The 72,089-nt window shown below is 37.0% G+C and overlaps 3 protein-coding genes across 4 annotated transcripts; all 3 read left to right on the forward strand.

Moving 5' to 3' along the window:
* The first annotated feature begins 9,765 nt into the window (after positions 1-9,765).
* On the forward strand, positions 9,766-21,946 carry Spink6 (serine peptidase inhibitor, Kazal type 6). Of its 2 annotated transcripts, NM_001395746.1 has the most exons (5): positions 9,766-9,900; positions 12,536-12,558; positions 18,264-18,338; positions 20,585-20,700; positions 21,710-21,946. In NM_001395746.1, the coding sequence occupies exons 1-5, from the start codon at positions 9,843-9,845 to the stop codon at positions 21,753-21,755; spliced, it is 318 nt and encodes a 105-aa protein (NP_001382675.1). In that variant the 5' UTR covers positions 9,766-9,842; the 3' UTR covers positions 21,756-21,946. The 2 variants fall into 2 exon arrangements, with proteins under 2 accessions (NP_001382675.1, NP_001382676.1); NM_001395747.1 differs by lacking the exon at positions 18,264-18,338.
* Positions 21,947-38,978: 17,032 nt separating this feature from the next.
* On the forward strand, positions 38,979-42,209 carry Spink9 (serine peptidase inhibitor, Kazal type 9). Its single transcript, XM_087593723.1, has 4 exons — positions 38,979-39,039; positions 40,603-40,628; positions 41,795-41,922; positions 42,161-42,209. Exons 1-4 carry the CDS (start codon positions 38,979-38,981, stop codon positions 42,207-42,209), a joined length of 264 nt encoding a protein of 87 aa, XP_087449849.1.
* Positions 42,210-62,053: 19,844 nt separating this feature from the next.
* On the forward strand, positions 62,054-67,313 carry Marcol (MARCO like). Its single transcript, XM_087593724.1, has 3 exons — positions 62,054-63,936; positions 65,741-65,860; positions 67,101-67,313. The coding sequence occupies exons 1-3, from the start codon at positions 63,391-63,393 to the stop codon at positions 67,107-67,109; spliced, it is 675 nt and encodes a 224-aa protein (XP_087449850.1). The 5' UTR covers positions 62,054-63,390; the 3' UTR covers positions 67,110-67,313.
* Positions 67,314-72,089: the final 4,776 nt, after the last annotated feature.

Below are 72,089 nucleotides of genomic sequence, written 5' to 3' on the forward strand. Positions count from 1 at the left end.
CAGGTTTCCCCTCAGGAAACCCCTCCCCTTGCTTCTATTTGGGTGCTCCCACCACCGACCCACCCATTGCTGCCTTCCTGCCCTGCCTTTTCCCTATGTTGGGGCATTGAGCATTCCCAGAACCAAGGGCCTCTCCTCCAATTGATGCCAGACAGGACCATTCTCAGCTACATATGCAGCTGGAGCCATGGATCCCTCCAGGTGTACTCTTTGGTTCTTGATTTAGTCCCTGGGATCCCTGGTGGGCAGGGTCTGGTTGTTTGATATTATTGTTCTTCCTATGGGGTTGCAAACCTCTTCAGCTCCTTCAGTCCTTTCTCTAACTCCTCCATTAGGGACCCCATTCTCAATCCAATGGTAAGCTACGAGCATCCACATCTTATTTGTCAGGCTCTGGTAGAGCCTCTCAGGAGACAGATATATCAGGCTCCTGTCTGCAACAACTTCTAGGCATCTGCAATAGTGTCTGGGTTTGGTGTCTATATATGAGATGGATCCCCAGGTAGGGCAGTCTCTGGATGGCCTTTCCTTCACTCTCTGCTCCACAATTTGTTTCTGTATTTCCTTTAGACAGGAGCAATTCTGGGTTAAAAATTTGGAGATGAGTGGAGGGCCCATCCCCAAACCTGGGGGGCGTGGGCTTGCCTAACCTCTGGATATGATCTCTACAGGTTCTCCCCTTTATTGCGCATTTCACCTAATCTCATCCCTCTTCGGTCCTGGGAGCCTCTTGATTTCCTGGCATCTGGGACTTGCTGATGGCTACTCCCAGTTCCCCATTCCTGATTGCTACACATCTCTTTTCAAGTTCCTGACCCTGCGTATATTATTTCTGTCTCTTCCCATACCTGATCCTGTCTGCTCTTTTCTCCCCACAAGTCCCTCCCATTCTCTATCTCCTATGAATATTTTGCTCCCCTTTCTAAGAAGGACTGAAGCATCCACATTTTGGACTTCCTTCTTCTTGAGCTTCAGATGGTCTGTGAATTAAATCTTAGGTATTCCAAAATTTTGGGCTAATATCAATTTATCAGGGAGTGCATACTATGTGTGTTCTTTTGTGATTGGGTTACCTCACTCAGAGTGATATTTTGTAGTTCCATCAATTTCTCTAAAAATTTCATGAAGTCATATTTTTTAAGCTGAGTAGTATTCCATTGTATTAATATACCACAATTTCTTTCTCCACATTTTCACCAGCATCGGTTGTCACCTGAGTGTTTGATCTTAGCCATTCTGACTGACATAAGGTGGAATCTCAGGATTGTTTTGATTTGCATTTCCCTGATGACTAAAGATGTTGAATATTTCTTCAGGTGCTTCTTGGCCATTCAATGTTCCTCAGTTGAGAATTTATTGTTTAGCTCTGTATCCCATTTTTTTTCTTTTTTTTTTTTTTTTATTAACTTGAGTATTTCTTATATACATTTCGAGTGTTATTCCCTTTCCCGGTTTCCGGGCAAACATCCCCCTCCCCCTCCCCTTCCTTATGGGTGTTCCCCTCCCAACCCTCCCCCCATTGCCGCCCTCCCCCCATAGACTAGTTCACTGTGGGTTCAGTCTTAGCAGGACCCAGGGCTTCCCCTTCCACTGGTGCTCTTACTAGGATATTCATTGCTACCTATGGGGTCAGAGTCCAGGGTCAGTCCATGTATAGTCTTTAGGTAGTGGCTTAGTCCCTGGAAGCTCTGGTTGCTTGGCATTGTTGTACTTTTGGGGTCTCGAGCCCCTTCAAGCTCTTCCAGTTCTTTCTCTGATTCCTTCAATAGGGGACCTATTCTCAGTTCAGTGGTTTGCTGCTGGCATTCGCCTCTATATTTGCTGTATTCTGGCTGTGTCTCTCAGGAGCGATCTACATCCGGCTCCTGTCGGTCTGCACTTCTTTGCTTCATCCATCTTGTCTAATTGGGTGGCTGTATATGTATGGGCCACATGTGGGGCAGGCTCTGAATGGGTGTTCCTTCAGTCTCTGTTTTAATCTTTGCCTCTCCCTTCCCTGCCAAGGGTATTCTTTTTCCTCATTTAAAGAAGGAGTGAAGCATTCACATTTTGATCATCCGTCTTGAGTTTCGTTTGTTCTAGGGATCTAGGGTAATTCAAGCATTTGGGCTAATAGCCACTTATCAATGAGTGCATACCATGTATGTCTTTCTGTGATTGGGTTAGCTCACTCAGGATGATATTTTCCAGTTCCAACCATTTGCCTACGAATTTCATAAACTCGTTGTTTTTGATAGCTGAGTAATATTCCATTGTGTAGATGTACCACATTTTCTGTATCCATTCCTCTGTTGAAGGGCATCTGGGTTCTTTCCAGCTTCTGGCTATTATAAATAAGGCTGCGATGAACATAGTGGAGCACGTGTCTCTTTTATATGTTAAGGCATCTTTTGGGTATATGCCCAAGAGAGGTATAGCTGGATCATCAGGCAGTTCAATGTCCAATTTTCTGAGGAACCTCCAGACTGATTTCCAGAATGGTTTTACCAGTCTGCAATCCCACCAACAATGGAGGAGTGTTCCTCTTTCTCCACATCCTCGCCAGCATCTGCTGTCATCTGAGTTTTTGATCTTAGCCAATCGCACTGGTGTGAGGTGAAATCTCAGGGTTGTTTTGATTTGCATTTCCCTTATGACTAAAGATGTTGAACATTTCTTTAGGTGTTTCTCAGCCATTCGGCATTCCTCAGCTGTGAATTCTTTGTTTAGCTCTGAACCCCATTTTTTAATAGGGTTATTTGTTTCCCTGCGGTCTAACTTCTTGAGTTCTTTGTATATTTTGGAAATAAGGCCTCTATCTGTTGTAGGATTGGTAAAGATCTTTTCCCAATCTGTTGGTTGCCGTTTTGTCCTAACCACAGTGTCCTTTGCCTTACAGAAGCTTTGCAGTTTTATGAGATCCCATTTGTCGATTCTTGATCTTAGAGCATAAGCCATTGGTGTTTTGTTCAGGAAATTTTTTCCAGTGCCCATGTGTTCCAGATGCTTCCCTAGTTTTGCTTCTATTAGTTTGAGTGTGTCTGGTTTGATGTGGAGGTCCTTGATCCACTTGGACTTAAGCTTTGTACAGGGTGATAAGGATGGATCGATCTGCATTCTTCTACATGTTGCCCTCCAGTTGAACCAGCACCATTTGCTGAAAATACTATCTTTTTTCCATTGGATGGTTTTGGCTCCTTTGTCAAAAATCAAGTGACCATAGGTGTGTGGGTTCATTTCTGGGTCTTCAATTCTATTCCATTGGTCTATCTGTCTGTCTCTGTACCAATACCATGCAGTTTTTATCACTATTGCTCTGTAATACTGCTTGAGTTCAGGGATAGTGATTCCCCCTGAAGTCCTTTTATTGTTGAGGATAGCTTTAGCTATCCTGGGTTTTTTGTTATTCCAGATGAATTTGCAAATTGTTCTGTCTAACTCTTTGAAGAATTGGGTTGGTATTTTGATGGGGATTGCATTGAATCTGTAGATTGCTTTTGGTAAAATGGCCATTTTTACCATATTAATCCTGCCAATCCATGAGCATGGGAGATCTTTCCATCTTCTGAGGTCTTCTTCAATTTCTTTCCTCAGTGTCTTGAAGTTCTTATTGTACAGATCTTTTACTTGCTTGGTTAAAGTCACACCGAGGTACTTTATATTATTTGGGTCTATTATGAAGGGTGTCGTTTCCCTAATTTCTTTCTCGGCTTGTTTCTCTTTTGTATAGAGGAAGGCAACTGATTTATTTGAGTTAATTTTATACCCAGCCACTTTGCTGAAGTTGTTTATCAGCTTTAGTAGTTCTCTGGTGGAACTTTTGGGATCACTTAAATATACTATCATGTCATCTGCAAATAGTGATATTTTGACCTCTTCTTTTCCGATCTGTATCCCTTTGATCTCCTTTTGTTGTCTGATTGCTCTGGCTAGAACTTCAAGAACTATATTGAATAAGTAGGGAGAGAGTGGGCAGCCTTGTCTAGTCCCTGATTTTAGTGGGATTGCTTCAAGTTTCTCTCCATTTAGTTTAATGTTAGCAACTGGTTTGCTGTATATGGCTTTTACTATGTTTAGGTATGGGCCTTGAATTCCTATTCTTTCCAGGACTTTTATCATGAAGGGGTGTTGAATTTTGTCAAATGCTTTCTCAGCATCTAATGAAATGATCATGTGGTTCTGTTCTTTCAGTTCGTTTATATAATGGATCACGTTGATGGTTTTCCGTATATTAAACCATCCCTGCATGCCTGGGATGAAGCCTACTTGATCATGGTGGATGATTGTTTTGATGTGCTCTTGAATTCGGTTTGCCAGAATTTTATTGAGTATTTTTGCGTCGATATTCATAAGGGAAATTGGTCTGAAGTTCTCTTTCTTTGTTGTGTCTTTGTGTGGTTTAGGTATAAGAGTAATTGTGGCTTCGTAGAAGGAATTCGGTAGGGCTCCATCTGTTTCAATTTTGTGGAATAGTTTGGATAATATTGGTATGAGGTCTTCTATGAAGGTTTGATAGAATTCTGCACTAAACCCGTCTGGACCTGGGCTCTTTTTGGTTGGGAGACCTTTAATGACTGCTTCTATTTCCTTAGGAGTTATGGGGTTGTTTAACTGGTTTATCTGTTCCTGATTTAACTTCGATACCTGGTATCTGTCTAGGAAATTGTCCATTTCCTGAAGATTTTCAAATTTTGTTGAATATAGGTTTTTATAGTAAGATCTGATGATTTTTTGAATTTCCTCCGAATCTGTAGTTATGTCTCCCTTTTCATTTCTGATTTTGTTAATTTGGACACACTCTCTGTGTCCTCTCGTTAGTCTGGCTAAGGGTTTATCTATCTTGTTGATTTTCTCAAAGAACCAACTTTTGGTTCTGTTGATTCTTTCTATGGTCCTTTTTGTTTCTACTTGGTTGATTTCAGCTCTGAGTTTGATTATTTCCTGCCTTCTACTCCTCCTGGGTGTATTTGCTTCTTTTTGTTCTAGAGCTTTTAGGTGTGCTGTCAAGCTGCTGACATATGCTCTTTCCTGTTTCTTTCTGCAGGCACTCAGCGCTATGAGTTTTCCTCTTAGCACAGCTTTCATTGTGTCCCATAAGTTTGAGTATGTTGTATCTTCATTTTCATTAAATTCTAAAAAGTTTTTAATTTCTTTCTTTATTTCTTCCTTGACCAGGTTATCATTGAGTAGAGCATTGTTCAATTTCCACGTATATGTGGGCATTCTTCCCTTATTGTTATTGAAGACCAGTTTTAGGCCGTGGTGGTCCGATAGCACACATGGGATTATTTCTATCTTTCTGTACCTGTTGAGGCCCGTTTTTTGACCAACTATATGGTCAATTTTGGAGAAAGTACCATGAGGAGCTGAGAAGAAGGTATATCCTTTTGCTTTAGGATAGAATGTTCTATAAATATCCGTTAAGTCCATTTGGCTCATGACTTCTCTTAGTCTGTCTACATCACTGTTTAATTTCTGTTTCCATGATCTGTCCATTGATGAGAGTGGGGTGTTGAAATCTCCCACTATTATTGTGTGAGGTGCAATGTGTGTTTTGAGCTTTAGTAAGGTTTCTTTTACATATGTAGGTGCCCTTGTATTTGGGGCATAGATATTTAGGATTGAGAGTTCATCTTGGTTGATTTTTCCTTTGATGAATATGAAGTGTCCTTCCTTATCTTTTTTGATGACTTTTAGTTGGAAATTGATTTTATTTGATATTAGAATGGCTACTCCAGCTTGCTTCTTCTGACCATTTGCTTGGAAAGTTGTTTTCCAGCCTTTCACTCTGAGGTAGTGTCTGTCTTTGTCTCTGAGGTGTGTTTCCTGTAGGCAGCAGAATGCAGGGTCCTCGTTGCGTATCCAGTTTGTTAATCTATGTCTTTTTATTGGGGAGTTGAGGCCATTGATATTGAGAGATATTAAGGAATAGTGATTATTGCTTCCCGTTATATTCATATTTGATGTGAGGTTATGTTTGTGTGCTTTCATTCTCTTTGTTTTGTTGCCAAGACGATTAGTTTCTTGCTTCTTCTAGGGTATAGCTTGCCTCCTTATGTTGGGCTTTACCATTTATTATCCTTTGTAGTGCTGGATTTGTAGAAAGATATTGTGTAAATTTGGTTTTGTCATGGAATATCTTGGTTTCTCCATCAATGTTAATTGAGAGTTTTGCTGGATACAGTAATCTGGGCTGGCATTTGTGTTCTCTTAGGGTCTGTATAACATCAGTCCAGGATCTTCTGGCCTTCATAGTTTCTGGCGAGAAGTCTGGTGTGATTCTGATAGGTCTCCCTTTATATGTTACTTGACCTTTTTCCCTTACTGCTTTTAATATTCTTTCTTTATTTTGTGCGTTTGGTGTTTTGACAATTATGTGACGGTAGGTGTTTCTTTTCTGGTCCAATCTATTTGGAGTTCTGTAGGCTTCCTGTATGTCTATGGGTATCTCTTTTTTTAGGTTAGGGAAGTTTTCTTCTATGATTTTGTTGAAGATATTTACTGGTCCTTTGAGCTGGGAGTCTTCACTCTCTTCTATACCTATTATCCTTAGGTTTGATCTTCTCATTGAGTCCTGGATTTCCTGTATGTTTTGGACCAGTAGCTTTTTCCGCTTTACATTATCTTTGACAGTTGAGTCAATGATTTCTATGGAATCTTCTGCTCCTGAGATTCTCTCTTCCATCTCTTGTATTCTGTTGGTGAAGCTTGTATCTACAGCTCCTTGTCTCTTCTTTTGGTTTTCTATATCCAGGGTTGTTTCCATGTGTTCTTTCTTGATTGCTTCTATTTCCATTTTTAATTCCTTCAACTGTTTGATTGTGTTTTCCTGGAATTCTTTCAGGGATTTTTGCGATTCCTCTCTGTAGGCTTTTACTTGTTTATTAATGTTTTCCTGTGCTTCCCTAAGTGTGTTCAGGTCTTTCCTGAAGTCCTCCAGCATCATGATCAAATATGATTTTGAAACTAGATCTTGCTTTTCTGGTGTGTTTGGATATTCCATGTTTGTTTTGGTGGGAGATTTGGGCTCCGATGATGGCATGTAGTCTTGGTTTCTGTTGCTTGGGTTCCTGCGCTTGCCTCTCGCCATCAGATTATCTCTAGTGTTACTTTGTTCTGCTATTTCTGACAGTGGCTAGACTGTCCTATAAGCCTGTGTCAGGAGTGCTGTATACCTGTTTTCCTCTCTTTCAGTCAGTTATGGGGACAGAGTGTTCTGCTTTCGGGCGTGTAGTTTTTCCTCTCTACAGGTCTTCAGCTGTTCCTGTGGGCCTGTGTCTTGAGTTCACCAGGCAGCTTTCTTGCAGCAGAAAATTTGGTCTTACCTGTGGTCCCGAGGCTCAGGTTTGCTCTGGGGTGCTGTCCAGGGGCTCTCTGCAGCGGCAGCAACCAGGAAGACCTGTGCCGCCCCTTCCGGGAGCTTCAGTGCACCAGGGTTCCAGATGGTCTTTGGCTTTTTCCTCTGGCGTCCGAGATGTGTGTGCAGGGAGCAGTCTCTTCTGGTTTCCCAGGCCTGTCTGCCTCTCTGAAGGTTTAGCTCTCCCTCCCACGGGATTTGGGTGCAGAGAACTGTTTATCCGGTCTGTTTCCTTCAGGGTCCGGCGGTGTCTGTGGCAGGGGTCCTGCCGCTCCTGGGCCCTCCCCCACGGGAGCCCAGAGGCCTTATACAGTTTCCTCTTGGGCTAGGGATGTGGGCAGGGGTGAGCAGTGTTGGTGGTCTCTTCCGCTCTGCAGCCTCAGGAGTGCCCACCTGACCAGGCGGTTGGGTCTCTCTCTCACCGGGTCTTCTGTATCCCATTTTTAAGTGACATTTATGATAATCAAGATGTTGTGTTTATAGATAATTCATACATAGGCAGGAAAGATCATTTCATGTGATCAAGTCTAAACAAACTGAGAGACAAAGTGAAAAGTAGAGAACAAAACACCTACAGGCACTTATGATGTATGTCAAAAGGCAGCATAAGATACCTGAATGTGACTCAGAAATTCACTGATTAATACTATGACTAGGTGTTATAATGTACACTGGGGGCTTAGAACTCAGGAGAATGAGGCAAGTAGATCATGAATTTGAGCCCTATCTGTGCTATACACCAAGATTTTTCTTCAAAGAAAGATGAAGACTATTTAATGAATTTTCCTCAAGATGTATAGTAGGTGCTAAAAAAGCAATGCATGTCACAGGTTAATCTAGAACCAAAGCTTTTGCCTCCTCTCTATACCAAAAAGTCATTAAGCATAAAAACACTGTGTAGTTGTGTTGAGTGGGAAACTGAGAAAATAAAGTGTCTGATAATCTTGCCAGACACAGGAGTAGATGTCTTTAGTCTTACTACTAATAAAGCAGAGGCAGCTGAATTTCTGTGAGTTCAAGGTGATCCTGTGCTACAAAGTGAGTTCCAGGCCAGACAACACTAGATAGAATTATTATAGAAATAATTCAAGCAGCTTTATTTCATTTTATGAAATATAAATACATTAACTTAAATCAAATTTTATATAAGTTGACATTTATGTGACAAAATTAATTTTTCCATTCCGATTTTCTTCTCTTCTAATTGACAGAAAAGGTATGAAAATATATACCCTTGCCATATTTATGATTCATTTTAATTAAAATGATGACATTTGATTATCAAATTTGATATAGTCTATCGACTATTTTGAAAGTCATTAATCCATCCTAACTCCTGAAGTAAATTAAATAAAAGTTTCACGTAATTTCCAAAAGGAATTCAAGTGTCTTGAGATAAATGAAACATGTGGCATATGCATTATTAAATGATGAGGAAAAAATTATTTGGCAAATAACATATAGTTTACTTATGAAGAGTTTGCACTAATCCCTTGTATTTCAATCAGGCACATTTTCCACAATTTTTCTACGCTTTAACTAGCTATATTTACTTTGGTGTATTTTAAATAACATATTATGTTTTGAGGCACAATTTCCTAGTATGACTTTCTCATTTTCCTAATTTCTCTTCTCTGTAAAGTGATATTGTGTCTTATCTTATGGTGTGCCTTACATTTAAACTGCTTGTGATACTTACTAGCTTCATTTATATATTCCCAAATGTTTAGAACTTAGGCTATCTACTATAGCTTCCATTTTTAGCTTGTAGCATAAGGAAATATTCAATATGTCATAGTTCAAATTCTCAATTCAGTAACTTTTCACTTTTTAACAAAATAACAATAACACATTAACCTAGTTTTTATGTAAAAATTAGAAATCATTGTCATTTGGCTGTGGTGGTGATTCTTAAACTAATAAGCTTATCCCTGTTCTGAAATATTCATTCCGATGAAGCTCTGGTGACAACGAATACCTCTGTCCTTTAGGTACATCTTGACAACTTGGAAAATTCAAGTTACACCCAGGAATTCCCTTCACCTGTGCTTACTCATCTGGACCACAGCCAATTAGAGACATTTGAAGAAGTGGAACTCAGCCTGTGACTCATCCCTTTAATTTAGTGGAGCGTTAGAGAGAAAAGGCAGGGGGATGTGTTGGTTGCTAGGAAAATGTAGGTTACTAGAAGAAAATAACATCCTCCATTAATAAGATCTAAGGTGCGACTCACATAATTGTTTTCCTTCTTAAGGCTGATGAGGCTCATGAGGCATTTCTTTAAGCTGGTGACAGATCCTCATAAATGCCTAAAGTGTATAGGACTGCACATGGTTTTAGAGGGAGACTTTTATAAAGAAGGTGGAGATCCCAACTCCCTTCATGCTACTCTCACTCTTTCTCTATATATATGTCTGAGTTTGTAATCTAGGGTTTCTGGGAAGTATCTTGACAGAGAACCTAAGCTGAGCAAAGCAGCCTTGATCTGAGTGAGCTAACTGGCACCATGAAAGTAGCAGGTGTCTTTCTGCTCCTCTCTCTGGCTCTTCTCTGCTTTTTCTCAGGTGAGTTTTTTTTTTTTTTTACAATTAACATCACATAGTTTCATCAAAGCAAAAAGGAGAAGAGGAGTTCTTCCTCACATTTCAAAATCCTAATGATTTTTATGTGAAAGAGCAGTTAAGAAATAATATAATGATGAAGACAGTAACAATAGTGATGACAGGGACACTGGTAAGGATGATAAGAAGTGTCATTCACCAAGCGTAGGTGTTGTAAGCTTGTACTAAAGGCTGCTGTAGATCATCTCTGATTATTTTGTAAGAAGTTTGTATCCCTGTTCTTTATGTAGGAAACTGAGACACAGAGAAGGAAGTTGCTAACCTACTTATAACAATGTGGAATTTATTATTTGTATTGAGGTTTTAAAGACATCACAGATGATATTTATTTGTAAGAACAAGTCTAGAAGACAGATAATTGGCATTAAAACTAATCTTGGCTTTTCAGAAAAAAACTTTGCCGTTTGTTATTATTATTATTATTATTATTATTATTATTATTATCAGAGAGACTCAAGTAATTGACAATAAAACAGGAAGGGAGACAGAAACTCAATATGAAGCTTTGAAAAGAAATTATTGAGCCTTAGAATGAAGAAGTATATATAGCAAGACGAGTAAATTATTCTTCAAAAGAGCAATATCTTAGAGAACTTAAATGACCAATAGGCATGCATTTTGTCAACTGACATGGCTCAGAAACACAGTATAAAGATATTCATCTTGAAAAGACAGAAAGAGCTGCATATGTAGGTCAAAGGAAACCCTTGATAAACACAGTCTTTTCTATTTACTGCCTCTTCTTTTAGTCTGTTGGCTAGTGGTCAGAGTGTCCATTGAGGTAAATAGACCATCTTTCCCACTAAAATCCTGTGTCAACTAAAGAAATTTCTCAGTCTTCTTAAATACTTTTCCCTGTGTCCATGCTGAGAGATGAGACTAAACTTGGAGGAGGGGGTGCTTCCATGGGGGATGTATCATTTTCTGGGACAGGAGATAATAAACATCATGGCTTCAAGGTTTGAAGTTACTGAAGAATTTGAAAAAAATTTAAGTAGATAAAGTCGATACATATTTGTGAACCAAATACTTGTACAATATATATTAAAATTAGATGAAAGTCTACTGAAATTTTTGTCTGTTATAATCAAACTATTCCAAAAATGTTTTCCTGAGGTAGCAGAAAGTTAGACCTATGTTAAAATTTAGTCCCTTAAACCAGTTGTCATCCTTGGTAGGCTTACCTTTATAAAGATGAATTTACTCTAACAAGATCTAATTGTCTGAATTCTTCAGAGCATGAATACTTCACAAATATACCAAACATCTTTCATGGTGGTAGCATGCTCAAGGAAGCTAAATGTTGAAATTGTGAAATGAATTTAAGTCCTAGTTTTTCAGTCATTCAGCTTCAAAACCTTTCTGAGTTTTGTTTTTGTGTAATTTGAAAATATATAATAAGCACTCCTATATGGGGAGTTACATCAGAAAATGCACATAAAGAGCTTGATATAGTAGAAGGGGCAAAGAAATATCCAATGTATATATTATGTTAATGCTATAACTAAGATGCAATATGTATGAATTTAGTTTCTGCCTTGCTGTTTCCTAAATATGAAACATGGGCAAATCCTTTTAGAAGTATAGGTTTTTTCAAAGTGAAACATTGATTGGAAATTATAATAATTAAATTTCTGAACATAAAAATCACTAACAGAATTTACAAAACTTCAGACTCCCCAGCACTATCTAGTTGCATAATGCATGACTTCCAAGGAAGGTGGTGGAAAACTCTGTGTCCCTAACAATCACCCATTCTCCCAGTTATGACTCATGACTGTTGGGAAAGCCTCAGGAAGAGATGATGAGGCCCCATAAAATTTAAGAGCTGTGGATTTTTCTACATCTATTAATACATTGCACTTGAACATATGTCTGCTCAACCAATCGTGAGTGTTGCCCCATGTTGGAGGCAGCATTAATCTGTACTTCTTGGTTTTACATGCATGAACACTTTTGATGTATTCATACCTGCTAAGAAAGCACCACACATCTAAAACCACAAATATTAATATTAAGAGGGAAAAAGAGGATGAGAAGAAGACTACATAATAACCCATCTTCAGGAATTCAGAGAAATAAAGAAGGCACAGAAAATGTGAGATCAGAAAAAGGTGGGGTCAGTCTTTAAGAATGTATAGATGGGTCATAATTTTAAAATTGAGTTTCAGTAGAAAGCACAGAGGAGTAGTCCTGAGTGCAGCAAATAGCAAACTTTTCTACTCCCCATGGCACACGTTTTGATAGAAGAAAAGGGCGCTGCTCTTTGGGATGCTGGCCAGAGCATTCTTTCCAAGACCACTTCTGTGAAGTGAGGTCAAGGATGATAAAGTCTTTCCCATCATGGATGAAAAGTAAGACGCCAAGTCTGGGTCATGAATCTCCAGATCTTAAACATCTATCTTTCACTTAACCCTAACCCACAACAAAATAAGTGAGCAGACTTGAAAATAAGACCTACGGGTATTTAGGAAATGGCCAAAAGCTGCCAAAATGAATGCATATTACTGCCAAATTTGCAGACCTCACTTTTGCACATTCAGAAATTACAGTGTTTGGAATTGTGCTTTTTTCCCAGGTGCCTTCAGTCAAGGAGGACAGGTTAGTACCTATTTGTCTCTATTTTTCTAACCTAGGTAATGTATGGCTGCTTTTCTCTGGCTAAAGCGAGATATATCTATGCTGTGAAAGAAGTTAGGGAGGGTGGAGAGAAATGCCTAATTTAGAAATCACATGTAACAGTGAGCTTTTAAACGACAGTTTCTCATCTTACACAATTTTAAGTTTAAAGAAGCTCAAATGTACATTTTTATACATTGACAAGGTGCTGTATTATTGCACAAACAGGATGGGCATGAAATAAAGTTCATGTCCAAGCCCTAACTTAATCAGGCTATTGAGCTAAAAAGTTCTCAGTTCTCCAAGCTGGAAATGCCACAGCTATTAAACTAGACACTAATAATCACTCTGCAGAATTACAGTTATTATAAAGCTTCACAACATGGCAAAATCATTTGGAAAACTATAAACACTATATGTGAGTTAGTTACTAATATTTGATTGACCCCCTTTCACAGAATTTGAAGAGAAGTCTTTTTTTTACAGAAATAAGAAATGAACATTTGTTGTGTATGAAGCATACACAGTCTGCAATACCCAAATTTAATGCAAGTGGGGGGTTAAAACTCAGACTGGGTACAAATTTATTCATTAAGCTATTTTTTCTTTGTTGTATTTTTTGGGTTTTTTGTCTTACTTTTATTAAACAGCATTTTTATTGTGCTTTTTAAAATCTAACTATTGAAAACATGTACAAACAAATGATGTTTGATCTAATGACCCTGCTAATTCTATTGGACATTTCAATTTGATTTGGGTACTAGCTTTTTAGATTTTAGAGTATCCAAGGACTCTTGGCATCAAAACTTTCAGGCAGTATTGCCAGCTGATAGGCATGCAAAGAAGTTTAAAAAATTACTTTTCATCTCTGTTGTAAGCATCATATTCATAAGTTAATCTCATTAATTTAATATCTCATGAATTAAGATGCATCTTAAGTTTGATTGTGTCTTCTAATTCGTCCACATGTGCATGGGTTTATATAACAAACACAAGCATGTGTGTCTGTGTTCTTATATGAGGCTCTATATTCTATAATGTATGTACTTGAATAAGTGTCATACTTATACTAAATTTAGAAGCAAACCCAAAACAAACAAACAAAAAAACATAAGAGACAGCCAACATGTTTCATCCTTCATTACACTATAAAATAAGATGATCCAGATGTTGCACATAAATCTACATAATTGTAAAAGATTATCACTTTCTTTCTTGGGATTTTCATTTCTGAGAGTTTGCTTCTGCTTTACATTGATCTACCAATTACTTATCCTGTTCTTTTGCATGGTTTAAGTCTTATGGTCTGCTTGCTTTAGGGTCACCTAACATTCTTTCTAAATACACAGATCCTCATGAAAGTGTTGAGCAGCAGTTGGATTTGTTAAGGAATTTAAACCTACATTCTAAACAACTGTACAAGTGACACCTACACAAAATCTAGCAATTAAAAAATGTGAAAACAAAACAAACACACATGCAACAAAAAACAATCACTAAGCTAGACAGTGAAAGACTGGCTTCAGAGTCAGACAATGTGAATGAAATGTAATTCACAGTTACATATTATGTTCTTTGGTTGTTTTTCTCTTCTTACTACTTCTGTTTCCACACCTTTAAGATGAAAGTTGACATGAAGTGATACCTAAAGCCTCTCCCTGCTCTAAATATTTGAATTGTTATAAATCAAGCCTGCACTGCCATGGTGATTCCCTAGGAACCATAAAGCACAAGGAAGGTTTTGCTCTCCAAGACCACACCTAAGCCACCTTACTCTTCCTTCTTGGTCAGAGGGGGAGTGGGGCAAAAGGATTTACTTAGGAACATGCTGCTTCAAGTCAGACCCAGGCAAGACAAAGGGATGTCAGGTTTCCTCTGGCACTTCAACATTCCAGCACTCAACTCATTCTGCCCATGCCAGGAATTTTGTCCATGACACATCTTCCGGGAGATTATAGGGTACACTCCTAATTATAGGCCTTTCCAAAGTTTACATTCTTTTACAACCATTCTTCAAGGTATCGGGGTGTGTTTGGTCACACCCATACATGTAATCTGGGAAGGCTGAAGCAGGAGGAACATCTAGTTTTAAGGCTAACCTTGTTTAGGTAATGAATACCATACTAGACAGGCCTAGGCTCCAGACAGAATGAAAGCTTTATACTTTCTACTTTCCAAGGCTTGAAGTTTGAGTGTCATACCCTTAAGAGTCATTTAAATGTATGGCCCTACCAACTGTTTCTTCTGTAGATTTTTTGGCATAATTAAGTGTTATATTTTAAGCTAAAGACTGATTAATTTTGATACATTTGTAAAACATTGTTCCACTACTAATATGAGTTTGAAGTTCTTGGTTCTTCACTGTCCCATGGTTTTACTAAAAATTAATGTATTGACAATATTTAAATGCAGTTTGAATGTGTTAGACAGCATTCACAATGTAACCACAAATAGAAAAATCCTTGAAGCCTGGAAAAGGAGACAGGGTTAAGTAGCAGCAGCAGGAAGTGGGTGGAATCAAGTCCCAGGACTGCTGGGTCTATATTGACTTAGCTGTAATCAGCTATAGAGAGACACCATGCACTCTCTGTAAATGGATTCCAGGAGTGCTTTTTTCTAACAATTTTGATGTGATGATTATTATCTGTCTTATGCAAAGAAGGTGATGAAAATCATAGTTTAAAACAGCCATTCTCCAAATGTAGAAAGGCTGATACCAGTAGAAAATCTCATATAGAACAACTTATGGTATTGATCCAGACAAGAAATACTAAAAACTTTTTCAGGTAATAATTTGAAGTTAGCAAAGAGGTGAAGAAGTGAAGAAAGAAGAGAAGAAAGAAGAAAGGAAAGGAAGTAAGGAAGAAAGAGAAAGAAAGAAAGAAAGAAAGAAAGAAAGAAAGAAAGGAAGGAAACAAAAGGAAGAAGAAAGGAAACAAAAGGAGGGAAGAAAGGAAGGAAGAAAGGAAAGAAGGAAGGAAGGAAAGAAGGAACATTTCAAAGGGGAAAATGACAGCTTCAGTAAGAGATCTGGGATCTGGCTGAGAAATTTGAAGAGGGGAGTTCCATGAAAATGGAACCATTAGACTACAAAGCTGTTGAGAGGAAAGAACACGTGCTTTGGAAATAACTAATTCTTAACTATTAATTAAACTGATAGTTACAAGATTCTTAATCTATGAAAATTAGAGAATGGGTTACTGATCCTGGCATGGATCAGAGTTACTTTAGAAAGTATATACATATTCTTAGAGAAAATCAAGGATTAAAAACTACTTTGAAAATAACCACAGCCAAATTAAGGAGGGGGAAAAAAGCAAAAAGTGAAGATGAAGGGAGCTGACATATGAATTTTGGAGTTTTTAAAAGATTTGAGTGATCAAGAATTTGCATAAACCATAAGAAACTAATACAGGTTATTTTTAGGAACCAGAGTTTTTATTCTTATAAGTATCCTTTCAGAGAGCACTGGTAAGAGAAAAGGGGCATATGAAAGTAGGAAGTTAGTCTAGACCAGGAGTTCTCAATCTTCCTAATGCTCCAACCCTCTAATATAGTCTCTCACATGGTGGTGACCCCAACCATAAAATTATTTTCATTGCTATTTCATAACTGTAACTTTGCTACTGTCATGAATTGCAATGTCAATGTTCCTTCTGGTGGTCTTAGACAATCCCTGCGAAAAGAACCTTCAAACCCCATGGAATCAGGACCCACAGGTTGATAACTATTACTCTAGATAGAGATGGGTTAAGAACTAGAGATGATGAAGGATTAAGGTCGAATTGACTGGGACTTCTTTTTCAACACAGGAGAAATGATATCATCTTCCATCTAAAGTCCAAATGCTTTGTGTGTGAGGAAGCACATTTTCCTTGATTTGATTTGTAAATGACTAAAATATTAATCATCCTGAGTCTTTAGTTGATTGTATAAGCAAGTGTTCAAATATCAATAAAAGTAAATAATTCTGTTGACTCTATTAATAATTATGACTAATCTGGGTAAGGAAGTGCCATGTCATTCTTGCAAAGTTAGGAGACAACAGTTCTTTGAAGAACCACAAGCGGTCAGTTTGATAGTCAAAACCCTGATAGAACTCTTTAGTATCAAAGAAGATCAAATGAAATTTCTTTTTAAAATCTGAAAGCAATCCAAGCAACATTAAAAATTAATCTTATTCAAATATGGAATAAATTATATAAATTATAATAAATTATATCACATACCAAAATTCTAGTATGTGATATAATTTACCTGGCTAGTGTTTATGACAACATTCTCCCCACAGAAAACTTTATCCAACTCCTTTGAGACATTTTCCTTAGATCCACAGGGCACTGCGGTTCTCCTCACAGGCCTAATGCTCTTGAATGGAACCTTAGTGAGGAAATGGTAACCTACCATCTATCTCCTCCATCTAGATCTTCTTCAACTTCCAGTAAGGAGCCCATCATTTGGATATCATTCAAGATTCTACAACCAAATTTAGAAGAAATTCAGGCACATGAAAGGCATACCAGTAGTAATTCTTAATATTTTCCTATGTGGTAGAAGCTGTTTTCTTTTTATCCCTCACACTACTTTGTAGAAGGTTTTTTTTGTTTGTTTGGTCAGATGGCGGATTGGTTTTGTTTTGTTTTGTTTTGTTTTGTTTTGTTTTGTTTTGTAACTACACTAGAGTTGCCTCTGCAACAAATTACTCTTCTGATTCCTGTGATCTTGCTTAGACTTTTCAGTGAATCCAGAGTGTTTCCTGGATATAGAAGAATCTTTGAGTCAAGAAAGACTGTATTTCCCATCCAGCTCAAGAACTAGAGACCAAAAAGCTGTATTTAAGCCACTTTGATGAAAGAAGCCATTGTCACTTTGCAGACGATCCAAGCTAGCTAGGCCACTGGAAAGTATTCTAGTCTCGTGGAAGAGACCATGTACTATGAATGGAAAAAGCAAAGATTTGGTTTTCTTTAAGGAGCTGACCACTGGGAATTTGACTGTTTTTCAATGAGTATATGGGCAACACAATTGGATTTGGAGGGTTAGGTTTTTTTTGTTGTTGTTGTTTTGGTTTGGTTTGCTTTGGTTTGATGTGGTTCGGTTTGGGAAAGGGCACAAGAGCGGAAGCATGAACTTGGGAAGAATGGAAGGTGAGTATGATAAAAGGTGCATTGTACAAAATTCACAAAGAACTCATAAAAATATTATATTTGGGAAAGGAGAAGCCCCTAGAAGAAGACTTCTTTCTTCAATTCAATGAAGGATGATTTCAAACATGTCACATGATCCTATGTCACATTTGTTCTCTGAGACCACCCTGAGAACCTGAGAGCAAGACAGGATAGGTATTTGAGAGGTGTGCTTTCTTCTTTGAAGTGAATTAAAAACTGACTTAAATGTTGCTTCATCTAAAATAGCACAATCAACAATGAGGAGGTTCTAGAACATGGCTCTCTAGTCACTGCCGGTGTCTTGGTGTCCCACTATTTAGCAGTAAGGGAGCTCATTCTCACGTTGCCCACTCATATGTCAGCTGATGCAGTGAATTTGTTTACTAAAACTATTTGCTCTTCCTAATTTTTTTCTGGTGGGCAGGGGAAGGTAGTGAGCTTGAGGAGGGCTGAGGAGATGAGAAGTACTCAAAGTGAATGCTCTCCCCAAGTGTCTGTCTTACTATCTACTTTCCAAAGGACAAAAGAGGCTGGATCACAAGATCAGAGGGCCGATTTCCAGGGAAAGGTGTCTTAAGGCATCGTCTCTTTCAAGTAAGAGACTTTCTTGTTTATTTCCCTTACTGTCTGAGATTCTAGATCCAGGTATCTTTTGCTCAGCTTGCAAATAACAGGTATTTTCCTTCCATGGCCTTTGTCATGCATTGTGCTACAATTATATCATCTCTTCTTTCCTCTCTAATGAAGATGCAATGATATGTTTACTGAATTGCCCTTCATTACCAGCTCCTTGTCTGACCAGCATCCAGCACTATGCATTCTATGCTTTGGTTACTCATTGAGCATTTGATGAATAAATGAACTATCAAAGACAACACTGCAGTTCACTTTTTTTTTGTTCTCAATGATGTATCTGTGAACATGTGAGGTAATGATTTAAACTTTATAAAGTTCTGAAGGGAAAATTGCACTAGGGCATATATCATTCTCCAGATTTTCTAGATTTAATTGCATTAGATAACTTAAAAGAAAGATTATTAATATAGAAGGAACATTAGAGGATGACTTTATATTTTAACAGAGGGAAAGGTAAGCACCACACTACTTTACCTCAACACTATAAGATTCCATGTTTCAACAAAAAATGTGCAATTGATGCTCTCAGGTACCTTAAACTTGTTGTACATATTTATTTTTCAAACATGATTGTATGACTATTTCATTGAAGACTTTCTCATGCAAAATTCAGACAAGTTTGTCAGTGTGTAATTGTGTCTGCCATGTTAAACAAGAGATTCTTCTTGCCCATAGATTTCATTAATATCCTATTTCTAAAGAAACAAAAGCATAGATTTTTGTATAAGTATATAACACAATGTTTTAGGATAACATATATAAAATACACTAAAATTTTCTATAGTGAAGCTAATATACCCATTACCTCACACTGTTAGTCCTTGTTTGTTTTGAGGTAATCACTGTTAAATCTACTCAGCTGAAATTATGACTACAATACAATTTTAGTGACTGTAGCATTTATATTGTATGCTAGAACTGACAAGCTATATTAATGAAATCTGTGTCAAGGATAGAGTGTGATACCAAGTCTGATTCTCTCAGTAGAGATGTATTATTATTTAGCTATGATAGATTATCGGAAATTCTGCATCTGAAAAATAAGAAGTAATGTATTCAGTCATATATAAGGCCCATAGTTTCAGCTGTGCTAGTCTAGTCTCTTCTCCCTGGTATTTAGTATAACTCTGTAGACTTCTCAGTGATATTACTAGGTTCAACTGAAGTAATGTCTTTGAAAATGATTAACTTTTATGGAGACATTGAAAATCATGAGATTGTCCCTTAAATGGAAATAAAAAAATTGAAGCTAGTTTCCTTTGTTCATATGTAAATAAAACCTCATTGTTTTAGCTGATATTTGTAGATGTTTTGTTCAATGGATTTCATATTATTAATACCCTGGAAATAAAAGCACATCAAATATCAGTTCTATTACATTGACAACATCTTACTTCTAATAATCATATTATTTTATTAGTGTAATTAATAAGATCATTAACAGATACTACCATGCTTTTCTACGGTAACTGTTCTCCATTACACATAACAAAGAGTCTCATGAGACTGAAACCTCAAGATCTTTCGAAACACAGCACCTTCAGGGCAATTAATAAATTACTATAATAATTCACAAAGTGAAAATTCTACAAAAAGATTCTAGGAACAAATTACGATAAAGACATTAGAATTGTTTTCAATATATAATGAAATGGGTAATGCATCTACTGAAAAAAACAGCAGGCTTCAAGCAATGTCTAGAAACTCCCCAGCAAGGATCATCCATGTTCTGCTAGTATGCAGAAGTACTATTAGAATATATTCACATAGTCCATATGACAAAAGAATAGGCATGTATTACCCAAACTTACTCTCAACTAGACCAATTTAATATTGGAACAAAAAGTTTTATGTATAGCATTTGACCTTATTAATTTGCTCATCATCATCATCATCATCATCATCATCATCATCATCATCATCATCATCATCATTATCATCATCATCATCATAATGTATTTCTCAAATCACCATGACTTAAATAAAAGTCTCAGTGAAATGAAATTGTCTTCCATTTAGTTGATTTTCCAAGCTGTTTTATTGTAGCACCAAGGTTGACTGATTAAATTGTATTAGTTTAAAAAAAAAGAAAGAAACAAACAAAATGTTCTACGTATCTATTTCAGGATATATTAGATTAAGCTTCTGTTTCAAATTATCAGTCTATTAGATAGGATGTTACTTATAATCTTTTTCCACTGTAGATTAATTGTGGTGAGTTCCGTGATCCCAAGGTCTTCTGCACTCGGGAATCTGACCCACTCTGTGGCTCTGATGGCCAGACATATGGGAATAAATGTGCCTTCTGCAAGGCATTGGAGTAAGTATGGTTCTTACCACACCTGGGTCTGTTAAGCATAAAGTTACAAAGTTAAACTAGTGATTTTCTGAGATAGCCTAGGATATTCTATCCATATCTCATACAGAAACTGAAAAAGTGATCTTCTAGAAAATGGATTAAAAATAAAGTCCCCAAAATTGCATAATAAATTATTTAAAAGCATTTTAACTACTCTGTAACTGTTATAATGCATTTTGGGGATTTCTTTGTGCTACATTTTGCACATAACAATTTAACTTTAATAACTTATATTTTTATAATTTTATTTTATGCATATGTATTTTTTGCCTGCTGTATGTCTATGCACTGTGTACATGCCTGGTGCTCAGGGAGACCAGAAGAGGATAACGGACCCCCTAGAACTGTAGTTATAGACTGTCGTTAGCTGTCATATGGTTTCTGGGTCTCAAACCTGGCTTTTCTGTAAGTGCAGCCAGTGGTATTAAACACTGAGTCATTTTTCCAGTCATTTTTTATCAATAATGTTTATGATGTCAATATTGATTTCAATATGCAATAAACACATTAATATGTGACCTATCTATGCAATTTATTGCAGATTTTTCTCAACAGTAGTTCAGGGAGTAGGGTGAAATTTAAATGAATGGAAGGGACATATACCTAATAAAACTTACATATGCAGTCTGGTGTAAAATGCAAAATGCTTCATATTTGATTAATTTTCCTGCCAGGACAGACTTACGACTTATCATTTATTGGTATAATTTCTCCTCCCATCTCTTTTTCACTTTTCTACAATGAGTTACGGGTATCAAAAGTCTTAAAGATTAACAACCTACATTGACTTAAGCCCATTTCTTCACAGGTATATGAGGATATTTAACTGATATGTGCTGAATAGCAGTATAGATATCAACAAAATCCAATAATGACATGGATGGTACCATATTTAAAGCCACTCTGGGCTCTGTGACAAACACTGAAGATATTGTACTGAATCTATATTTATCTTTTTTTATTTATATAGGAAAAGTTCTGGAAAGATCAACCTGAAGCATCGTGGGAAATGCTGAATTAGAGCTGGTGTTTTATGCCAGCTTCCCTGTCTTCTCTCATCCTTATTTTTTTATTTTTCCTTTTTTTCTCTAACAAACACCATAAATTCATAAATAATAAAACAGAGCTTCTTCTCCATATGAGTCTTATGTAGGTCACAATGTCTATTTCCTTTGATTTGTCAATAAAGAAAATTCTGCAGAATTGATTCCATTTTGGTCTGAGATTAATATAATGTACAACAAACAATAATGAACATGATTCATTAATTTGATGTCCCACTTTCATCATCAAAATACACCACCCACCACAGCTGAGTCCAACAATAATTGCTCCTCTCTTTGGCCTTTGAAATTTTCTTGGTAACAATAAACCAAATACTAATGTGATTCTAAAATAAGTTATTTGAATATTAGACTACAAGATGTTGGTGCTTCTTAATTTCAGAAAAGATATTTTACATAAAAACAAATCACACATTGTCTATGGAGCTTAGTTTCACTTGACTTTGAAACGGCATATTCGGATTGTGCGATATTTAAAAACAGTGTTTGTCTTCCTGAAAACATCCTATGGCCTTCTGAACAGGAAGTCAAGAAAGACTCAAACTGAAGAGTGAATATTTAATAAGTGATTATTCAGTGGAGAATATGTGAAAACTCTCTTTAAGAAAAGAGAGTTTCTCTGTAGAATGGAAAGATTGTATACATCATTAGGAATCAAAAGACCTGCAGCAATCCAGTCACTTGCTAGAGAAATCAGTTTCAGTTAGAATAAAGCTAAAGATTACAAGAGTCCTTTTGATAAGTCAGTCCTATACGATGTAGCTTTTCCATTTTATGAAAACCCATAATTTTCATGTATAAGTTCATCTCATTCTGAGAAATTGTCAGGAAAGTCTTGGAAATCAGTCGTTTGAATACTTTTACAAACTAGAGTATGCTTTTTACCAACAACGCCCTCCTGAGGAACATTTTTGTTTAACATATATCAAAAATCACTTGAAAGAAATGACTTTCACTCTGTTAAAAATTAAAATTAAAAAAAATTGAAAAAGCGTCCAATCTGGAATAGATTCTGTTCTAGATGCTTACAGTAACACCCATGAATGGAAGTAAGAAGAACCAATATTTTCTCAATAACTAAATGGATTTGCATTTAGTAACGGAAAAATAAATGAAAATGTAGAGGCACTAAATATGATAAATAAAAATTTAGTAAAATGGAATGTGATAAATGCTACAGAAAAAATTCTAAATAGAATCAGTTACTAAGGGTGGAAGATTCATAGGGAGGAGTGGTAGTCATAGTTATATATGATGCTTAGAGTCACTCTTACTGGAAAGACCTGGAGATGAGAGAATTGCCCAAGCAAAGATACTAAAGAAAAGCAAAGGGAGAAGCTAGATCCCATCCTTGAGGTTGAAAAACACCTACTTGGCTCTAGAAGATACAATGGAGCTGAAGAAGATTTTGTTGAGTAGGCAAACGACAGGTAACCAGGGCAGAGCATCGGAGACCAAACTGTGTAGGCTGGTAGTAATTGTTCAGGCTTTGACTTTGACTGCTATGTATGAGGGGTTTTTGTTTTGTTTGTTTTGTTTTGTTTTGTTTTTGTTTTTATGTATGTGAATACCCTGTTGCTGTCTCCAGATACACCAGAAGAGGGCATCTGATCCCATTACAGATGGTTGTGAGCCACCATGTGGTTGCTGAGAATTGAACTCAGGACCTCTAAAAGAGCAGTCAGTGCTCTTAAGTGCTGAGATATCTCTCCAGCTCTATATGAGATGTTTTTAATCTATGAGCATTAAGATTATATATCTGACTTAAAGGTCAGGAAATTTAGCTCAGTTGAAGAACACTAGTTTATCATGCACATGGCCCTGTGTTTATTCTCCTGCACCACAACATAGCTATAACATAAGTACAATTAAAATCTCAAATATATGTGAGGCATGTAGATACTACCTATTATAAATATAATCAAAATCTAGATACAGTGGAGTGTTCTGAGTGCCTAGAAATAGATTCAAGAAATGACTTAGGTTATGCAAGGGAAAGCACATAGACATTTGTTTCCATGTCTAAAGCATGTCCCCTTAAAAGGAAACTACATAAAATGCAACCAGGATACAGTGATAAGAGGGTGGGCCTTTAGTCAATGCAATACAATGTGAAAATCCTGACTCTTAAATCAAATTATAAAGTTATTTATCTATGTTTTCAGTGTTCTCCCCCATCTCTAAAATACTAGAATTATAGGGATGAACTACTAAATTTGGTCAAGATACTTTTTAACTTGAAAAATGAAAATAAGCTACCTCCTCATATTATGAATAAGAAAAAAGTGAATGTTGTTCACTTAGCATTTTTATGTGTAACAATAGGTAATATACAGTGGTTGTGATTATGTTCAGTCACCATTTACAGCATATCAGTGTCTACATTGCTATGAAACGTTTAATTCATATATAATGTAATAGTTTTGAAAATATTTATAGTCTTTTTCTATACCACTTTGGCACTCTTTATCTCAGCTATTTTGTCCTCAATGTGTGTAAGCTGAACTGCAACCTCTCATTGGGAAATTGTGCCCTTTTACTTACTTTCATTTTATTCAATAAAATAATTTAGCTATTTCTAACATAATCATGAAAGCACTGGGATGGCTAATAGAGTTACAGTGCTTCTTTGGAATAATGTTTCTAACAAATACCACGTCTGTCTTTGACTGGCCCCTCCAGCCCAGACAGATCCCTCTCTATTATTCTCAGAGTAAAGACTCCCTCCACCCAATGACTTGTTCTTCCCAGAGCATTTCTCCTAGCATTTCGTCCTGCACAGCCTACATCTTTCCTTGCAAACATCTCTAAGCTGTAATTTAGTGCTATCTCATATCCTAAGGCTTATTTCCTGTGCCTTATCTGAAAGTAGGCAAAATAATATTTACTTTATATTTACTTTATAAAATAGGTTCTAAACTATTTAAGGATATAGAGAAAATAAAAATTAGAAGATAAGAAGTTATATTTCTTAGAAGGAAAAGGCAATCAAATAATAGCGATAAAAATGTAAATATTATTAGGGCTACAGAAATGTATACATTTATCAATATTCATAGTTTTATGTTAAGAAAATAAACATTTAAGGTCTTAACTATGGCATGCACAAGCACTGATGCTTGTAATTTAAACCACCTGAAAGATGTAATAATGGAGAAATGAAAGGAAATACCCACTTGCTCTTAGAAAAAAAAACAAGCAAAGGAAAGAAAGAGTAGAAAATGACTTACTGGGGTCAAGAAAGAGAAGAAATTTGAAGAAAAGAAAACAAAGGGCTCTGGTTTTGCTTGTGTGAATGAGTAAGTCCTACGACTCTAATGTCCACACAGACAGCTGTGATAATTTAGTATTGATACTGAAAACTAGTTAAGAAAATAAAATATAAATAGTCTTACACGTGCATGTGGTTATGTGGAGTGGCTCATGTGTCATCTTTCAATCTAGTTTTTTATTTTTCTAGTTTTCATATGCATGTGAAGACATGATTTATGTCTTAAATGCATACTGTGAAATAAATTTAAAAAGTAAGTGCATACTATGAAAATTCACATGGATGGGTATTCTCTATAAAATTCATTCATGAATAATATCAAAAATAAAAAGTAATTCAATTTTTTCTTATTATTTTTTAATTTTTTTCAGTGAAAATTATTTAGTGGAAAATCATACCTTCTCTCCCATACACAAAGACAGATTTAGCCATTAGTTGAATGGCTGAATATATTGATTTGTTTTGTCGAAAAAAAAGTTCCATTATTGTGGTGTTAAGGACAAAGCCTACTTTTCAAGTACAACTTGTACTTCCTGTTCTTAAGCAAAGAGATATAATTGATTTGTTGATTACAGTTCTCGTTTGTATTATCATATCACTCAATCAGAAGGAGAACATTGTCAAGAACAGATTATGCCAACGGTTCAATCATTAACTACTCCTGGGCATTTTTACCGCTCCTTCCCCCTGTTGCCAAGTCACATCTTTCTCAGTTATCAGTTTTTTTCTAATAAAATTATGTGTAAAAAGTAGTTGGTATGTCAATGATTAAGCTTTAGTGAAGAGAATTACATAGCGTGATGAAGTAAAAATTTCTTGAATTTTGCAATTTGAATCGTCCAAAGGGGAAATGCAGTTTGAGAAAATGAAGTCATAGAAAATTGTAACACAGAGATTTAAATAACTCATTGTTAATAGTAGTAACTAATCCATTTACTAAAAATGACATAAAAATTTAGCAATAGCACTCTTCTTCATATCTGTGAAGACGATGTATCTAAGCCATCCCAACTACCTGCTGCTGTGTCTTGTCCACTATAATGGATTCTGTCCTCTTGGACTCTGCGCTTCCTTGTTGCTGAGTGGTATTAAAAATTTAGAATTGAAGATTGAACTGATACATAAGAATAGAATCCTTCACATGGACTGACCCTGGACTCTGACCCCATAGGTAGCAATGAATATCCTAGTAAGAGCACCAGTGGAAGGGGAAGCCCTGGGTCCTGCTAAGACTGAACCCCCAGTGAACTAGTCTATGGGGGGAGGGCGGTAATGGGGGGAGGGTTGGGAGGGGAACACCCATAAGGAAGGGGAGGGGAGAGGGGGATGTTTGCCCGGAAACCGGGAAAGGGAATAACACTCGAAATGTATATAAGAAATACTCAAGTTAATAAAAAAAAAAAAAAAGAATAGAATCCTTCAAAATCCAGAGGAGACATTTTAATCAACAGATGTGCCAGCCAATAAGTGTACAGGAATCAAGAAAACATGGTAAATAAGCAAAACCTTAACAGTAATAAGAGATATAGAAAGAAACAAACAAAAACAAACTCAACCCAGAATAAAAATGTGATTACAGGGATTAACAAAACATTTCTCAATAATAGCTTCAACCTTAAATAGACTTAATTTCAACTCAGCATATAAAGGATGAAGACTAGTTACCAGACTGAAAACAAGATCCAGTTATGTTTTCTCCAAATTCACTGCACTGGCTAAACACCGATAGGCTGAGTCAAAGTAGGAATGTCAAACTATGAGGAAATTGGAAGCTAAAAGTAAGGCACTGCAGCTGTTATGTTATCTGATAAAGTCAATTTCAAACCAAAATTAGCTAAATCTAAAGACTGACACAGGGGTCTCTGGCTTTTGTCTGTGGTTAAATTAGGCAAAGTCTGGAAGAAGTTGAGGAGGAGGGCGATTCCATAGGAAGACCAGCAGTCTCAACTAACTGGACCCCTGAGATCTCTCAGACACTGATCCACCAACCAGGCAGCATACACCAGCTGACATAAGGCCCATGACACATATATAACAGAGGACTGCCTGGTCTGGCCTCAATGAGAGAAGATGCACATAACTCTATAGACTTGAGGTCCCAGGACCTTGGGGTTGGGGGGTGACATTCTCTTGGAAACAAGGGAGGAGGAATGGAATGAAGAACTCTCAGAGGACGGACCAGGATGGGGATAACAACTGGACAGAAAATATTAAAGATAATTTTAAAAAACAACTAACATAATCTATTAATAAAGGGAAGATTTCATTGAGATGATATAATATTGTAAACATGTTTGCACCAAATATTAAGCACTTCAATTTCACACACACCAAAAATCAATAGACTTAAAAGTCAGAGATCTTTTTTATAATGCTGGATGATTTAGTTACTGTAACTCAACTCTAGAGAGGTCATCAATACTAAAAACAAAAACAAAACAACAGCTGACCTATACACTATATGCTACCAAATAAAAATCCCAGTTCCAGGAATGATTACCTTTTTTCAGTTCTTGGAAAATGGAGTCCAGTAGTTCCCAGCCCCAACCATTACATAATATTACTAATGTGATAGTCATCCTCCAGAACTTTATTGCTAGAATCCATTGCTGAAGAGCCCACATGCTGAAGTCATAGAACATGGAGAAATCTAGCTAGTATTCAACTGGAAGCTTACTCTTTACTGGGCAGCCTTCATAGTGCTGAAAGATGCTGTGCACAGTCCTGGAGGAGAAAAGTAGTCATCGGTTTCTCACAGCTGCAATCCCTGCAATGTACAATGATCTGTCTGGAAAGATATGCCTTCTTGTGCAATAGTGGCACAAACACAAACATTAAGGGAGAAACCAACTACATTTTTTAAGACCTGTTCCAGGAAAAAGAACCCATCCCTGACACTGTGAATGAAACCAAGAAACTGTGGTTAGACAGGGCCTGGGACCTATTTTCTCAGTGGTTCTTAGCCTGTGGATTGTGACCTCTTTGGGAAAACTCCATCTACAAAAATATTATACTATAACTCATAGTGGTAGCAAAATTGCAGTCATGAAATAGCAAAAAAAGTGTGGTTTGGGGTCATCACAACATAAGGTGAAAAGGTAATAGCATTAGGAAGGTTGAGAACCACTTGGCTATTTGGCAATTTTTCAAAGGTTCCTAATGGATTATTGCTACACATGTGGATCAGCTTATCTTTCAACCCTCATCACAGAAGCTTCTTCTTGCAGTAGATGTCAATAAACATGAAAACCCTCTACTTTTAATATGCAGAGAATAGGACATTTAGGAATACTCAGCCCTGAGTAAGATATCTGTATCATCCTTCCCATCAGGTCCCATGGATTTCTGTGCAAAAGGAGGACATAAAGACTTTAAGAGCCAGGAGGGTAGATAAGTTCAAGAAAATTATTGTTTCCCTGAAGCAACAGAGAAGGTACACTTACAGAGGTTGTGACTAAATTTCAGAATGGAAGAAGGGAAGTGAGTAGGACATTCCACTGCTAACTAGGGAGCTACTGGTATTTTATTACTACTTCTGGAAGAGGCAAAGTTCAGTTCATTTTCTTTAATGATGTGATGCCTAGTATGTCAACTACATTCCAGGGCATGCCCCAAACTCAAGTATAACAAAACTCAACTTGATGAAAGATAGTGAAAGAGTGAGAGTTCATGAAGCTGGACAGATAAGGAGAAGGAAGATTTGGGATAAGTTGGGAGTATGGAATGCATATGCTCAAAATACATTGTATAAAGTTCTCAAAAAACTAATGAATCACCATGGATCTTGGAGAAGAATCTACAACTACCACTTTACTAAATTAGTGGAATCTTCAACTACATTCTAAATATTTGCTGTGAGACTGGATCTCCTAGTAATGTCAGAAGCTGCATCTATAAATTCTCACCAAAATGATTGTCTAAGCATGAACTGAACAAGGAAAACATCAATAGGCTTGCCAAAGTGGACAAGGGAAGGCCCTGAGGCCTCAGTCTCACAAAATACAAAACAAACAAACTAAAAACTACAAGCAACTAAAAAAATGGTAAGATGGGGAGAACATCCTCTCCAAAGAAAAGCATTTTAATTGGTGGTTATCTATTAACAGATGACCAGCCCTGAAAACATACACATAGGAAACATTATACAAAATGAACAGGTTATATTTAGGAGTACATATGCATATGCATATATGCAAGTAACAACAATGAGTGCAAAGAGAGGCATGAATTTGGATTAGAGCAAGGAGGAGTATATGAGGTTTAAAGAGGGGAAAGAGTAGCGAGAAATGAAAACAGTAAACACAAAGGTCTTGTGAAACTGGCAGCTTGTCTACACTAAAACACTTTCCAAGGCAAACAAACAAAAATACCCAACTCTCCAGGGGTTTAATCTATGGATGCTCGAGTGTCTAGTATATATATATATACATATATATATGTATATATATATATACATATATATATATAAAACCTGTTTAGTAAGGCAAAATAACGTTACATACTTAAATTAGTCTTATTATGTAATCGAAGCCACAACTATTCTTTAGTGGAAGATTTAAATTTTTGGTGAAAAACCTTATCACTGGGGCTGAAGAGGTGATTCAGGAGTTAAGCATATTTGCTGCTCATCTGCAGGATCCAGATTCAGTTCCCAGCACCCACATGGTAGTTCACAACCTTCTGTAACTCCAGTCCCTAGGGATGAGGTAGCCTTTTCTGACTTCCGTCATTACCAGGCATGGTAACTATCAATACAGTACATATGCAAACATCAGGCAAACACACATAAAAGTAAAATAAATAAGTACTTTTAAAAGTCTGCTTACTGGGGCTTGGGGGTTTAGCTCAGTGGCCTAGCGCTTGCCTAGCAAGCGCAAGGCCCTGGGTTTGGTCCCCAGCTCCGAAAAAAAGAAAAGAAAAAAAAAGTCTGCTTACTGGTAATATCTCCAATCAGATTCTCTGTCTTTATAACTCAATTTTGTTAGACTATATATTTCTAAAATATGTGTTTCACTTCATTTATACACTAGTTAGAAGATACCGGGAAAGGGAATAACACTCGAAATGTATATAAGAATTACTCAAGTTAATAAAAAAAAAGAAGAGAGTTATATTCTCTTACATGTTTATTTTCATAAACGAATAGGAATGTTTTCACTTTCAAATCTGATTTTTGATCTTTCTCTTTTCATTTTTAGTCAATGTAAAGAGCATCTTTACCAATTTGTTCACCTTCTGAAAGAAATCTTTGGGTTTTGCTTTTTAATCCATATCATTTGGATAATCTCTATTTTCATATATCTCTTACAGTCTTCCTCTCCCCTTTCTTTTATTAGCATTGGGTTTAGAATGTTCCTTTTTGTCATTAAAAAAAAAAAGCCTAGCATCAGTGATGAGGCAGAGCAACTGTGGTCTGAGTCCAAACCATGGATGCTCAGCTTGTAACAGCTGCCTTAGGACAGCAGAGAGAACACATTCACGTGCAAAGAAAAATTGGACAACTCCCAAGGAAAATACTAAACACACCTGGGAAAACTGAGTTTGACAAACATGCTACCAAAATGACACAAAAGAGGTAGAATTTACTAAAAATTCCAGACAAAAACATGAAGCACATAGAAGCCAGGCTGGTTTTCCTTCAAGGTGGAATGACAACACAAGGCTGTTTGCAGAAAAAAAAATGAACAGAGAAGGTCAGAAACCACACTAGTGTTGAATTGCATTAACAGTGTGAGTGGAAACAATGTGGACTGTTTTAGTTTCTCTGTGAATAATCTGACTTACACACACCTCTCTTTAATTATCATTATGAAAAAATCCTTTGTTAATCCAATAAAAGCCAGCTTATTTTTCTGCAATAAACTTTTTGGATGTGTAATGCTTTGAAAATTTTATAGACCTAAGCAGACATCATTAAATACAGTGTTACTGGCTAGAAAGAAGCATTAAACCTCTCCTATAGGCGTCATAATTAATTATAGGTAAATTTTTAGAAGTTAGTGAAAACTTCTATACTCTTTTATAAGAATGAAACTGTAGAATCTCTCAATACTTCACTATGTATGAGATGACTCCCTGTCTTCTAAGAACACTGTTGGTTTTGTTCTTAGAATCATACAATGGGAAAAGAGACTTGGTCTCTATTGGTAGTAAACAAAGTGCCTCCCTGCTTTACCAGAAGCTATTACACTCTGTTCCTCATGAGAAATATCACATTGCAAAACTACAAAGAGGGATAGAAGCTGTAGTCTAGATGGCCAAGAATAACAAAACATGTGTGTATGTAATAACAACAAATGAAAGTAAAGACCGTGCATTTGTAAGAAAGCAGGAGGGGTATATGTGTGGTTTTTGGAAGAAGAAAGAAGGGAAAAATATGGAACAACATTATAATCTCTTAAAACGGAAGAATTTTAAAACCTTATGAAAGGTAGTGTTCACTTGTTCTCATTATACCCCTAACAGGCTTCTCTGGCATAAATTAATCTCCTCTAGAGGGGATGTTCAATATACAGATTTGTTCTATAGCCAGTTGTCATTCTACTTTCTCCAGAGTCCCTGGACAGAATTGGGCTTTGAGTTAGGAGATGCTTTATTTGGGTTCTAACAGGAGAAATGAGTTAAAACAGAATTTAATAATGCTCAATATAATATAGTATAATGTTACATATGAAAGCCATATAAAGTCTCTGCACATACATTAAAGTACAGTTTGTGTTGACTACCTGAAAACAGGCTTCTAATGATAGAAATAAAGGAGATAGCTTCCATTCGAGACACAGTCCTAATATGCACTCACCTGTCACTCAGAATGTGTGTCTACTTATCATGTTTGCTTTTTAAGTAATTTTATTCAGATTTTTTTTCCTTTTTCTTTTTTTTCGGAGCTGGGAACCGAACCCAGGGCCTTGCGCTTCCTAGGCAAGTGCTCTACCACTGAGCTAAATCCCCAGCCTTATTCAGATTTTTAATTTAGCTTTTTGCCAGTGTGTATTGATTGTACACACTAGCTTTTAGAATTTAACTCAAGTAGATTCAGCATGCATTGGCCAAAATCAACAACCAGAAGTTTCCTCTTTTATTTTCCTATATTTGAGCTCCTATTATCTAGATACTAATAAAGTACTTTAAAGAAATTTAAGAATAATACAAAACTATGTGGAAATTCAGATTTCTCACATTTGGCCTTCTGTGAATTACACTCAACCTCTTCTATCCTGTGTCCACTATAGAATGCATTCGTCACAGTTGCTCAAGCAACACTAGCATACCATTTTTGACCAAATACAATAAATATCTTACAACAAGCATATGTCTTTACTATTCCTTCTGGTAGCTTAGAAGTGTTCAAACATGATTTTTTGTAAATTCATGCAAAATGGTGCCATTCTCCTTATTCTGTGTTTGTTCCTCCCTCTCCTTCTCTATCTGAACTTCTGCTATCAACGTGTTTCTTTTATTGTCTATCACGTTGCCTTTTCCAGATGTCCTGTAGCTGGAACCATAGAGCATACATCCCTTCTGAGTGAATTTCTTCATTAGCCATATTTATTTCCTACCTGCAACTGTTGTACATTTGCTACATTTGTTTCGGTCACTGCATCTTATTTTTTCTTTTTTGGGGGGGCATTTTATTTCTTTTATTATTTGAGATGGAAGTTTAATTACAACATTTTCCCTTCCCTTTTTTCCCCTCTTCCCAAATACAATCTGCTCATTCTGCACATTGTTACTAATATGTATATTTTGGGGGCTGACAGTTTGGAAACTCTTCCCTAGGTAGGAAGATGGCTCAGCATGTGAAGATACTCACTACCACCCCTGATGGCCTGTGTTCAATACCAGACACCCACATGGTTGAAGGAAGAAAATGCTGAATCCATAAACTGTTTTCTAGCCTCCAGATGAGTAGGCTGTGGCATTTTATTGACTTCTCAGCATTTTAATTTGCCGAACTTCCTTCAGAATCTTAAAGAAATGGACAATTTGCTTAAAAACATAATAAAATATTTACAGGTTAATAACTTCAAGTAAATGAGAGAAGTAAGCACATATGCAGCTCTGCAGTTTTTCTTGATTTTGTTATGTAATTGCAATGATTCACTATTAGAATTATTAAAAACCAAAGCACCAGGGCAAAAGTTTTATTTTGCTCTTTCAGACAATACAAATTTATTTAACATGTTGCTTTTCTCCTTTTGCCTAGAATTCCAGAAACATGCTCAGACTTCAATAGTAACTCTTACATTAATCGATTTACTTATGAACATTTAGCAAATCTTTTCTAAAATATATTTTAAACTGTATTGTTATAAGCATTTTAGAGCAAGAAAAATTAAATCTTTTCTCTAAAACAGCACATTTACAAATATATGTGATGACTATCTTAGGTGTGTGTGAGAAAGAGAGAGACAAAGAGACAGAGAGAGAAAGAGAGTAAAAGGTTATATATGGTTTAAATTTCAGTTATCAGAAGTAATAAACAAGGTTAATGTAGTTTCTCAGGTCTATTTGTGGTCAGACTTGTATATTCCCCCCATACAAAATAGTAGATTAATCTTGTCTCTAACTTAACCATTTCTCTGCCAATTTTAGTCCAAGAGAACTAATGGAGGGGCATTCTTTTTCTTTTTTTTAATCTTTATTAATTGAGTATTTCTTATTTTTTCTTATTTACATTTCTTTTTTTAAAGAGTTTGAATCTGAGATGTTTATTTAAGGTATATTTAAATACAGCATGATCTGACAATATTTATTCTTGTGATGATTAACTGAATTGCATGTGCACAACAAAGCATACATAAATCCCTTGGGGAACAAAATAAACTAAAACTACAGATCAGATGTTACTACATGAAAACTGTTAAGTACATATGACACCTTACACACAGGTTCTATAGACTGACTGAAAAACAAACAAGTTTATAAGCAGAGTCTGGAAGAGGGTCGGTTACCGGAAAGTCTTAGGCCACAGGGGCTTGTGTAAAAGGTTACCAGGATAGAAAGCATGGTCACTCCAGCCTTCTGAGTGAAAAACAGAATTTTTTATTCCTTCTCTTGAAGGAACAACCCAGTGTGCTTAACATTCTAAGTACCCCTAGTACATGCCTGTGAGCACAAAGCCTCTATATCTCCAATGCCTATAAGCCATAAGTATAATAGAGGTCAAAACAATCAGACCATTCAGAATACCATGTAAAACAAAATTAATTTAACTAGCAAGAATGTTCTAGAAATAGTTCAGTACCAAAAACTACTGGAATCCTTGATATTGTCAGTTACTGATTGTGAATGTGTGAATCCTGTGGTCCTAAAAATTGGGCCCTCCTGGGTAGCTTGGGCACCTCAAAGAAAGATATTTAATATTGATGACATTATGTTTGCACATAATTCTTCAGTGACCCCAGAGGAGGTATGTGAGCAACATTGGCAAAGTGCAGAGCATCTTGGTTCTGCCTCCCGAAGTTGGTCTCTTCTCAAGGGAGTCTGGATACCTTAAAAAAGGCAACTTTAGATGGCATTGAAGCCATTCTAACTGATGTTTGTACACAACTCTTGATTGGTCCCACAGTAGAGAAGAGAGATGTTTTCAAAACAGAGGGCTGTTTGTTTGCTGCAAGCCCATCTCCATATAACCCTGTGCCTCTTACTGATTTCTGGGATACACAGAGCTAGGGTTTGAGAGTTTTGAGAAGAAACATGAATTAGTTGGCTATGATTTGCCTACATTTTTCTTGGAAGATTATGAGAAAATCAGGAGAAAGTGTTCTCAGAGAGACAAGTCAGGTAGGGAAATGCTGACTGTTGTTCATATGGGGTCTTGAGCCCCTTCAAACTCTTCCAGTCCTTTCTCTGATTCCTTCAACGGGTGTCCCGTTCTCAGTTCAGTGGATTGCTGCTGGCATTCGCCTATGTATTTGCTTTATTCTGGATGTGTCTCTCAGGAGAGATCTACATCCGGTTCCTGTCGGCCTGTATTTCTTTGCTTCATCCATCTTATCTAGTTTGATGGTTGTATATGTATGGGCCACATGTGGGGCAGGCTCTGAATGGGGTGTTCCTTCTGCCTCTGTTCTAAACTTTGCCTCCCTATTCCCTGCCAAGGGTATTCTTGTTCCCCTTTTAAAGAAGGAGTGAAGCATTCACATTTTGGTCATGCTTCTTGAGTTTCATGTGTTCTGTGCATCGAGGGTAATTCAAGCATTTGGGCTAATAGCCACTTATCAATGAGTGCATACCATGTGTGCTTTTCTGTGATTGGGTCCTCACTCAGGATGATATTTTCCAGTTCCATCCATTTGCCTATGAATTTCATAAAGGCATTGTTTTTGATAGCTGAGTAATATTCCATTGTGTAGATGTACCACATTTTCTGTATCCATTCCTCTGTTGAAGGGCATCTGGGTTCTTTCCAGCTTCTGGCTGTTATAAATAAGGCTGCTATGAACATAGTGGAGCACGTGTCTTTGTTATAGGTTGGGGCATCTTTTGGGTATATGCCCAAGAGAGGTATAGCTGGGTCCTTGTGTAGTTCAATGTCCAAATTTCTGAGGAACATGGAGGGGCATTCTTGATCAGTCTTTACATCTTATAAAACTCTGTGCCAATGTATAATTATCCAAATTGAATAAGTTATGTGCAAATACTAAGATAATGTCTTTATTTTATTTTATTTTATTTTAAATGCTAGAAACAAATCCAGGGTCTCTTGCCAGTTTAGTCCAGACTCTACTACTGAATTACACTATCAAACCAGAAAGAATCATTTTATATAAAAGGTAAAAGCTTTTTGAAAGCAATAATGGTGGTTTATAAAAATAAGACTGGAATATTGAAGATACTGATGGTAGTAAATATTCATAAACTAGAGAAAATATGTCTTTCATAACATAATCTAATGTGAACCAATTTACTTCCTGTAGAGTTTGAGGTAACAGCATCAGGAAAGAGCCCCTATTTTCTGTGAGGGGGAATAAGGCATCTGTAATCTACATTGTGGAGTATAGGGCTCAGGAGGTCTTCAGAGAAGCACTCTCCTTCTTCAGTTAATGTTGGTCACTATTTTATATTAAGAAACTCTAGTAGTAAGGCTGGTTTGTTGGATTAGCTGGTAAATACACTTTCCATCCAAACCTGATGACTGGAGTTTTATCACCAGAGTCTACATAAAGCTAAAGGGAAAGAATTGAGTCCTCAACACTATTTCCTGACTTCTACATGCACATGCACACCCACACCATCACACACCTGATGATAATGAAAATAATAATATCATCTAGCCTAGAACTTAAGACCCATCCTCTCTATGATGCCACAACACTGGCTTTACATCAAAGATTACCTTGTATGCATCTAAGAAAGTTTTAAAGAAAATAAAAACTACTTTCAAGTAACTTGTTTGAAGAAGTGAAAGTTCTTTATACAAAGGCAAAAATATCAAATTTCCATCAAAATAAAATTTAATCTTTGTTTTACAAGAAAAAGGAAAAATTACTATCTTATTTGAACACTATTACTTAGTATAAAAGTAGCGTAAGAGGCTCATACTGTGTAATATATAAACAAAATTATTAGGTCAATATCCTATATACTTGAGAAGGTGTAAGAAGAATGAAACCTTAATGGCTTACAAGGAAAATGGATCAAAAATATAAAATATACTTCCAAAGAGAAAAAAACAGATTTAACAGTAAATTTAATGGACTCTGGGGACAAAAAGTAACATGTCTAATAACACCATTTATCTTCAGCTCTCTCTTCACATTTAAATCTAACCCTTAATTACTCTCATTTCTAAGACTGCATCCTCATCTGTGATGGATCTCGGTGGAGAAGCATTTAACCAGGATGTGCTTGTCACTAGGTACAAAGCCTCAGCACCAAAAAAATTATCTATAAGATGACACATTATTTTTTATCATTTTCTCATATTCGTTCCTTTTATCACACTCCTGAATGTGATGGCACATCTATGAGCCTTAAAAACCAATAACTCCCAAGACAAGTTCTTTAAGAAGCTAATCATTACTATCTCTTTCCCAAAACTCATGCATACTATTTAAAACGAATGTCTTCTTTAGTGTCCCCCCATCCATACATTATTTTAATTATTTTGGTTTTTTTTATCACATATGGACTTCTGTTTCTCACTTATAAATTTCCAGAACACAATCTCCTCAAATTCCCAGATTTCAAGTTCAAATGTTTGAGAAAAACTGTAGGATGTAAGTTCTATAGATATGTCTTTGTGTTATTTAATTTGCAGCATTTAATTATACCTGAAATTATTAGTGCCTCATTACTACTTTGGAAGAATTAAAGTATTGTTTTTTGTTTTCCACTGGCAAGTGATATCTATGTACATGAATATGACAGAAATTATACAGTCATTCAGACGTAAGAAAATGAACAATGTAATTGGCTATATCCTAGCTTATATGACTTTGAACTTGTACATGCTTATGTATATATAAATGTATTTTAGTTATTGGTTAATATATAATGAAAATTTTAATGAAATGTCCATTTTAGACCTTTAGTGTACTTTTGAATATAACAAAAATATTAATCTAATTTAAGATGAGAGCACTGTGATTAGTCAAGGAGTTCTTTCCCATGCAGGCAATGTCTCAACTTATTGTTTTTTTTTCTACTTTTATTTTTGAGATTATGATAGAATTAAGTTATTTCTTCCTTCCCTTCCCTCCCTCAAGGCCCTTCTGTTACCCTAGTTGTTCTCTTTCAAATTCTTGTCCTCTTTTTTTTGTGAATTGTTACTTTATACATATATGGACATTTATGCATAATATTTCTAAATTCAACCTGCTCAACTTGTATCATATTACTTGTGTTTTCAGGGCTGACCAATTTTTATCGCACAAGTTATTGATGTTCTTTCCACTGCGGAAGACTATTTCACCTGCTCTCAGCATTCTTTAGTTGCCTGGAGCTCTTTGTGTGGGACCGGGGCCTCCTCGTGTTTCCCCTACCCACTTTTGAATGTTTATCATTGTTGTCCTTGTGCAACTCAGGAGTTGATGACCATGTTAGTGATACTTCACTATATTGTTTTAAAAAATACAAAAAGCAGAACAAGCTATTCAGGTTTCAAGTCCAGAAATATTTCTTATAGAAAAATAAAAGTAGCGAAGCTAAAATAAACAGTGTGTAGTGTGTTTGAGAAAGAAAAAGGACAACTATGGCTGCCATGTATGTCAAATACCTAAAACTGACAAACTAAACATTCATTTAATTTAAAAAATACTAAATAGCAGCTCTCATGGAGACACTGAGTCAACTCTAGGAACGGAAAGCAAAAGGCTTGTAAATACTATTCACCTCCAACGTCTATCATTTCTGTCCCTGTGACCACTCAGGCCATGCTGCTATTTTATTTAATAAATTCCTTGACCTCAAAATCCCTTACATCAACATCTTCCATTTCCTCATACTTATGGTGCCAAACCCTATTAATATTATACACAAATTATTTAAACTGTATTCAAGGTAACAGTTATTAGCCCTGTGGCCCTACGGCTCTGTTACAGACAAGTCCTAAGTGTCTTGAATTGCCAGGTAAGAATTTGACTGCAATTGCCATTGTCTGGTGCATAGGATAAATTTGGGGTGTGCTATTTATAATACACTTATTATGTCTAAACATCATTCTTTACTATCATTCTTAACTGGAAAGGGCCTGAAATTAGTTCCTTTGGTGTCTAGTGTCTATTCTTTAGAGAAATCAATTACATAATAGGGGTGGAGGTTGGAGCTGAGTGACAAATGTATAGGTACTAGGATTCAGACATATAGATCCACTTATAAATATGGGCTAGAGAACATCATCCTTCGTGTTGAAGACACTTAACATTTCTGTGTTCTCAGACCTCAAGGTTCTCAGCAACATGAAGCCAGCAAGTGCCTTTCTGCTTTTGATCAGCCTGGCCTGTTTGTTCCTCTCTGTAGGTGAGTGAAATACTATGTAGTGGACTTCTAAACCAGGCTGGCTAATGTCAGCAACTGGGTTATGCTGCTGCTTTTTATGACGATGAGAACAATGATGAATGATGCCCCAACCTTTTTTATTTCCTTGGAATTTTAGTATACAAATGAGCTATTTGACTTTGGACTACAGTGCTCTGCTTAAATTCCAATATCACCTTCATGCTATATGGGAGGAGAAGACTGGTTTTAGATTTCATTGGCACCCACTGTCTAATATAGGAATTGTAGGCCACTTGCATTTCTGTCTTTAGGGAAACTTTATTATAGAAATGAGAAAAACCTAAAATGTCTTCTTTAAAAAATTATTACTCAATGGACTTCAACTGTCAGAATTCTTTAGAGATGAACATAAAAATCTGTGTCATTCATTGTAAGCCTCTAGGTAAACAAAGTTAAAAGATAGCTGGGAAAGAGAAAGAGAAAGGGGAAGGGGGAAGGAGAAGACACTGAAGATTTTGGTAGTGTAGGGAAGTAGAAGGAGCCCAGGGCTGGCATTCCAAGGCCTGTCTCCAGTGTTCATTCCTCTGCCTCCACTTGCTCATATTGAACAAGTCACCCCTGTCCTCTGCCTGATATTTGGATTGGAGTCAGTGGTGCACAGGAAACTTGTGCATTGATGCTTCCCTCAACAAAAAGTACTGCCAGAGCTTTAGAGTCTATCAGCTCTAGATTGTATTGTGAACTCTGCCATGTATAGCATATAAGTATTAACACTTAGCCAAACACTTGTCCAGATAATCCGTTTCCTTAGCTCGTTAATTGATTGGTTTTGCTATTATTGTTGTTTGTTTTATTTTTTATTGGGGCTTTTGTTGTTATTTTGGTTTCGGTTTATTGTGTCCTGTTTTTCTTGAGACAAGGTCTAACTACCAGACCTTGCTGACCTGGCCATTGATTGATAGACCATTGTTTCCTATGGCTTTTCAGTGATACACCTGCTTTCATACTGGTGTACTAGAATTACAAGCATGAACAACTTTTTCATCTTTAAAAACAGGGTTGTTATATAAGTTGATGTATATAAGATTTAACACAGCACTTAAATGTATAATTACCACAGTAGAAGAGGGATATGTTTAATGGAAACATGATAAATCACATGGATTTATATTGCAATTATTTAAAATGTCTTCATATTTTTTATATCACTATCCATTCATCAAAAGCTTTTAAGATTTTATATTCCTCTCTAGTAAATATGTACCTGTTCCACAGAGAACAGCTCTAAAATTTACCTTCAAAGGCTTGTTATAAGAGCACATAAAATGGAAAGCATAATTGCATAAAAGTACACAAAGGGCAAATAGAACGAGAGCAATGTTATCCACAAACACAGTGAAAGCAATGTTATCCCAATCATAGCTAATGCCTGCCTCTCAGAGTGGTTAACAAGCTGTGTGTCTCCACTTAGTTCTCCATTCACAAAGCAAAACAGAGGCAGCAGAAGACCATTGTGATTAGCTGCAACTGGAAAGGACTACAATTCTGGCATGTGATTTATCACTATGTATTCTTTCACTGCAGATGCTGTGAGCCAAGGAGGGTTTCAGGTATGTACCTATCATCTTTCTCAAGCCAATTCTGTCCCAGCAAGTCACACCACAGTGGTGCCTCTCCCAACCAAAGCACTGTTGCCCTTCCATAGATGCTTTCTGAGCTCCCATAGAAAATTTTCTGATAAGGTTGTAAAATATAAGACATTTTCCACACAAATAAAATGATTGCTGCAAATGTGTTTTTTTAAACAATAAGAAGAAAATCTTGGATATCACTTCCTACTTTCTTCAGAAAGACAGATGTCACAGTTCCTCAAAATAAGTATATGTCCAGTGCAAACCAATGTAACAGTACAGTGTCATGGGAATGTAGATAAATATCATTTTTTTCAAATTAAGGTAGGTTTTGAGGTAAGGTCTCATTAGCTACTCTGGGAACTCTCTCTGCAGACCAGACTGGCTTCAAAATCATGGCAGTCCACTTGCCTCTAGGTGTGTGCCACTAATTTTGACAGCTTTAGAATATATATATATATATATATATATATATATATATATATATATATATATGGAGAGAGAGAGGAGAGAGACAGATGAGAGAGAGACAGAGAGACAGAGACAGAGTGAGAGATATAGTGAAGAGATCATCATAAACAGCATCTACATCAGTCAAACCAGTAGGCAAAGTCCCTGTGGATTCAGTCAAACAAGTAGGCAGAAACCTTGTGGATCTAAGTACTGTGTGCACATGCTTCTGTGGATACTCCTCCCTTGTCCTAGAAGACAGTTATAGCTATTGTGTATACCACCAAGTATTTGACATTTAGAGCTGCCATGTAGCACTAATCCAATAACTACATTGGTAGTTACTGGATGTTTAGCTGAATTGAATGTAAAAGAGTTTAAAGTGTAGAATAGTAAGTGTATCAGTAAAGTGAGCTGTGTCACATTTGCGGTACAGCATTATGCAGCAGAACATGCTGCTATAAGAATGTACTCAGTAGCACAGAAATATAAGCAAAAAAGAAGAACTGTGCAGTGCATGTTCACTTTAATATTGTGCATATGCACAACAGCAATGTACTGCAATTTCAGGGGTTTGTTCTTCTTTTATGCATTTTTTGCATAATTAGGAATGTTCTTGAAGGAACTTTGAAGAACGTGAGGCTATTTTCCATTCCATAGGAAATGAACTAAAAAATACTTTATTCAATTTACAGGCATTTTGCAACAACTATGAGAAGACACTGGCCACAGATGGAAAATCATGCCCAAAGATCCACAAGCCAGTGTGCGGCACTGATGGGAAAACTTACCAAAACCGCTGTGAATTCTGCCAAACAGCCATGTAAGCAAATGGACGCTGCTTACAGCATGGTGTTCCTGGTTGGGTCCTATGGAGTAGGCATCCATGAATAGTTTATTAATAGTCTACTAGCCTAGTAAAGTCAATTTATATAAAGTTAAGTAATATTACTATCACCCAATCTGAAACCTAGAAAACCAATCTATGCCTACTTGACTTAGTCTAGAATGAATCCATTTCTACTACATTTCATGCTTTAACACCTTCTCTTTTCTTTCAGGGAAAGAAGTGTTGGAAAGCTTGGTTTCAAACATGAAGGAAAATGCTGATTCCTCAAACATCACAATACTGGGTGCACCTTTGCTTTGCTTTTTACACGAGGACATGTATTTCCTATTACCAAGTTTCCATAGCAATGTGCTTCCCACCAATCATTATGCATAAAGCAAGATATCAATAAAGCTATATCAGCAACACCAGTGCTTTGTTTCATACAATGAAAGCAAATCTAATTGATTGACTTAGGCAAACTGTTACACTCTTCAATATGAAAGGAGAAATTTGAAAACCAAGCAGACTACTAGCACACTTGCCAGACCCAGACCTGCCCAAGCAGTGCTAAATTCTTCAGTGTCTGTGCAGAGGGTCTGAAAGAAGTTAAGTAGGACGCCATGAAGTAAATATATGTACCTGACACAATAGGTGGGAAGAGTGGTTTTTCATAAGGGGAATGTTGAATTGTAAGTTTCTACTCAAGTATTGAGGTCAGAAATCAATAAAAAGATGGAAAAAATACTCTGCACTTCCTAGTATTCTGAAACAATTGAATTCACCATATTACTTATTTCTAGCTTTATCAGTGTGACACCATGTAACACATGCCACCCAAAGGTGACTTTTGCAGTGATATTGATGACTACAGACTCATAGTTGAGAAAGAGGGACATGGAAAGCTTCTGTGACAACCCCTACCCCCAACACACAGCCCCTCAAAAAATAACACCCTACACAAAAAGCCACTGAGGAGAAAGCTTTAAAGTTGTGATAAGGATGCTGAAATGTAGCTCTCCACAACTTTTGGAGAGCTTTCTTTTCCCCCTTAATTAATTAATTTATTTATTCACTTTATATCCCAATTGGAGCCTCCCCACTTCCTTCTTTCCTCTAAGCCCTACCCTCACATCTGCCTCTCCCTCTTCCTTCTCTTTCTCCTCTGAGAAGAGAAGTCACCCCATGAGTACCAACCAGCCTCAGTACATGAAGCCTAAATAGGACTAGGCACATCCCCCTCCTCTGAGTACAGGCAAGGCAGCCCAGCAAGGGGAAAGGAATCTAAAATGAGATGACAGAGTCAGAGTCAGCCTGAACTCCATTTGTTAGGAGACCCTCATGGAGACCAAAGTACACATCTACTACTATGTGTACAGGGCCTAAGTCCAGCTCCTATAAGCTCTTTGTTTGGTGGTTCAGTCTCTCTGATCCCCCACAGGTTCAAGTTAGTTGACTCTGTAGATCTTTTTGTGGTGTCCTTGTCCCCTCCAACTCTTTTAACCCTTCCTCCCACTTTTCCACAAGATTCTCAGAGCTCTACCTAATGTTTGGCTGTGGGTCTCTGAATCTGTTTTCATCAGATTCTGGATGAAGCCTCTCCGGAGACAATTTTGCTGGCCTCCTGTCTGGTAGCATAGCAGTGTGTTATTAATACTATCAGGAATTAGCTCTCTCCATGGGATTGATCTCAAATTGGGCCAATCATTGGTTGGACGCCCCCTCGATCTCTGCTCCTGTTATGCCCAGTTCGAGGGAACCTCAGGAAGCTGTCAGGAATTGTGAGTCCGAAGCAAGAACAAAGACAGTCTTTATTATATGAGTCTGACCCAGATCACAAGCCTTTCCTGCTCCACGGGTTAGGAATGCGATGCTCGCGTCCAGGTGCTTGAGATATGCATAAACCGGCATTCTCATGCTTGGGCATTACATGACTGGGGAAAGGATAAAGGAGTGCCATTCTTCAAACCTGATCAGACAGCAAGGGTAGAACTGCGCAACTGGAAAGGGATCTTCCTGACTCAAGTAGTAACTCATTGCATTATCAGAAGCTAGTGTGGTTTACAAACTGGTCACAACTGTCTGAGAATACTTAATTGCCTCTTTTCCATAGTCCAAGAGTGGACTTTTTATCACTTCAAGGATATTGGTTCCTGCTTTCCTTCAAGTGCACAAGCCGTCTACAAGGGACAAATGCTGGTTGGTTTTTTGTTTGTTTGTTTTATTTTGAAAGGGTAGAATAGGCTGCCTTTCCTCTGTTCCCAAGGCCAGCATCTGCATGTGGGTGGGAGGTGGGGGCTGGGGCTGGGGATGCTGTCACAAAAGAGGGATTGCAATATTCAGGAGCCAGGCTGGGCTCCCTTTTGTCTGCCCTCTCCAAAGGCCAGAAGCAGCTATGCTAGGGAAAGGGCAGAGAGGGGGGTTTGATGGGAGTGGGAGGAATAACTCCTCTGTCTCAGCTTGATTCTTTATCCATTCTTAAGTTAAGGGACATCTAGGTTGTTTCCAGTTTCTGGCTATTACGAATAAAGCTGGGATGAACATTATCAAGCAAGTGTCCTTGTGTTATATTGGGGCATTCTTTGGGTATATGCACAGGATTGCTATAGCTTGGTCTTGAGGTACACATATTCCCAATTTTCTGAGAAATCATCAAATTGATTTCCAAAGCAATTGTACCAGTTTATACTCCCATTAAGAGTGCAGGAGTGTTCCTCTCGCTCCATACTTGCAGGCATGTACTGTCCCCAGAGCTTTTGACCCTGGTTATTGTGATGGGCTTTAGATGGAATCTTGGAGTTGCATTGATTTGCATTTCCCTAATGACTAAGGATGTTGAACATTTTTAAGTGCTTCTCAGATATTCAAGATTCCTCTGTTGTGAATTCTCTGTTTAGCTTTGTACCTCATTTTTAATTGAGTTGTTTGGTTTGCTGGACTCTAACTTTTTGTGTTCTTTATATATTTTGGATATTATCTCTTTGCAGGATTTAAAGTTAGTGAAGATCTTTTCCTATAGTGTAGGCTGCTGGTTTGTCCTCTCAATAGTGCATTTTGCCTTATAGAAGCTTTTTAGTTTGATGAGGTCCCATTTATCGATTGCTAATCTTGTGCCTGAGCACAAACGTGCTGAGTTAAGAATGAAAAAAAGGGTTTGAATAGAAAAAGAGAAATACTTAAAGGTCTGAAATCGAGTAAGTGTATTAATAATATGCAAACTTAGATTACTTCACTGTTATACATCTAAACACACTGATTTTGAAGGAAAATTTTTTACCACACAGCAAACAAGTCAGAAGTGATTCAAAGGTGTTTCTTTAGTCAACATACTAATATACACACATGCATGCACACACATACATCTACACATATGCATTTTTCTTACATTCAGTTAGATATTTAAGATGTGTGAAAGTCTGGATTTCTAGAAACTGTAGCTATGAGAAAATCTATTTACATAATGTTTTATATTCTTTTTATGAATTGCTCCTTTATTTATTTTTATTTAAGGAACATGATTAGAGGAGAATCAGATATGTTACAGCAAACATGGAGGTGAACAAAAACTCTTCTTATATAGACAGAAAGCCAAATAAAAGCTGATATGTTGATGGAGTCAAGAGTTGAGGGATTCAGGAAAAAAAATCAGAGGAGCTAAGACAAGGAAAGTATGGGTTCCCAGTATTGAAATTTCCCAGTAAGGCTGGTCACAGCATATATGTCCAAGAAAGCTATATACAGTCCATGGTCATTCGGTAGACAATTCCTGAACAGAGACTGCTCAACCAGGAACATATATGTTCACAAGAGCATCATTCTTGCTTGTATCTCCCTGCAAGCAACTGCCAGGGACAGCCATGTGCCAATCTAGTATGAGGATTTAGCTTCCCCCCAGGAAGCTTTCTGCATAAAGTCTTTACAATTACCTAGGTTAGAGTCGGCAAGATGGCATGGGATCCTTATCTGAAATTGGACTCATAAATTTTGTTAAGAGTAGCTTTGTTTCTTAAATATCTTATGACACTCTTTGATATTAATTCAATGACAGCTGGAATCTTTATTTCACTGTCTTCTATCTTTTTGAGACTTGACTTATTATCTATATTTTGATTTACAATAAATGTTAATTGAAAGCATATGTATGAACATACATTCATATTGAATACAATTAACCCTCCAAGTCTCTGGGAGTTAGTCCTTTTCTTTTTTTTTTTTTTTTTTATTAACTTGAGTATTTCTTATATACATTTCAAGTGTTATTCCCTTTCCCGGTTTCCGGACAAACATCACCCTCCCCCCTCCCCTTCCTTATGGGTGTTCCCCTCCCAAACCTCCCCCCATTGCCAACCTCCTCCCATAGTCTAGTTCACTGGGGGTTCAGTCTTAGCAGGACCCAGGGCTTCCCCTTCCACTGGTGCACTTACTAGGATATTCATTGCTACCTATGGGGTCAGAGTCCAGGGTCAGTCCATGTATAGTCTTTAGATAGTGGCTTAGTCCCTGGAAGCTCTGGTTGCTTGACATGGTTGTACTTTTGGGGTCTCGAGCACCTTCAAGCTCTTCCAGTTCTTTCTCTGATTCCTTCAACGGGGGAACCTATTCTCAGTTGAGTGGTTTGCTGCTGGCATTCGCCTCTGTATTTGCTGTATTCTGGCTGTGTCTCTCAGGAGCGATCTACATCCGGCTCCTGTCGGTCTGCACTTCTTTGCTTCATCCATCTTGTCTAATTGGGTGGCTGTATATGTATGGGCCACATGTGGGGCAGGCTCTGAATGGGTGTTCCTTCAGTCTCTGTTTTAATCTTTGCCTCTCCCTTCCCTGCCAAGGGTATTCTTTTTCCTCATTTAAAGAAGGAGTGAAGCATTCACATTTTGATCATCCGTCTTGAGTTTCCTTTGTTCTAGGGATCTAGGGTAATTCAAGCATTTGGGCTAATAGCCACTTATCAATGAGTGCATACCATGTATGTCTTTCTGTGATTGGCTTAGCTCACTCAGGATGATATTTTCCAGTTCCAACCATTTGCCTACGAATTTCATAAACTCGTTGTTTTTGATAGCTGAGTAATATTCCATTGTGTAGATGTACCATATTTTCTGTATCCATTCCTCTGTTGAAGGGCATCTGGGTTCTTTCCAGTTTCTGGCTATTATAAATAAGGCTGCGATGAACATAGTGGAGCACGTGTCTCTTTTATATGTTGAGGAATCTTTTGGGTATATGCCCAAGAGAGGTATGGCTGGATCCTCAGGCAGTTCAATGTCCAATTTTCTGAGGAACCTCCACACTGATTTCCAGAATGGTTTTACCAGTCTGCAATCCCACCAACAATGGAGGAGTGTTCCTCTTTCTCCACATCCTCGCCAGCATCTGCTGTCACCTGAGTTTTTGATCTTAGCCATTCTCACTGGTGTGAGGTGAAATCTCAGGGTTGTTTTGATTTGCATTTCCCTTATGACTAAAGATGTTGAACATTTCATTAGGTGTTTCTCAGCCATTCGGCATTCCTCAGCTGTGAATTCTTTGTTTAGCTCTGAACCCCATTTTTTAATAGGGTTATTTGTTTCCCTGCGGTCTAACTTCTTGAGTTCTTTGTATATTTTGGATATAAGGCCTCTATCTGTTGTAGGCTTGGTAAAGATCTTTTCCCAATCTGTTGGTTGCCGTTTTGTCCTAACCACAGTGTCCTTTGCCTTACAGAAGCTTTGCAGTTTTATGAGATCCCATTTGTCGATTCTTGATCTTAGAGCATAAGCCATTGGTGTTTTGTTCAGGAAATTTTTTCCAGTGCCCATGTGTTCCAGATGCTTCCCTAGTTTTTCTTCTATTAGTTTGAGTGTGTCTGGTTTGATGTGGAGGTCCTTGATCCACTTGGACTTAAGCTTTGTACAGGGTGATAAGGATGGATCGATCTGCATTCTTCTACATGTTGCCCTCCAGTTGAACCAGCACCATTTGCTGAAAATGCTATCTTTTTCCCATTGGATGGTTTTGGCTCCTTTGTCAAAAATCAAGTGACCATAGGTGTGTGGGTTCATTTCTGAGTCTTCAATTCTATTCCATTGGTCTATCTGTCTGTCTCTGTACCAATACCATGCAGTTTTTATCACTATTGCTCTGTAATACTGCTTGAGTTCAGGGATAGTGATTCCCCTGAAGTCCTTTTATTGTTGAGGATAGCTTTAGCTGATGAATTTGCAAATTGTTCTGTCTAACTCTTTGAAGAATTGGATTGGTATTTTGATGGGGATTGCATTGAATCTGTAGATTGCTTTTGGTAAAATGGCCATTTTTACTATATTAATCCTGCCAATCCATGAGCATGGGAGATCTTTCCATCTTCTGAGGTCTTCTTCAATTTCTTTCCTCAGTGTCTTGAAGTTCTTATTGTAGAGATCTTTTACTTGCTTGGTTAAAGTCACACCGAGGTACTTTATATTATTTGGGTCTATTATGAAGGGTGTCGTTTCCCTAATTTCTTTCTCGGCTTGTTTCTCTTCTGTATAGAGGAAGGCAACTGATTTATTTGAGTTAATTTTATACCAAGCCACTTTGCTGAAGTTGTTTATCAGCTTTAGTAGTTCTCTGGTGGAACTTTTGGGATCACTTAAATATACTATCATGTCGTCTGCAAATAGTGATATTTTGACCTCTTCTTTTCCGATCTGTATCCCTTTGATCTCCTTTTGTTGTCTGATTGCTCTGGCTAGAACTTCAAGAACTATATTGAATAAGTAGGGAGAAAGTGGGCAGCCTTGTCTAGTCCCTGATTTTAGTGGGATTGCTTCAAGTTTCTCTCCATTTAGTTTAATGTTAGCAACTGGTTTGCTGTATATGGCTTTTACTATGTTTAGGTATGGGCCTTGAATTCCTATTCTTTCCAGGACTTTTATCAAGAAGGGGTGTAGAATTTTGTCAAATGCTTTCTCAGCATCTAATGAAATGATCATGTGGTTCTGTTCTTTCAGTTTGTTTATATGATGGATCACGTTGATGGTTTTCCGTATATTAAACCATCCCTGCATGCCTGGGATGAAGCCTACTTGATCATGGTGGATGATTGTTTTGATGTGCTCTTGAATTCGGTTTGCCAGAATTTTATTGAGTATTTTTGCGTCGATATTCATAAGGGAAATTGGTCTGAAGTTCTCTTTCTTTGTTGGGTCTTTGTGTGGTTTAGGTATAAGAGTAATTGTGGCTTCATAGAAGGAATTCGGTAGGGCTCCATCTGTTTCAATTTTGTGGAATAGTTTGGATAATATTGGTATGAGGTCTTCTATGAAGGTTTGATAGAATTCTGCACTAAACCCGTCTGGACCTGGGCTCTTTTTGGTTGGGAGACCTTTAATGACTGCTTCTATTTCCTTAGGAGTTATGGGGTTGTTTAACTGGTTTATCTGTTCCTGATTTAACTTCGATACCTGGTATCTGTCTAGGAAATTGTCCATTTCCTGAAGATTTTCAAGTTTTGTTGAATATAGGTTTTTATAATAAGATCTGATGATTTTTTGAATTTCCTCTGAATCTGTAGTTATGTCTCCCTTTTCATTTCTTATTTTGTTAATTTGGACGCACTCTCTGTGTCCTCTTGTTAGTCTGGCTAAGGGTTTATCTATCTTGTTGATTTTCTCAAAGAACCAACTTTTGGTTCTGTTGATTCTTTCTATGGTCCTTTTTGTTTCTACTTGGTTGATTTCAGCTCTGTGTTTGATTATTTCCTGCCTTCTACTCCTCCTGGGTGTATTTGCTTCTTTTTGTTCTAGAGCTTTTAGGTGTGCTGTCAAGCTGCTGACATATGCTCTTTCCTGTTTCTTTCTGCAGGCACTCAGCGCTATGAGTTTTCCTCTTAGCACAGCTTTCATTGTGTCCCATAAGTTTGGGTATGTTGTACCTTCATTTTCATTAAATTCTAAAAAGTTTTTAATTTCTTTCTTTATTTCTTCCTTGACCAGGTTATCATTGAGTAGAGCATTGTTCAATTTCCACGTATATGTGGGCATTCTTCCCTTATTGTTATTGAAGACCAGTTTTAGGCCGTGGTGGTCCGATAGCACGCATGGGATTATTTCTATCTTTCTGTACCTGTTGAGGCCCGTTTTTTGACCAATTATATGGTCAATTTTGGAGAAAGTACCATGAGGAGCTGAGAAGAAGGTATATCCTTTTGCTTTAGGATAGAATGTTCTATAAATATCCGTTAAGTCCATTTGGCTCATGACTTCTCTTAGTCTGTCTACATCTCTGTTTAATTTCTGTTTCCATGATCTGTCCATTGATGAGAGTGGGGTGTTGAAATCTCCCACTATTATTGTGTGAGGTGCAATGTGTGTTTTGAGCTTTAGTAAGGTTTCTTTTACATATGTAGGTGCCCTTGGATTTGGGGCATAGATATTTAGGATTGAGAGTTCATCTTGATGGATTTTTCCTTTGATGAATATGAAGTGTCCTTCCTTATCTTTTTTGATGACTTTTAGTTGAAAATTGATTTTATTTGATATTAAAATGGCTACTCCAGCTTGCTTCTTCTGACCATTTGCTTGGAAAATTGTTTTCCAGCCTTTCACTCTGAGGTAATGTCTGTCTTTGTCTCTGAGGTGTGTTTCCTGTAGGCAGCAGAATGCAGGGTCCTTGTTGCGTATCCAGTTTGTTAATCTAGGTCTTTTTATTGGGGAGTTGAGGCCATTGATATTGAGAGATATTAAGGAATAGTGATTATTGCTTCCCGTTATATTCATATTTGGAAGTGAGGTTATGTTTGTGTGCTTTCATTCTCTTTGTTTTGTTGCCAAGATGATTAGTTTCTTGCTTCTTCTAGGGTATAGCTTGCCTCCTTATGTTGGGCTTTACCCTTTATTATCCTTTGTAGTGCTGGACTTGTAGAAAGATATTGTGTAAATTTGGTTTTGTCATGGAATATCTTGGTTTCTCCATCTATGTTAATTGAGAGTTTTGCAGGATACAGTAACCTGGGCTGGCATTTGTGTTCTCTTAGGGTTTGTATGACATCTGTCCAGGATCTTCTGGCCTTCATAGTTTCTGGCGAGAAGTCTGGTGTGATTCTGATAGGTCTGCCTTTATATGTTACTTGACCTTTTTCCCTTACTGCTTTTAATATTCTTTCTTTATTTTGTGCGTTTGGTGTTTTGACAATTATGTGACGGGAGGTGTTTCTTTTCTGGTCCAATCTATTTGGAGTTCTGTAGGCTTCTTGTATGCCTATGGGTATCTCTTTTTTTAGGTTAGGGAAGTTTTCTTCTATGATTTTGTTGAAGATATTTACTGGTCCTTTGAGCTGGGAGTCTTCACTCTCTTCTATACCTATTATCCTTAGGTTTGATCTTCTCATTGAGTCCTGAATTTCCTGTATGTTTTGGACCAGTAGCTTTTTCCGCTTTACATTATCTTTGACAGTTGAGTCAATGATTTCTATGGAATCTTCTGCTCCTGAGATTCTCTCTTCCATCTCTTGTATTCTGTTGGTGAAGCTTGTATCTACAGCTCCTTGTCTTTTTTTTTGATATTCTATGACCAGGGTTGTTTCCATGTGTTCTTTCTTGATTGCTTCTATTTCCATTTTTAAGTCCTTCGACTGTTTGATTGTGTTTTCCTGGAATTCTCTCAGGGATTTTTGCGATTCCTCTCTGTAGGCTTCTACTTGTTCTCTAAAGGAGTTCTTTATGTCTTTCTTGAAGTCCTCCAGCATCATGATCAAATATGATTTTGAAACTAGGTCTTGCTTTTCTGGTGTGTTTGGATATTCCGTGTTTGCTTTGGTGGGAGAATTAGGCTCTGATGATGCCATGTAGTCTTGGTTTCTGTTGCTTGGGTTCCTGAGCTTGCCTCTCGCCATCAGATTATCTCTAGTGTTACTTTGTTCTGCTATTTCTGACAGTGGCTAGACTGTCCTATAAGCCTGTGTGTCAGGAGTGCTGTAGACCTGTTTTCCTGTTTTCTTTCAGCCAGTTATGGGGACAGAGTGTTCTGCTTTCGGGCGTGTAGTTTTTCCTCTCTACAGGTCTTCAGCTGTTCCTGTGGGCCTGTGTCTTGAGTTCACCAGGCAGGTTTCTTGCAGGGGAAAAGTTGGTCCTACCTGTGGTTCCAAGGCTCAAGTTTCCTCGTGGGGTACTGCCTAAGTCCTCTCCGCTGTGGCAGCAACCGGGAAAATCTGCGCCGCTCCTTCCGGGAGCCTCCGTGCACCAGGGTTCCAGATGACGTTTCGTGTTTTCCTCTGGCGCCTGGATGTGCACAGAGTGCAGTCTCTTCTGGTTTCCCAGGCGTGTCTGCCTCTCTGAAGGTTCAGCTCTCCCTCCCACGGGATTTGGGTGCAGAGAACTGTTTATCCGGTCTGTTTCCTTCAGGTTCCGGCAGTGTCTCAGGCGCAGGGGTCCTGCCGCTCCCGGGCCCTCCCCTACGGGAACCCAGAGGCCTTATACAGTTGCCTCTTGGGCCAGGGATGTGGGCAGGGGTGGGCAGTGTTGGTGGTCTCCTCCGCTCTGCAGCCTCAGGAGTGCCCACCTGATCAGGCGGTGAGGTCTCTCTCCCACGGGGTTTGGGAGCAGAGAGCTGCTGTGGGCCGGGATCCGCTGGTGTGGGACTTCCGGTAAACACAGGAAGTGCCCGGTCTTAGAGGAATTTTGCCTCTGTGTGTCCTGAGTTCACCAGGCAGGTTTCTTGCAGGGGAAAAGTTGGTCCTACCTGCAGTTCCAAGGCTCAAGTTTGCTCGTGGGGTACTGCCCAAGTCCTCCCCGCTGTGGCAGCAACCGGGAAGATCTATGCCGCTCTCTCCAGGAGCCTCCGTGCACCAGGGTTCCAGATGGCGTTTGGTGTTTTCCTCTGGCGTCTGGATGTGCACAGAGTGCAGTCTCTTCTGGTTTCCCAGGCGTGTCCGCCTCTCTGAAGGTTCAGCTCTCCCTCCCACGGGATTTGGGTACAGAGAACTCAGTCCTTTTCTTCATTATTATTCCCCCCGCCCTCACAGTTCCACGTCCCATACCTCCTCCTTGCCCGTGTCTCCACAAAGATGTCCCCACTCTACCAGACCTCTAAACTTCCTACAGACTCCAGTCTCTTGAGGGTTAGATGCATCTTCTCTGACTGAGTCTGGGAGTCCTCTGCTATTAATGTGTTGGGGGCCTCATCTCTGCTGGTGTATGCTGCCTGGTTAGTGATCGAGTGTCTGAGATATCTCGAAGGTCCACGTTAATTGAGAAAACCAGCAGGTCTTCCTACAGGGTTTTCCTCCTCCTCAGCTTCATCCACCTTTTCCCTAATTCAACGAGAAGGATCAACAGCTTCTGTTCATTGGTTGGGTGCACATATCTGCACCTGACTTTTTCAGCTGATTGTTGGGTCTTTTGGAGAGCAGTCATGACAGGTCTCTTTTTGTGAACGCTCTATAACCTCTGTAATGGTGTCAGGTCTTGAGGCCTCCCCTTGAGGTGTATCCAACTTTGGGCTTGTTGCTGGACTTTCTTAATATCCAGCAACTCACTGACTTTAATCCTTTTCTCTAGACTGCTTACCAAAGCTACCAGATCACGCTTATTCTTGCTTATTCCTGAATGCAGACCATAAATTTGTATTCCTTTTTTTTATTTTTGAATGTCTCCTTTAATTACTTTGGTTTTAGAAATTTACAATCTAAAGGATAAGATCACTATATCAGTGCATAACACGTATGTATGAGTACATATTCTCAGAGTCAGTATTTGCCACTGTATCACTTGCACTAAGGGGTAATATTCTGTTCTAAAACCAGAACAGCATCCTGGTACAACATACCACAGAACATAGATTTAAATACAGTACATTAAATCATTGATTTCCACATTCTCTCCTTTCAAATATTATCTTGGCTTACCTTTTAATAGAGAGCTTTAAAATCCTATTTTCTCCTTTTTGCTTTGTTCATTATTTTACTTCCTCTCTCTTTCCATTTCATCCTGCTTATCTTCTCTTAATGAGAAAATTGACTAGTCATCATTATTAATATGTATGAATATATCGAAATAGTTAAAAAATATAGTATGCATATGGACCAAATTAATGTAGCTAATATTAACTGGTTGTTATTTTATGTTTCTAATGCTTTTATTATATTTTTCTTTTTTCTTGAGAATTTTAAACATGTAAACAATGAAATATTATCCTTTCCACCCCATTGCTTCCTCCAGCATCCCCTCTTCCCACATCTCTCTACAATATGTTCCCTTCCCAACTTCATGCCTTTATTTTCTTTTCAGTTTCTTTCCCATAACCTACAAAATCTGATTAGTGCTGCCAATATAGACATAAGTCTTAAGCCATCCACTGCATCATGGGATACCTACTAATAGGGGCATCATCCAACAGAATGATTCTCCCTGCTCTTGTTAACAGGTACCAATAGCTTCTCTTTAAAGGATGTTTCCAGGACAGAAACTCTTACAACTATGCTGGAATTTCCTCTACTTTGATTTTGTGTATGTAGCCTCTCACTGTGGGTTAATAAAGGTGAGAACCATGTTATGTCCAGAACACAGCACTTCACAACACTCTTCCCAATACTATAGTTCTTACTTTTTCCTTGGGGTAACTTGAGTGTAAAATATTCCCCCATAGTCTTGGATCTTTAAGCACTTATTCCATGGTCAAATTCAAGGTAATGTTGAAAGTATGTCGTTAGAGGCAGGTTTTGAGATTCTAAACACAGTACAATATCCAATTCTCTGTGTCATTCTCTGCCCCAATCTCTCTTCTGTTTTATGCTTGTGGTTCAAGACATGGGCTCTTATTGAGCCACTCTGGCCACCATGTCTGCTGTTTGCTGACATGTTTCTCTTTGATCATAGACTCCAACTCTCTAGAACCATAAAACAAAATATACTCTGTCTTCTGCAAGTTATCTTGGTTGTAGTGTTTTCTCACAGTGACAGAAAAGTAACTAATTTGACTTTCTTCTTGTAACATTCCCTCAGTCTTCTCAGAGGCAATAATAAAAATATACCAGTTAGGTGTATGGACTCAGTTTCTTATTCTCTCAGAAGTTTGAAGGATTATGTACCTCTGTGTTGATTACTGTCCACTACAAAAATAAAAACTAAAACTTCTCTGATCAAGCTTGAGAGCAGTACAAATCTATGGGCACCAATATAAATATAAGTATTTAAAAAGTAATTTCTCAACATGATCACTAAACATAACAGTAGCAGACTTTACCTGGAAGCCTATGACATCCCCAGCCTTAATTTGACCCAGTTTACAGTACCACCCATACAATTCCCTTCATTCTGTTCTCCTAGATAAAAACACAAAACAAGATATTTGACCTAGTATCCTCATAAGAGATGGTGGGGGAAGAATTCAGCATTTGTCTTCCTAGGCCTGAGTTACATCAATTTTTTAACTTCCATCATTTACATCCAAATTTTATTATTTCACTTTTTTATACCTAAGTAATATTTCAATGAGTATATGCACAACATTTTTCTTATGTATTCACTTATAGACTTTGGTGTAGGTTACTGCATTTTCTAGTTATTATAAACATAGGGGTAATGATCATAGAATATGACTCTGCAAATATGTCTGAAGTAGAATATAAAATCTTTTGGGTTATACTCAGAACTGGTATAGTTTGGTATCAGTTGCTCTAGTCTATTTATTCAGAATACATATAGCAGGTAACTATTAAATATTATAACCCCACTGTGGCAAAGAATATTTTTAAAACATTCTTTGATAGCATCAGTGCATGGGTAGCAGTACTCAAATTAAAAACTTTAATTAAAACAAAAAACACAAAAGGCACCTTTGATTCACTGAATGCTTGTATGTGCCAGATGTTATTTTAATAATTTTAGAGATCTTAACTCTTAAGTTCTCACTACTGCAAATAAGTACATAAAATAAATAAATAAACAAAGAAGTCAATTAAAAAGAAATGTGTTTGTGCTTGTTTGTTTGTTTGTTTGTTTGTCTATTCTGACTCACATAGTTTTAGAGTCCTCAACTCCTGATCAACTGCCTTTAGATCTGGGTCTATGGAGAAAGGGTGTGTCAAAGTATCTGAGGAGAGAAGAGAAAGCCAATTTACCTGGTGGCCAAGGAAAAAAAATTCCTCAATGTCCTAAGACTAACTCAGTCCTTCTGGTTCGATCTGTTAAAGGTTCCACCCAAATGATGCCACTATGTGGAGACTGAACAGTTATAAGATGGGCTTCTCAGAAGCTTGCAGATGCAAATTATAGCATCTTTAAAGTGGATCTTCAAACAACTATATATGAGCGCCAAAAATCCTAGCCTATCAAGATTTCCTTTATTTGGGAGGTAGAGGCAGCCATATCTCTGAATTCAAGGACAGCCAGGTCTACAAAGCAAGGTCCAGGACATTCAGCGTTATATAAAGAAATCCTGTCTCAAACAACAGCAACAAGAACAAAATATTTCCTGTGTTTTATTCTCCAAGACTTTTATAGTTTTACATTTATGTTTAAATCTGGCATTCTCTTTGAGTTCTGTGAAAACTTTTGGCTGTTTTAATTGTTTTTCATATAGGCATTCTGCTGTTTCAACACCTTTTTCTAAATGACTGTCTTTGGGGCATTGCATTGTCATTACTTTGTCCAAGATCAATTGGCCACATGGCTTTGAGTTCACTTAGAGGTTCTATATTCTATTTCATAGCAGCTTCCTTTATCTATTCCCTGTCAGCATCACACTATCTTAAATACGTAACTAAGGTTAGAGTAAATCTTTAATTTAGGTTATGTCAGTCTTTTGTCTTTTTTATTTTTTTTGCCATAGATATTTTGAAAATATGATGGGATCTATGAACTTGAGTTTTGAAATAATATTTCATGTTGTATGCATGTAACAATAATAATTAAGAGATAGTGAATTTTGGAGTTGGACATAGGAGTAATTGGATAGGGATCTGATGGATAGAGTGAGAGAGATCTAGTGTTTATGTATGAAGTTCTCCAAAAACATTAAATAAAAGTCACCCCTGTAAATAGTGGTTGTACTGCTATCATGTGATCTTGGTTCAGGGTAGACAGTCAGTCAATGACACACGAAGCTTAGTGACTTACAACAATCACTCATTTATTTCCTCACATTTCTGTTGTTTTTGAATGCATGACTCAGTGGAAATGGCTGTTTCTCTCCATATGCTATTGTCATAACAAGGTGTTCAACCTGGTTTCAGGATGGTTTCAGTTATATGACTGCTATTTTAGCTTATAGTTGACCGTATTTCATTTCATCTAATACTTCCTGAGCTCAAAATGCTTAGAACCCAACCTATCATTCCTCTCTTCCCATTGCCTCCTATAACAAGGAAAGTATCAACATCTTAAATTAAAGGAAGGTAGAAGTGGACTTGTATTCTGTAGACGAATAGAGACATGTAATGACTTGTTGATGTTGATCTTTGTCATGCTATTCTAAAACAATGTTCTTTCTTCAAAACATAAATCTGAGTACATATTATATGGACTGTGAATGGAATCAAATCTTAAGTAGAAAGTTATAAAAAATACCTAATGACTATGATTTAATTTCTCATAAATATAAAGATGAAAATAAAGTTAAAATCAGTGATTTTCTTAAATGGGCAGTAAATGGAGGTTAACTAAGGGCATAGAAAGAAACTCAAGATCATTCTGTATCCCTAGAATTTGCATACATGTACACCAAAAGGTCTCTACATCATAGCAGTCTTGGGAATAAGTCAATAAATAAATGTCTATTATAACCAGCTTACTTCAGGACTGCTTAATTATACTCCAATTGTATTTTATTGGTATCTACTCATTTCATGTGGGTTCACCTAAAATGACGTCAGCAGTATCATGTGTCTACATTCCTCCAATACTGATGTTAACAGAGTAACAATGGCTAACATTAGGGTAGCATGGGTGTGTGCCAAATAAATGTGTAACCCTAATTAATAATGATGAAATTTAGTGCAACTGAATTTTCATTTGCATTGAAACATCGTGTGTTGACTGGAGAAATGGATGCCTACAGCAGAGAAGCTACCAAAGCAAGATCTTTATCATCCCTTTTAAAGCTCATCATACTGAAACTGACACCTTTTGTGAAATGGGGAATTGTGTAAATTTATTAAGCAATGAATTACATAAGGAATGACGAAGGTCCTTAAGTTACAGAGGGATTATTTAGTGGATGCCTTTTAGCTTTTCTGGATATTATAAAGTAGTTGATGAGGCTGGTTAATTAACTGACAATCCTTTCTCTGACATCTTGGGCAACAGGATACTAAATTTACCAGGAATTGTGTCTCTTATAAAATATGAATTACACTTCAAAGACAAAACTAAATGATCTATGTATGGCTGGACTCAGTTAAATATACAGTGTCTGTGTCAGAATAATCTAAGGAATGTAATGGAGTACTTTTGTTTTTCTTTTTCTGTGTTCAAACTCTAGAACTATTCTCACTGTCACAAGGACTAAGCTGGAGATGCGCTTTTTTTTTATACAGATGTGAGTAAAAATTTAAAAGAAAAATAAAATTATTAGATAGTTCATAACTTCTCCATTTTTGGGTGTGTGGCAAATGGCTTGATAGTAAATCAAGTAATCTGGATATGGACAGCCCACAGCAGAAACCCTGGTCAGTAAATCACAGAAACCATATTTTGTCTTTTCCCTGTGAGTACTTTTGAAACAGCCAGGCAAATAGTATGAGTAGCAGAGATTCAGCAACAGCAGACATTGTTCCCTCTGGCTCCAGCTTTGCCCCATTTCATCCACAGAGCAGGCTTGTGCACACATGCAGGTGTGTTCCAAGTGTGGCTACAATATTAAATTAATATTAAAATATTAACTTAATCCATGCAAATAACATTCGAAATGATTATTGATAGCAAAGAGTTGTGTTTACTATTCACCTACAAAATTATTATTGGGAGCAAGGAATTGTATTTTCTATCCCCCTACCTCCATAATAAATCTACTTTAATCCTAAATTGAGCTCATTTTATAGATGGAGAAATAAAGATAAATTTAGGACAGAATAATAAATTTTAAGAGGTAGTTCCTTTTCTAACCACAGCTAAGTATCTAGAGAAGTACAATCATGGCTTTAGAAATAAGGGGGAGAGAAAAGGAGACAGAATAAATAAAAATTCAGATAATATGGTATAGCTGAAAAAGAGGAAAGAACCAGTTTAGTCTTGTCTCCTTTGCTGTGGTTATTCTCACTCAAGTGTAATGGCTATGAAAGGAATAGTATTTGTGCACCTTTTCACTTGAAGATATGTAATACACATTTTCCTCAATGTGTTCATGTAGTGATCATTTTCTGATCCTTCGAATCTTAATTCGAAGTGTGGAGAAGTGTAAAAATGATAGAGATTCTAATAGTGAACTAATTCTCATATTAAAAGTAAAACAAATGTTTGTTATCTAAAACATTGAAGGAAACGCATCACAAAGCCCCATGTCATGAAATGGAGCATAGCTACCCCAAGAACAAGAGTCCCAACGCAGGCAGCAACACCTGCAAATGAGGTGGTGTTGAAGAAAACACTGAAACCTCCAAAGGGAATCTCAGGTGATTTTTAACTATTATTGGAGTGTCTGACTTACAGGTATTGGATACTGCTTAAAGATGCTTTTTTTCCCATTGTATATTTTTGGTTTTTTTTTTCAAAGATTAAGCTCCATAAGTATGTGGGCTTATTTCTGGGTCTTCAATTCTATTCCGTTGATTTACCTGTCTGTCTCTGTATCAATACAATGCAGTTTTTAATCACCATTGCTCTGTAGCATAGTTTGAAGTCAGGGATGGTGATGCCCCAGAAGTTCATTTATTGTTAAGAAATGTTTTCACTATCCTAGGAGGTCTTTTTGGTTTTCCATATGAAATTGAGAATTTTCCTTTCCACGTCTGAGACGAATTGTGTTGAAATTTTGATGGGGATTATTTACTATGTTAATTCTACCAATCCATGAAATGGGAGATCTCTCCGTTTTCTGGAGTCTTCTTCAATTTTTTTCTTGAGAGACCTGAAGTTCTTGTCATATAGATTTTTCACTTGTTTGGTTAGAATTACCCCACGATACAAGGTAATTTTCACATGAGCTTCTGTCTTCTGTTATAACTTGAGAAGAAAAAGCCAGAATGTAATGTTATTCTTCCAACATGAGCACTATTGTCCCTTGCTAGCTCATAAAAACACATTACATGTCATCATTCTCCACTAAATGCATTCCTAACTTGCTAATGACCAACATTTGATGCATTTTTCTTGTTTTTAATATATAATTTGAGGTAAGTTATAGGTATATAATTCCATTGAGGGAAATGCCTTGAAAGTCTCTGTCATGGGCATATAAACCTGTAGAGTGAATAGCAACACCAGCTGACAATAAGCCACCCCCTAACAACAAAGAAATGAACAGTGAATTAATCCTTTCCTCACGTATGTCTCACCATTTTCATCCTGGGAGAAGACAATCTGATGGACGCATATTAAATTTTGGATTTTTACAGGAGTTGGCCTGTGAACCTCAAATTCAAGAAACACCTTCATTTGTGAAAGTTTACTATGTAATTTTTCAAGATGGTAACAGTGTTTAGCAATAAGGGTGGGGAGATTTTCAAATATATAACATGGCAGTGATGAGCATAATTTATTTAGAAAAGAATTACAGAAGTGTGACACTCTAGCTACCCAACAGCTAAGTGTGAATCTACTGGCTCCGTAGATTATGGGGGGTTTAATGTTCCTTCCCTTCATGTTCCTGACTGTGTTCTCAGGTAAGGAAGCTGCAACTGACATCTTTCTTTCTCATTCTCTAAGGACAGAATTCAAATATATAATTGATGAAGAGATGCTGTTTTAGAATGAAACAAGGATATGTAAAGGTAATTTCAGACATATGCAAATCTAGATGCATAAAATGTTCACTGGATATGAGAAGAATGGAAGACTTGTGGTTGGAGGAAGCAAGAATAAGCAATTGAGAAAGGCTTAGAATACAAAGATATTATCAATCTAAAAATATTATAAGAGCACATAAGTGTTTATGTTCATGTCCTATAAAAGAACGGTGGTATGCTATGATCAAATGTTGTATGGTCAAATTTTAAAAATGTACTTTTGAGTCTTTTTTATTATAAATAAAATAGAAATAACTATACTTAAGTAAAAACTTAAGAAATTATATGGATGGCTACATCAGCTACCATTATTTGATCTCTTTGTAGGTAACTGATACTAATGAATTTTGCATTCTATATTTATAGTTGTTTTAAAAGATAATAATTCTAGCACAGACATATGAATTTCTCAAAACAATGAGAAATTCTTATTATCCTAATATATATTTTAATATATCTCAATACATATATTAAGATAATGTAATAAATTTTAAAGAACTGTGTTGAGTAATAGTTTTCATGCTTTACATGTATGTGCCTCTGAATTCAACCCCCAGAACTGGGAAATGATATAAGTTGCCTGAAAATTACAAAATTTGGATGACCTTTCTTAGATCTAGTATAAAAGAATAACAAAAATGCCTAGAACTTAATGCTTGCTGTACCCACAGCAAAAGAAATAGAGGTTGTCTTTATACTGCAGAGCTGTTTTATCTTACTTAAGACAAAAATAATCACATGCAGCCCATTCAAAACACGGGTCTTTTGATAGTACTGAAATTGATTGGGGCAGTAGTTATATGGTGGTGCTGTTGGGGAATATATAAACTGAGTTTAAAAATCAGAATAGAAGTGAGAGACAGAGTGAAAGGAGAAACAAGAAGAACATGTATGCTTTCGGGGATAGGACAGTTAAAAATCCATCCCTGAACCCCTACTTAGGATGGATGCTCCTGCCATGAACTTGGAGTGTCTTTCTAGGTGACAGAATGTACTAAGTATACTGATGACAGAAGCAAGTGTGTGTCAAAACCATAGGTAGCATTATATGAACTTGGGAAGTAGCAAAGAGATAGGTGAGAAGATAAAGAAGCAAAACACGTATCGGGGTTTGTAAATTGAGAAAGAAATGTCAAACCAAACGAAGAGCAAAGCAGATGAGAATTACTTTCTAAATATTTTACTTAAATTTGTTGTCCTAACATAATACGATGCCTATTTTATTTTCAGTGTTTTTCCTCCTGAACCACTCTACTGCTCAGTTGAAATATATATGCCACTATGCCCAGAGTGATTTGATATGTTAATTACCACATTTACCACCAAAAGCCCACATCTGGCTTTTAGCCTATAGATTTAATTTCACATGCAACTGTTAAAATACAAAGTTTTATGTCCTCTTAGCCAGTAAAAACAAAAGGATATGAAGGTGGTAATGGAGTAGGAAAAAGGAATGGGGACTTAATATGATCAGGACATGTATGAAATTTTCTAAGATTTAATTTAAAATTATAAATATAATACCTTAGAGTAAACCTAACAAAGGGAATAAAGGACCTCTCTAATAAACATTTAAGATACTGAACAAATATAGAGGGTTCTAGGAGCTAGTAATAGCATCCATGTTCATAAATAATTAATGACAGAATTGTTATAAAAATGGCTATATTGTCCAAGTTAATTCAATGCAATTCACATTAATATTACAAGGGCATCCTTGACACAAAAAGAATACAAATACTGAAATGTATATGGAAAATTTATGTCCCAAATAGCCAAAACATTAATGGGGGAAAAAAGCATGATTGGAGGAATCAAAATTATTGGTCTAAAACTGCATAAGAGAGCCACTATATGAAAAAAAAATAAAACATGGTACTACTGGAACATATATGAATTAAATAAAATTTTAAATAGAGGATACATACCAAGAAATATGTGTAGCACATATCACTTTCTACAATTTTACCAAAACATATAACCTTCAGCATCTTTAATATTAGGAGTTCTGCTTAGAAGCAAATGATGCTTCCTCTGCAGGCTTGGAGAGACTTCATGCTTAGAGCATTAATATCCTTGAGATGGTATAACAAAAGCTTAAAGGGGGCACAGACTAGAGACTGATTTCTCCAAAAACAAGGGAAAATAAGGAGAGAAAAATACTATTGCAAAGAATTCATGGTTTACAAATGAGAAAGTTTGCTTGATGCTATACTTTTTGGAAATTAAAAACCATTAAAGCAAACAGAAGAAACAAAATATTCAACATGAGAGAAAAGATGGAAAAATTTGACTTTGGAGTTGATTTAAAATTAAGAAGTTGTATGATAAAAACTCACTGCTGTGGCAAATGATTTGTTTTGAATTATTAAAATAATTCTACTTATTTTTCTTTTTCTTATTGTATCATCTCAGTGGCTTCTGCTCAGATCGCAAAACCAAGTATTTTTAAGCTAGAAGAGAATCAAAAGCCTGCACTTACTGTAGAGACAAAAAATGAAGCTAATCCTGGGGGAAAGAAGGAATCTAACAAACAGGGAGGTAGTATCACACAAAGAAAACCAGGGATGTTAATTCTGCAAAGACAACCAGGATATTCCAACCAGGCAGGAAAACCAGTGAACAGTCATCAGCAAGGAAAGCCAGAAGTTTTGAGCCAGCCTGGGATGCCCAGTGCTTTGATTTTGCAAGGGAAGCTAGGGGAATCTAATCAAAAAGGGACTCCAAATGTTTCTAGCAAGCAAGAAGAATCAGAATTGTCTAGTCGACAAGGAAAGCCCAGGTCTCCTAGTCAAAAAGGGAAGCCATCACTGCCTAAAGACAAGCCAGAGTCTGTTAGCCAAAAGGGGAAACCAACATCATTTAGCAATAAAGGCAAGCCTGGGTCTTCTGACCAAGGGAATTTAGAATCCTCTAACCAACAAGGGAAACCAGAACCCTCTAGCCAACAAGGGAAACCAGGATCCTCTAACCGACAAGGAAAACCAGGATCCTCCAGTCAACAAGGAAAGCCAGAACATTCTAGCCAACAAAGGAAACCAAGGTCTTTGTATAATCAAGAAGAAGGAAACGATGTAGATAACCTTTCAAAGGACAATGCAATGGGGATACAGGTCAGTATCGATGTCTGTTTTATTCTTTGCACTTATTTACCTTAGTTTTTCTGTTTTCCAAGCCTGGTGATACTGGATACAATAAACTCATGAAACTTTGCAATGCCATTTACTAAAGAAAAATGAAATCCGTGTTAATTTCACATTTTTGATCGCTGAGGGAATTCCTCCATTAAACCATTTCTCTCATCTCTTTCCATCATTTTCCATTAAAACCCTTGTGCCTGAACTGAATTAACTCAGAATCTCATCAACTAAGTCTGATCCTTTCAGGACTAACTTTCACACCCAGTTCAGTTCCAACTGAAACCTGTGAAATAATGAATATGATAATTCCAAATGTAATTCTGATCAAAATTATTTAGTGGTTATAGTCAGTTAGAAGATGCAACTCAAACTCCTGAATATGAATTTCAGGACTTTGCAGGGTTAGGCTCTTGTTTCTCGTCCAATGTCATTTCAAATTGGACATGTTCACATGCCATCCAAACCACATACAGTCCTTTGAGGAGCTCGCTGATATTTTCCTGATCATCATTTCCTACATAATACAAGTTATGTTGTTTCTTTAAACTAATTGTTTATAGTTTCAACTCATCACCAATATGAAAACAACCAATGCCATTTCTTTTTAACCTATACTTTTATAATCTAGGGTAAGTGAGACAATAATTGGCTCTCCTGAATGGGTAAGTGAAGGGAAAGCACAACATAATTGATGCTTGAGAGCCATCTTTGCACAAATATGAGCATCCAAGTGCACAGCTTGTTTCCTGCATCCTCTTCTGGATCCTGCTATGATTTTCCCTCTTTTGCTTTCTCTCTCCAGTGATTTCCTGGTTTCATCTATCAATGATTCAGAATTTTTACTTACCATGACTGCTATTTTTTTACTTACACTTTAGTTTACCAGAATATGGCTTTTATCTCATTTTAAAGATAACTTTTTTGATTAAAAATAACTTATCTTCACCTTCCATTCAGAGGAATTTGTTCTTATTATGGCTTGGTCTATATAAAGTAGTATTCTTCCAGAAAGATGTCTGTCATCTACCTTAATACCATCAGCAGGTCTCTGAAGTCTTCAGGATAGCACACAACTTTGACAATTTTATATTGATTCTAAAAATGAGAAAATAATTATGCCTATTTTATAGGCTAAATATGAGTTAATCACAATCATAAGAAGGCTATAAATTTTAGACAAAAAATATCTCACCATTTTAGCTAATGTCTGTTTTCATGGGCTAGTCAAACCTTTATATTATCAGACCTCTGATATTTAGAAATTTATACACAAAAATATCTCTAACTATTATGTCAACAAATTAGTCACAAACATATTTCTTCATCATCTTTATTTGATTGGCACAAGAAAAAAATCAATAAACTCTATGTCTTTGTTAGTGTGGCTTCTCTCAGATGTGTTTCCTTTTAAGAGTTCAGATTTGTCTCCAAAGAATTTAATTGCAAGTTATGTGTTACAAAGTTTATAATAAATAACCATATATTTAGGTCACTGATTTGATATTTGATGCATTTATGTCTAAGGACTGAATCTGAAAGTACTATGCTTCCGTGCCTAAAGTTATAAACTAGGGCAAAGCATATTGCTCTTTCAATACACTCGCATAGCCCTATAGATCCTTAGGTTTATTGTATTGTATATATTAAGGGAATAATATTATTGATATATGATAATGCTTCTCAATACTAAAAGAGCAATTAACATTTTCCTTTGTGATGTTTAAATCAAATTAATCACTCCATTCTTACCCATGATGATCTCCCTTGTCTTTTGCAGGCTAAAAGCATGATCAGCAAAAGCCTAACTGGAAATAAAAGGTATGACTCCATTTACAAACCAGTTGGTGGTTCTGATGGAAACCATGTGGAAACTCCTGTGTATTTAATGAAGCAAAAGGTAAGAATCTTTTGTTTTCTTTCTCAGTCTTAGAAAAGAAGATAATATTTTCTATGTATACATAGTCTTCTCTAAGTAAAGTCCTGGCTATTGTTTGTCTATTTAACTATTTAAAAGATACCTGATGTTTTTGAAAAACTTATATGTATGAGTGTGGGTTTCTAAGGAGGCCAGAAGAGGTTGTCAGATCCCATAGGGCTGGAGCCAACAAGTGCTTGTGAGCTACACAATGTTGGTCCTGGGAACCAAATTCTGGTCCTTTAGAAGAGCAGCAAACTCTCTTAACCACTTGGGCACATCTTTAGCCCCAAGACATGTAATAGTTGAATTGAATATTTAAGTATTGGGGAATGGTGTTTGTTAATCTAATAATAATAAACACTTCAAGTTACAGATTTACCAAATATTTCTTAATATCTACTGTTTAATAAACAGTGATTTAATATTTGGAAGTAAAACAATTAATAAACACTTTAAAATTCCTGCAAATAAAACCTATCAAAGAACAAACACTAGGAAATCCCTGACTTAGTTACTATTCCTTAAAAAATAAGATTCTAATCACAATGATAGTAATGTTAAATTTGAGTGAGTCATATAAACCATCTATAAAATGTTGTATGCCACTTGCAAGGATTAAAGTGATTAATGCTTAGAAATTACTACATGTGAGACAGGCAGGTTATTCATCACATAAAGGTGCTTGCCTCCAAGACTGAGAGTCCCATCTCTGGGACCCACATAGTAAAAGAAGAGAAGCTATTCCTGCAAGTGTATCTACTCTGACCTTTGTATATGTGTGATGGTACACATCTGCACCACTACCACTCACTGTACACATATATAGAATAAAAATAAATAGGATTCAATCAAAATGTTTAAAATGTAGCAAAAGAGTTATAAAGTAACTTTTCAGAATTCTTGAATAATCAGCAAATAATACTTCTGTTTCCAAGAGTTGTAGACTTTAGTAGTTACTTAACTGTCAACATTGAACTCCTTGTAGGCATTTGTAAGTACAGAAGGTCTTAGACACCAATTCTCTTAAATGATTGATAAAGACACCAGGTACAGAGAGGAGCAGAAGCAAAGTGCCTAGATCCTCATAGCAGTGAATGAGGGCCACAGAACCCAGCAGCTAAGCCTGCTTTTTCTGAATCATTTCCTGAGTGATCAAATAATCACATTTCTCTTTGTGCTGGTGCCAGAGTGACTTGATTTCTCTTGTTTTTATTTTCAGGATGAGTAAAGGGAGGCTGACTCTCAACCAGAAGGGAAAATGTTAGATATTCATGTGAACCAAAAAAATCTGTAACCTCAAACTCTACCTGCAATTCTGATTTCTCAATGGCTTTACTGGAAAGTTGAAGTGTGAAGAAAGCATGTGCTCCATGGACAAAGGAGTCTACATTATTTTTGAACTTGTTCCATTCTCTTCAAATAAAATTGGTTCAAGAATACTTTCTGGTGTCTTAATTTTTTTGTGTATATACTTTCCCAAACACTATTAGTGTCTTTGATCCCTCCCCTTCCCAAAATTCCAAACATTGTGGATCTGTGTTGCAGTAATCCCTCCAACCCAAATATGCCTGTGCAAAGAAAACACAACTAGATTACTATGAGTACAAGCTCGCACCTAGATTGGGCAGATCTACCACTACACTATCCTATTCCCCAGCTCTGAAATCCTTCATAACTTGAGGTCTTTCCATGCCCTGTCTTCAGCTTCCTCTTCCTCCTTCCCCTCTGACCCCTTCTCCCTCCTCCTCCCCTCCAACTTCCCTTCCCCTACCCAAATCAAGGACTCTTGCCTTTATTTTACAAATTAAATGGGAGAAAGTTCCTATAAGCTCACTTACCTAAGTCCTTAGTAAATGACCAGGCAGCAGGGCAGCAGAATTAGCATCAAAATACAGATAATTCCAGGGCAAACCACAACAGATCTGAGTCTTTCTTTCAATAGCTAAGCCAATATGCAAGAATTTCAAGATTACATGCAAAATATGAAGATTTTTTTTTAATTTTAGAGTTAAAGAAGCTTCAGTGAAACTACACTCCAGGAATTTTATATGAATTAATTAATGAATTTTATAAGAGAATATGATGAGCAAGTGTATGTTAATAAACTGAGTGACATAAGTGAAGAAGACAAGGTCATACATGCGAGGCATTGAATAGGAAAGAATATGAACAAACCTGATATATATATATATATATTATACAGATAGATATAGATATAGATATTGAACACTAATCAAAAACTTATAAGTCATATAGTTCCCCTAAGGAATTACTCCAAGCATTTAAAAGAAAATTAATATAATCCTTCTTGAATCCATCCAAAGACTATTAACAGGGAAACACTTGATAATTCCCTCCATGAAGCCAATATTATCCTGATGAAATGATAGTAAAAGACCCTCTATGAACAGCACAGATCAACATCCTTCCTAAGTATTTACTCATATAATTCTTAGTGATATGCTAGGAACACATATTCACCAGGATAGTGAGAGAATTAGAGGCTGTTAAGGTGACTCAAAAATTAAAGATGATGCCATCAAGCTTGAAAACCCACCTTTGATCTTCAGGAACCGTAGACTGAATGGTGAAATCTAACTCTGCAAGTTTTTCTCTGATCCCCATACATGAACTGTAATATACACGCACACAAATAAACACAGAAATAAACAAGAAAATGTAGCTTAAAATATAAAATTTAGGCACCATTACCAAGTAGAGTGTTTTGTAATACAAGAATTGCACAACATAAAAATCAATGTGATATACTTAAGAAAAAGAAAATTATGTATGACATTAAAATTATTTCACATACTGAAATCACTCAAAATGTGAGATTAAATGATTTCCCCATTATAATATCAAAAAACAACAGCTAACTTAATCTTACTAAAAGTAAAAACCTTTCTTATCCTCTCTCATCAGAAATACCTGCTTTTTACAAGTTTTATTGGACATAGTACCAGAAGTTTCAGATTGATTACTTAGGTAAGTTAAGAAATGGATGAAGGCATCCAAATTGCACAAAGGAATAAAATTAGCTCATGTTCACGAATGATACAATAATATATGAAGAGAATCCTAAGAAATCCTATACAAACACACAAGCACGTACACTACAACAAATTACTATACTTTGCAAAGCTTCAGGGTACAAATTCAACACAGAAAATTTGCTTATATTATTATAAACCATAAACAATCTAAAAATAAAATTAAGAAAACAATTGCTGGCCAGGTACAGTGGTATATGAAGAATGCAATCAAATTGAAATGTTTATCATAAACATTATAACACTGTAGCAACACTCCCTTCCAAGCAGGTAATTACAAGAGCACTAACATGATATACCTGCTATTACGTCCACAATAGCATTTCAGCTTTGGGAAGGAGTACAACGCAATCAAATTAAATGTACCAATGTAAGTAGGAATCCCACTTCTGAGACCAGCTTTCTCTGAAGGCAATATCGTCACTGCAGCCACCTTCTCACTACTGATACATCCATATAATATATTTTCACATCTCTTTATCCTGATGCTCTGACTTCTGTTTAATATGCTCTTCTTATACCTTATATTTACCATTTGCCTTAAAATATTTAACACACTCTGCCTTTTAATTGGGATTATTTGGATAATGTATGTTGAATGTGATTCACATGGACATATTTAGTACTGCTATTGGCACAGCCATATCTAATGGGAATAGCAAAAGTAATAAAGCCAGCACAGGTGATAGACAAAGGTCCAGCCATATGATAAAATCACCCTTGTGCTGCCCTTCATTTTGGTCTTGATCTCTACCTGTTGTATGCTTTTGAGGTTTGTAATATTTGTACAACTTGGGGAGATTAGGTTGATGGGAAATTTCTGTTTTGTAACAAGTGTGGGGTTTTTTGGATTTTTTATTTACATTTCTAATGTTATTCTTTTTCCCAGTTTCCCATCCATAAACCCCCTATCCCATCCCCTATCCACCTGCTTCCATGAGGGTGTTCCCTAACCCAACCACCCACCCCTTCCTGACTCCCCACTATGACATTCTCCTACACTGGGGGGTCCAGTATCAGCAAGACCAAGGGCTTCTCCTCCAATTGGTGCCCAAGAAAGCCATCCTCTACTACATATACAGCTGAAGCCATGGGTAATTCCATGTGTACTATTTGGATGGTGGTTTAGTCCCTGGGAGCTCTAGTTGGTTGGGATTGTTGTTCTTATGGGGTTGCAAGCCCCTTCAGCTCCTTCAATCCTTTCTCTAACTCCTCTTCCATTGGGGACCCCATTCTCAGTTCAATGGTTGACTGCGAGCATTCACCTCTGTATTTGTCATGCTTTGGCAGAGCCTCTTAGGAGACAGCTATATCAGGTTCCTGTCAGCATGGACTTCTTGGCATCAGCAATATTGCCCAGGTAGGGCAGGCTCTGAATGGCTATTCCTTCAGTCTCTGCATCAAACTTTGTCTCCATATTTCTTCCTATGAATATTTTTGTTCCCCCTTTTAAGAAGGACTGAAGCATCTGCACTTTGGTTGTCCTTGAGCTTCATGTGGTCTGTGGATTGTATCTTGGATAATCCAAGCTTTTGGGCTAGCATCCACTTATCAGTGAGTGCATACCATGTGTCTGTTTGTGATTGGGTTACCTCACTCAGGATATTTTCTAGGTCCATCCATTTGCCTATGAATTTCATGAAGTCATTGTTTTAATAGTTGAGTAGTACTCCATTGTGTAGATGTACCACATTTTCTATATCCATTCCTCTGTTGAGGGATATCTGGGTTCTTTTCAGCTTCTGGCTATTCTAAGTAAGGCTGCTATGAATATAATGGAGCATGTGTCTTTGTTATTTGTTGGAGCCCAGGAGTGGTATAGCTGGGTCCTCAGGTAGTACTATATCCAATTTTCTGAGGAACTTCCAGACTGATTTCCAGAGTGGCTGTACCAACTTGCAACCCCACCAACCATGGAGGAGTGTTCCTCTTTCTCCACATTCTCATCAGCATCTGTTTTTACCTGAGTTTTTTTTTTTTATCTTAGCCGTTCTGACTGGTGTGAGGTAGAATCTCAGGGTTGTTTTGATTTGCATTTCACAGTCAGGGAAATTTCTTATGCATTACTTACAGTTTGCCCCAGGAGTACTGCTTCTAACCTTTCCCCAGGCTTGTCAAGAGCATTCTACCCCTCCTACTTTTAGGGAGATATCTTTTTTTGGCCTGACTTGAAGGTTTTCCTTACACCCTGGAGGTTGTGACTCAAATAAATATGCTGGAGATCTCCTTATGAGGCTCCAGCTCCAAGATTCTCTTCAAACATCTGCCCCTGTACTAACTCAGGAACAAGATAATCAGAACAAAGTAAACGTATAAAAGTAAACAAGATGCAGTGGGCTAGAGAAGTTGGCAGCAGATCAGGTTAAAAGTCCCTTCCTAATATACACTCATGCATTTACATGACATAAAAGATTGGGGGCCTTAAATGGCCTTTTCTTCAGGGACAAGATATAACAACATAGTTAGATGGGCTGGAATTATTTCTGCCCTACACAGGGGCTTTTTCATATACTGATAGACAAAAAATGATATGGATAAATGATAAAAGAATAAAGTTTGAAGATTTCCCCTTGTTAGAAAAGTTAGCTCTTACAGTGTTGCTGCAGGACCAGGGAACAAAGGAATGCCAAGGTTAGACATATAAATAAATTCTACAAAGATATAAACATTGATTTATAACATAAATTGAATAATAACCACAGCAGCTTTGACCTGAAGTTTTTTTTCTTGGGTCTAATTAACACTCTGACCAATGAAAGTTGATAATACATTGCTTGGAACGTGGAAATCTGCCCAGCCCGGCATGGGGATTTTCTTTCTGTCTTGAAACCATAAGAACTGCCAGCTCAAGAGTGGGCAGTCAGGCCTTGGGAAAATATAGTGCTAGATTCTTAAAAATTGTGTTATAGGGTTAATCTAGAGAAAACAATTGTAAAAGGTAATTCTGTTCTGTCAAGGTTTATCAATGATGACTAAATTCATGGCCAAGAGGAAGTTAAAACACACATTCAAAGACAAAAATGATATGATCTATGTTTTGGAACAACATGAATCTATCCTTGCCTACTGAGTTCTGACAAATAGAGAAACACTCTGACCACTAGTCAGTCAGGCTGAAGGATTCCCCCTGACCCTGAGTCTGACTCACCCCTCCC

This window comes from Rattus norvegicus, chromosome 18 (genome assembly GCF_021556685.1).
Source record: "Rattus norvegicus strain SHRSP/BbbUtx chromosome 18, alternate assembly SHRSP_T2T, whole genome shotgun sequence".
Classification (NCBI taxonomy): domain Eukaryota; kingdom Metazoa; phylum Chordata; class Mammalia; order Rodentia; family Muridae; genus Rattus; species Rattus norvegicus.

Coding starts and splice junctions, on each gene's coding strand:
- Spink6 (NM_001395746.1), top strand. CDS start 9,843: ATGAAAGTAGCAGGTGTCTTTCTGCTCCTCTCTCTGGCTCTTCTCTGC. Junction 18,339..20,584: donor TAAGGCATCGTCTCTTTCAA/GTAAGAGACTTT, acceptor TTTCCACTGTAG/ATTAATTGTGGTGAGTTCCG. Junction 20,701..21,709: donor GCCTTCTGCAAGGCATTGGA/GTAAGTATGGTT, acceptor TTATTTATATAG/GAAAAGTTCTGGAAAGATCA.
- Spink9 (XM_087593723.1), top strand. CDS start 38,979: ATGAAGCCAGCAAGTGCCTTTCTGCTTTTGATCAGCCTGGCCTGTTTG. Junction 40,629..41,794: donor TGAGCCAAGGAGGGTTTCAG/GTATGTACCTAT, acceptor TTCAATTTACAG/GCATTTTGCAACAACTATGA. Junction 41,923..42,160: donor GAATTCTGCCAAACAGCCAT/GTAAGCAAATGG, acceptor CTTTTCTTTCAG/GGAAAGAAGTGTTGGAAAGC.
- Marcol (XM_087593724.1), top strand. CDS start 63,391: ATGTTAATTCTGCAAAGACAACCAGGATATTCCAACCAGGCAGGAAAA. Junction 63,937..65,740: donor ACAATGCAATGGGGATACAG/GTCAGTATCGAT, acceptor TGTCTTTTGCAG/GCTAAAAGCATGATCAGCAA.